Source organism: Scyliorhinus torazame, chromosome 7, assembly GCF_047496885.1.
Source record: "Scyliorhinus torazame isolate Kashiwa2021f chromosome 7, sScyTor2.1, whole genome shotgun sequence".
NCBI lineage: Eukaryota > Metazoa > Chordata > Chondrichthyes > Carcharhiniformes > Scyliorhinidae > Scyliorhinus > Scyliorhinus torazame.
In genome coordinates this window covers 143,748,159-143,820,247 of record NC_092713.1, presented here as the reverse complement: position 1 = coordinate 143,820,247, position 72,089 = coordinate 143,748,159, and positions in this window count along the sequence as shown.

Sequence of the window (72,089 nt, the reverse complement as noted above, 5' to 3'; positions counted from 1 at the left end):
ATCGGATCAAGGATCAAATTTTACCTCAAAGTTATTCAAAGAAGTTATGGATAGCTTAGGAATAAAACAATTTAAATCAACTGCGTACCATCCAGAATCGCAGGGAACGTTAGAAAGGTGGCATCAGACATTAAGGCAATGTTGAGGACTTATTGTCAAGATTATCCAGAGGATTGGGATAAAGGAATTCCATTCGTACTGTTTGCAATTAGGGATGCACCTAATGAGTCAACCAAATTTAGTCCTTTTGTACTAATTTTTGGTCATGAGGTAAGAGGACCACTTAAATTGATTAGGAAAAATTGGTGAGTGAGAAATCGGAAATTACATCATTGGATTACGTGTCAAATTTTAGGGAACGATTAAATAGAGTAGGTGAATTGGCTAGACAACATTTGAAAGTTGCACAAAATGTGATGAAACGGGTCGCAGACAAGAAATCCAAAGTTTGTAGTTTTGCCAGTGGAGATAAAGTTTTAGTATTGTTACCAATGGTAGGTGAACCTTTAAAAGCTATGGTTTGCGGACCTTATCAGATTGAAAGGAAATTAAGTGAGGTGAATTATGTGGTAAAAACACCAGATAGAAGGAAGAATCACCGAGTGTGTCATGTGAATATGCTTTCAGGTACTTTGAAAGGGAAGGAGAGAAAAAGGAGGAGGTTTTAATGATTCTAACTCAAAGTGACAAACCAAATCCAGATGACTGTGAATTTGACATACCTCAAATTTATTTTGGAAAATGAGGATGTTCTTTAAAATTGGGATAAATTGTTGAGTTATCTTCCAGAGGAAAAACAAACGGATGAAAGAGTTATTGATATCACATGGGCAAGTTTGTAGAGATAAATTGGGAAGTACTAAAACGGCTATACATGATGCAGATGTGGGAAATGCTGTTCCAATCAAACAACATCCATACAGACTTAACCCTTTAAAATTGGCACAGGTTAACAAAGAGATTGAGACTATGCTTAAAAATGGCATAATTAAAGTGGTCTGCAGCCAATGGAGCTCACCCATAGTGACGGTACCAAAACCAGACCATCCCCAACGGTTGTGTGTAGACTATAGAAAGGTTAATGTGGTTACAAGAACGGACTCTTATCCTATCCCACATTTGGAGGATTGCATTGAGAAAGTGGGACAATCAGCTTTTATTTCCAAATTGGATTTACTTAAAGGTTACTGGCAGGTACCTTTATCCGAAAGGGCAAAGGAGATTTCAGCTTTTGTGACTCCAGATGGTATATACCAATTCAAAGTTATGCCATTTGACATGAAAAACGCCCCAGTCACATTTCAACGGTTAACTAACAAAGTTGTTTCAGGATTACCCAATTGTGCAGTATACATCGACGATCTGGTAATTTTCAGCCAGACATGGAAAGAACAATTAAAACATCTGATGGAGTTATTTGATCGACTTCAGGAGGCGGGTTTGGTGATAAACCTAGCCAAAAGTGAATTTGGAAAAGCTCAAGTCACTTTCCTTGAAGAGTTTCCGATACCCTCAAGACAAAGGGAAATAATGCGATTCCTTGGCATGAGTGGATTTGATCGGACATTTGTGAAAAATGTTTGTAGCGTGGTTGTTCCACTGATGGATTTGCTGAGGAAACGTCAAAAATGTAATTGTACAGCGGACTTTCAACAGGCATTTGACTGCCTGAAAGCTGTGATCACCAATGTTCCTGTGTTGGAGAATAGCAAGGGACTCTGTGATCAGATTGAACTAAAGTATCTGACTTTAAAGAGAAATACCGAGGCGTAGAGAAATGGATGGATCATGCAGAGACCTTCTTGTTCAAAGAGACTCATTCGTGAAGGAGTTTCAGTTGGAGGAAGAAGAACGGGAAAAATGGACTATATTATTATACCTGTTTGCGTGTGTTGTTTTTTTAAACGATAAAGTATGTTTACTGTGTGCATATCTTAAAGGATGGTGAAAAGGTGAAAAATGAAACCATCTTGAAGTTGATGGGTTTTATTTTCTTGGGGGGAGGTGTCATGAGAATGTCGCTTTAAGAAATGTTTGGCTGCTCATGTTACTGCAGTGATGTCAGAGTGTGGGTGGAGCTGAGCTCTGGTTCTGCTTTTGAGTTTCACTTTGAGAAAAGCTTGGGTGTGTCTGTGTCTTTTTGGTTTAGCCGTGTGTTGCAGCTGAAGTCAGCCAAAGCAGCTGTATTGTTGAGCTCTCTGCCATGAAGGACTATCTCTTAATCATTTGGTGAATTCAGAATTATAAATGTTTTCAGTATTGAATGTAAACTCTGATGTGCTTCTGTTTAAAGGTTTGTTAAGTCTTTTGGGTGTAAAAGGACAGCATACAGGTTACTTAGTGTTGTATTCTTTGGGGGTTATCTTTGAATTAATGGTTGCTAAGATATTCACTGTTTGTTTTAAAAAGGTTAATTTGAGTTCATAGAATAAACATTGTTTTGTTTTTAAAAATACTGGTCCAGTTCTGCTGTACCACACCTGTAGAGTGAGCCGTGTGCTCCCCATACCACAATCTATTAAAAGTTGTGGGTCAGGTGAACTCCATGATACACTTTGGGGTTCTCTAAACCCTGGCCCATAGCAGCACTGTCTCTCGAGCGCAACAAAGCCACTGAATTGCGCCCATACACTCATGCACGAAGACGCTGGGAAGCTTGGCAACCTTTAAATATGGCACCCAGTGTTGTAAAAAGAGGATTTGCTGTGTGGGTAGATTCTCTTCGCTGCTCTCTGGAAGGATTCCTGCACTGTAAAGGTTCTTCCGCATCATGGATTGGAAGTCACAGCCTTTGCACCGTAAGTGGGAGTTTTCTGTTTGATCAGCATCGGACACAGGGGTTCTGACTTTGATCACGCATTTTCAGCCATCAGCTGAGGGAGAAAATATGTGCTCAGCATATATTTAATGAAAGTGTGCTTACAATTAACACTCTCAGCTATAGACGGATTCAGGACGCTTTGTTAATCTTCTGCATAAAGAAAATTCTCCTAACCACTCACCGTATACTTCCAGTGATGGTTTAAAATTGACAACCTCTCATCCACTGACACCCCACAACCAGCAGAAACAGCCATTCTTATCGTTATATATCTGTGAACACATCCCTGCTGGTGGAACGTCACGTGATCTGTAGTGACATCAGCAGAGTGTTTGTGTGGGCTTCAGTTCTTCATCTTTCTTCATAAGAGCAACATTTTCCAATAAAACCTCTCATCATGTTTGTGAGAATCCAAGTGTGCGGCACTTCCATACCTTTTCTCTTTGCAGCACTTCAAGAATATAACACTTACCCACTCTGCTAAACCCTTTCATAATTTTAAAAGCCTCTATTGTCTTTTCCTCCTAAGAACCTGGTTGGAGTGAGGACTAACCAGGCTTCCTTTTAAAGGTAAGCGAACATGTCGTGTCTCATGAAGGTCGGCCGACATGGGTCTCGAAGGTGGGTAGTTGGCGAAAGTGGGTCCTGGGGAAAATAATTTGAAAAGCACTGATCGAGATGGCGTTCTTATCACTGGTTCAAGTGAATGAGAACATGTGAAGAAGTTGGAAGCTACCCTGAAACATCTACAAAACCATAATCGCTGAGTTAAAAAAGAAAAATGTACCTTTTTCAAGACATCCATAAACAACCTGGATCATATCATCGATAAAGATGGCTTGCATAAGGAGCCAATAAAGATGGCAGTGATCTTAGAAGCACCACATCCTTAAAAAGTGACACAGCTGAGGTGGTTTCTGGGGTTAATCAATTACTACGGTAAATTGGTCCCAAATTTATCAACATGATTGAAGCCTCCACACACTTTGTTATGTGCCATACAGGCGCGGCACTGGACAGAAGAATGAGAAAGTAGGCATAAAGAGGTAAAAGAAGTCTGGATGAAGTCAGAGCTATTGGTTCACTACAATCCCAAGCTGAAGTTACCACTTGCTTGCTAGGTGCCACTCTATGGGGTTGGTGCAGTTGTCTCGCTCCTCATGCCTTCAGGAGAGAAACAACTGATAGCATTTGCTTCACAAACGTTTACTCGCGCAGAAGCGAATTGCGCTCAGCTAGAAAAAGAGACTTTGAGCATCATATTCGGAGTAAGAAGTTTCACCACAACTTTTATGGACATCATTTTACTCTTTTGAAAGATCACCAACCCTTGGCGACAATCTTCTGAGCGCATAAAGGTATTCCTTCTTTAGCAGCTAGTCGGTTACAGAGATAGTCTGAGATATGGGACCTTAGAATCAGCGCGGGAATTTGAAAAAGCGCGGGAGCTGCGAGGCAGAGGGGACCGTTTAAAAGGTCGCTGCCTGGGGTGAGGTAAGTACTGATTAACTTACTTACCTTGCAGGTCAGCTGTTTAGTTCGGGAGTGAGAGCTGGGACCTTAGAATCTGCGCGGGAATTTGAAAAAGCGCGGGAGCTGCGAGGCAGAGGGGACCATTTAAAAGGTCGCTGCCTGGGGTGAGGTAAGTACTGATTAACTTACTTACCTTGCAGGTCAGCTGTTTAGTTCGGGAGTGAGGGCTGGGACCTTAGAATCAGCGCGGGAATTTGAAAAAGCGCGGGAGCTGCGAGGCGGAGGGGACCATTTAAAAGGTCGCTGCCTGGGGTGAGGTAAGTACTGATTAACTTACTTACCTTGCAGGTCAGCTGTTTAGTTCGGGAGTGAGAGCTGGGACCTTAGAATCAGCGCGGGAATTTGAAAAAGCGCGGGAGCTGCGAGGCGGAGGGGACCATTTAAAAGGTCGCTGCCTGGGGTGAGGTAAGTACTGATTAACTTACTTACCTTGCAGGTCAGCTGTTTAGTTCGGGAGTGAGAGCTGGGAACTTAGAATCAGCGCGGGAATTTGAAAAAGCGCGGGAGCTGCGAGGCAGAGGGGACCGTTTAAAAGGTCGCTGCCTGGGGTGAGGTATGTACTGATTAACTTACTTACCTTGCAGGTCAGCTGTTTAGTTCGGGAGTGAGAGCTGGGACCTTAGAATCAGCGCGGGAATTTGAAAAAGCGCGGGAGCTGCGAGGTAGAGGGGACCATTTAAAAGGTCGCTGCCTGGGGTGAGGTAAGTACTGATTAACTTACTTACCTTGCAGGTCAGCTGTTTAGTTCGGGAGTGAGAGCTGGGACCTTAGAATCAGTGCGGGAATTTGAAAAAGCGCGGGAGCTGCGAGGCAGAGGGGACCGTTTAAAAGGTCGCTGCCTGGGGTGAGGTAAGTACTGATTAACTTACTTACCTTGCAGGCCAAGTCGATTTCAGCAGGAGCGGAGCAGGCTAGTCCATTTCAGCGGGGGCAGTGCGGAAGTGATTTCAAGGAGGTTAGTCTCTCCTTTAAATTTTTTTTTTTTTTAATTTTAGTGTTTAAGGTGGGAACAGGAAGTTGACCCGCGGACTTCTGGGAAGACCCTCACCAATAAATTCTGGTGGAGAGGAAACCCGAGATACTACACGTGTAGTGTCTCCCACCCGCCCTCCTCCTCTAACCTAAAAATAAAACCCATTGGTGTGAGGTAAGTACCATATTTTATTCTTGTTATTAATATTTTTTTTAATATAAAAACATTTAATTTAGTTGTTTGCCAGATCTTGGTAGAAAGTTAGAGGGATGGCAGGGAAGGGAGTGCAATGTTCCTCCTGCAGGATGTTTGAGGTGAGGGATGCCGTTAGTGTCCCTGCTGATTTTACCTGCAGGAAGTGCTGCCATCTCCAGCTCCTCCAAGACCGAGTTAGGGAACTGGAGCTGGAGTTGGAAGAACTTCGGATCATTCGGGAGGCAGAGGGGGTCATAGATAGCAGCTTCAGGGAATTAGTTACACCAAAGATTGGAGATAGATGGGTAACTGTAAGAGGGACTGGGAAAAAACAGTCAGTGCAGGGGTCGTTCCCCTGCGGTCGTTCCCCTGAGAAACAAGTATACCGCTTTGGAGACTTGTGGGGGGGGGGGAATTACCAGGGGTAAGCCATGGGGTACGGGCCTCTGGCACGGAGTCTGTCCCTGTTGCTCAGAAGGGAAGGGGGGAGAAGAGCAGAGCATTAGTAATTGGGGACTCTATAGTCAGGGGCACAGATAGGAGATTTTGTGGGAGCGTGAGAGACTCACGTTTGGTATGTTGCCTCCCAGGTGCAAGGGTACGTGATGTCTCGGATCGTGTTTTCCGGGTCCTTAAGGGGGAGGGGGAGCAGCCCCAAGTCGTGGTCCACATTGGCACTAACGACATAGGTAGGAAAGGGGATAAGGATGTCAGGCAGGCTTTCAGGGAGCTAGGATGGAAGCTCAGAACTAGAACAAACAGAGTTGTTATCTCTGGGTTGTTGCCCGTGCCACGTGATAGTGAGATGAGGAATAGGGAGAGAGAGCAATTAAACACGTGGCTACAGGGATGGTGCAGGCGGGAGGGATTCAGATTTCTGGATAACTGGGGCTCTTTCTGGGGGAGGTGGGACCTCTACAGACAGGATGGTCTACATCTGAACCTGCGGGGCACAAATATCCTGGGGGGGAGATTTGTTAGTGCTCTTTGGGGGGGTTTAAACTAATGCAGCAGGGGCATGGGAACCTGGATTGTAGTTTTAGGGTAAGGGAGAATGAGAGTATAGACGTCAGGAGCTCAGATTTGACGTCGCAGGAGGGGGCCAGTGTTCAGGTAGGTGGTTTGAAGTGTGTCTACTTCAATGCCAGGAGTATACGAAATAAGGTAGGGGAACTGGCAGCATGGGTTGGTACCTGGGACTTCGATGTTGTGGCCATTTCGGAGACATGGATAGAGCAGGGACAGGAATGGATGTTGCAGGTTCCGGGGTTTAGGTGTTTTAGTAAGCTCAGAGAAGGAGGCAAAAGAGGGGGAGGTGTGGCGCTGCTAGTCAAGAGCAGTATTACGGTGGCGGAGAGGATGCTAGATGGGGACTCATCTTCCGAGGTAGTATGGGCTGAGGTTAGAAACATGAAAGGAGAGGTCACACTGTTGGGAGTCTTCCAAAGGCCTCCAAATAGTTCTAGGGATGTAGAGGAAAGGATGGCGAGGATGATCCTGGATAAGAGTGAAAGTAACAGGGTAGTTATTATGGGAGACTTTAACTTTCCAAATATTGACTGGAAAAGATATAGTTTGAGTACATTAGATGGGTCGTTTTTTGTACAGTGTGTGCAGGAGGGTTTCCTGACACAGTTTGTTGACAGGCCAACAAGAGGCGAGGCCACATTGGATTTGGTTTTGGGTAATGAACCAGGCCAGGTGTTGGATTTGGAGGTAGGTGAGCACTTTGGGGACAGTGACCACAATTCGGTGACGTTTACGTTAAGGATGGAAAGGGATAAGTATACACCGCAGGGCAAGAGTTATAGCTGGGGGAAGGGAAATTATGATGCCATTAGACGTGACTTGGGGGGGATAAGGTGGAGAAGTAGGCTGCAAGTGTTGGACACACTGGATAAGTGGAGCTTGTTCAAGGATCAGCTACTGCGTGTTCTTGATAAGTATGTACCGGTCAGGCAGGGAGGAAGGTGCCGAGCGAGGGAACCATGGTTTACCAAAGAAGTGGAATCTCTTGTTAAGAGGAAGAAGGAGGCCTATGTGAAGATGAGGTGTGAAGTTTCAGTTGGGGCGATGGATAGTTACAAGGTAGCGAGGAAGGATCTAAAGAGAGAGCTAAGACGAGCAAGGAGGGGACATGAGAAGTATTTGGCAGGAAGGATCAAGGAAAACCCAAAAGCTTTCTATAGGTATGTCAGGAATAAGCGAATGACTAGGGAAAGAGTAGGACCAGTCAAGGACAGGGATGGGAAGTTGTGTGTAGAGTCTGAAGAGATAGGCGAGATACTAAATGAATATTTTTCGTCAGTATTCACTCAGGAAAAAGATAATGTTGTGGAGGAGAATGCTGAGCTCCAGGTAAATAGATTAGATGGCATTGAGGTACGTAGGGAAGAGGTGTTGGCAATTCTGGACAGGCTGAAAATAGATAAGTCCCCGGGACCTGATGGGATTTATCCTAGGATTCTCTGGGAGGCCAAGGAAGAGATTGCTGGACCATTGGCTTTGATTTTTATGTCATCATTGGATACAGGAATAGTGCCAGAGGACTGGAGGATAGCAAATGTGGTCCCTTTGTTCAAAAAGGGGAGCAGAGACAACCCCGGCAACTATAGACCGGTGAGCCTCACGTCTGTAGTGGGTAAAGTCTTGGAGGGGATTATAAGAGACAAGATTTATAATCATCTAGATAGGAATAATATGATCAGGGATAGTCAGCATGGCTTTGTGAAGGGTAGGTCATGCCTCACAAACCTTATCGAGTTCTTTGAGAAGGTGACTGAACAGGTAGATGAGGGTAGAGCAGTTGATGTGGTGTATATGGATTTCAGCAAAGCGTTTGATAAGGTTCCCCACGGTAGGCTATTGCAGAAAATACGGAGGCTGGAGATTGAGGGTGATTTAGAGATGTGGATCAGAAATTGGCTAGCTGAAAGAAGACAGAGGGTGGTGGTTGATGGGAAATGTTCAGAATGGAGTTCAGTCACAAGTGGAGTACCACAAGGATCTGTTCTGGGGCCGTTGCTGTTTGTCATTTTTATCAATGACCTAGAGGAAGGCGCAGAAGGGTGGGTGAGTAAATTTGCAGACGATACTAAAGTCGGTGGGGTTGTCGATAGTGTGGAAGGAAGTAGCAGGTTACAGAGGGATATAGATAAGCTGCAGAGCTGGGCTGAGAGGTGGCAAATTGAGTTTAATGTAGAGAAGTGTGAGGTGATTCACTTTGGAAGGAATAACAGGAATGTGGAATATTTGGCTAATGGAAAAGTTCTTGAAAGTGTGGATGAGCAGAGGGATCTAGGTGTCCATGTCCATAGATCCCTGAAAGTTGCCACCCAGGTTGATAGGGTGGTGAAGAAGGCCTATGGAGTGTTGGCCTTTATTGGTAGAGGGATTGAGTTCCGGAGTCAGGAGGTCATGTTGCAGCTGTACAGAACTCTGGTACGGCCGCATTTGGAGTATTGCGGACAGTTCTGGTCACCGCATTATAGGAATGACGTGGAGGCTTTGGAGCGGGTGCAGAGGAGATTTACCAGGATGTTGCCTGGTATGGAGGGAAAATCTTATGAGGAAAGGCTGATGGACTCGAGGTTGTTTTCGTTGGAGAGAAGAAGGTTAAGAGGAGACTTAATAGAGGCATACAAAATGATTAGGGGGCTGGATAGGGTGGACAGTGAGAGCCTTCTCCCGCGGATGGAAATGGCTGGCACGAAGGGACATAACTTTAAACTGAGGTGTAATAGATATAGGACAGAGGTCAGAGGTAGGTTCTTTACGCAAAGAGTAGTGAGGCCGTGGAATGCCCTACCTGCTACAGTAGTGAACTCACCAACATTGAGGGCATTTAAAAGTTTATTGGATAAACATATGGATGATAATGGTATAGTGTAGGTTAGATGGCTTTTGTTCCGGTGCAACATCGTGGGCCGAAGGGCCTGTACTGCGCTGTATTGTTCTATGTTCTATGTTCTATATTATGGCCACACACTAACGATATCCAATACCGTAAATCAGAGTGACATGCAAATGCCGATGCTTTGTCAAGATTGTAGTTACAAATCAAGCAAGAACGTGAAGAAAATGTTGTCAACATCCTATGGGCTGGATACTCCATCGGTAGGGTCCTCTGTTCCGCCGCCAGCGCACTCACGCCCGCAACGGGAAACCCAGCTGCTGGGATGAAGAATCCCGCTGCTGGCGGGGTGCGCCGACCAGAAAACGTGTGCAGCGGGACAGAGAATCCCGCCATATATTTCTCACATGTGGATGATATACCACTGATTTCATCTCAAATACAGAGATGATTCAGTAATGGAGAATGTTATGGACATGGTCCAAAAACCAACAGTGACAGACGTACATCCAAAAAATCCCGATCTAAAGCCCCATGTAACAAGAAGACTTGATTTGACACCAGAATGGAATTTTATTATGAGAATCCTCTGTTCTTGCATAATAAAGTCCTTGACCAGCTGCAAGAGGGCAGCACGGTAGCATAGTGGTTAGCACAGTTGCTTCACAGCTCCAGGATCCCAGGTTCGATTCCCAGCTTGGGTCACTGTCTGTGCGGAGTCTGCCCGTGTTGTTCGTGGGTTTCCTCCGGGTGCACTGGTTTCCTCCCACAGTTCACCACGAGTGTATGCGCCATGATAACATGTTTGCCTTTCACCCCCCTGCAGAAAATTATATCTTTTGGTCATCAACCTGCGATGCTGGCTGCCGTGGCGATGGCCGCTGCCCTGCATGACGCCCTGTGGCAGCGTGAGCATGGGTCGCTCAGAGAGGAGGCGGTGGCTGCAGCAGAGGAGCGGGCATCAGAGGGGAAGGTTACAGCTGCTGAGGCTGGAGAGCCGCCCGCCCGACAGGACGAGGAGGAGGTGCTAAGGAGGCGCCAGATGAGGCACCGCGTGTACCGTAACCACATGTCCTTTGAGGACCTTCCGGACCGGGCATGCAGGGAGACAGTGCAACACATCTGCCAGATGCTGGCACACCTGGCACTGCCTGGGTACGGGGGAGGACACTCGTTCACGGTGGCTGTCACGGTGACGGTCGCGCTGAACCTCTATGCAACTGACTTGTTCTAGTCGCCAAGTGGGGACCTGTCTGGCATCCGCACGGTCACGGACACCCTGTATGCCCAGGCGGAGCGGTACATTGGCTACCCTGTGGACCGCGCCCACCGCTGCCGTCGGCGGGATGCCCCGGGTTCAGGGGGTGATAGGTGGGTGCATGTCGCCCTACGGCCTCCTGCGGATAACAGGCCGCTGTTCACGAGCAGGAAGGGATACCACTCCATGAACATTAAGTAGGTGTGCGATCATCAGATGTAAATTATGCACGTCTGCGCCCGATATCTGGTCAGTGTACATGACTCGTTTATCTAGACGCACTCAGTGATCCCCGACATATTCGAGTGGCACAACCCCGGCTGCGGGGCTGGTTGGGCGACAGGGGTTACACGTGGCGGTCGTGGCTGATTACGCCGATACGGAGGCCACAGACCGACTCGGAGACCCGCTTCAATCATGCCCATTGTGCGACCAGGGATGTGGTCGAGAGGTGCTTCGGGGTCCTGACGATGTGCTTCAGCTACCTGGACCGCTCTGGAGGGGCCCTCCAGTACAATGCAAGGAGGGTCGACTGCATCGTGGTTGTCTGTTGCGTCCTCCACGACATCACACAGCAGATGGGTCACCCACTGGCCTCAGTCGGCCCCCACTCCCACTGGTCAGCACTGACCGTCCCACCCCCACATCCATCAGACAGAGCACCAAGGCAGGTTTGAACAGTGTAAACATGTGTTTATTGTGAACAGATATAGACAGCCTGTGCCCTAGCCCTATAACTAAACTGTGCCTTGCACCCGTGCCAACTTAACTGGTGTCTAACGTTCTGGCCTTATGAGCCCCGACACTATGTCTAGGTCGTTCCCCAGATGGTAAAGCAGGAATGGAGGGACCTGCTGTGACTCCTACCTGCGACGAGGGTCACCATTGGCGCACGTCTGCTGGGGCTGCCCAGCCTGGATGGTGCCGTCCTGTTCTGCCCGCTGTCCACCAGATGCACAAAGGACAGGTGGGGGGGGAGTCCGAGGTGCTGCGGTGTTCCGGCACATCCCCTGCAGGGGTCACAGGCACCTGCCCCAGCACCTCCTCCTGCCTCAGGGTGCCCGATGGCTCTCGGGCTACTCCATAGGACGGAGGTGCGAGTGGAGTCATCCCCTGACGCCACCACGCCACCTGGCACTGCCTTCCTGGATGGCCTCTCTTGCATCGACAAGGGTCTGAACGTCCGCGGCCATGGAGCACAGGGAGTGGCCCATCTCCACCTGGGACTGCACCACATCAGTCTGCGACTGTGCCACCACCCTGAGGGTCTATGCCACGTCAGCCAGTGAGAGGGCCGCGTCCCTCAGGGTGTGGGTCACGTCCCTCAGGGAGTGGGGCACATCCCTCTGGGACTGGGTCACCTCCTTCTGTGTCTGCACCACGCTGGCCTGCACCTGGGCAATGACGCTGACTCTCTCAGCAATGGCCTGCTGTGACTGGGCCATGCTCAGAAGCGCCGCTGCAGTTTCCAGGTGGCTCTGGGACATGGTTGCCTGTGAGAGGGCAACCCTGTCCTGGGCCTCGGCCTCCGACTGCACATAATTCCCCAGGCCTTGCACATTCTGACCCATATCCAACACCGTCGCCCCCATTGTCTCCACCGCGGATGCTACTAGTGACGGGCCGGGGTATAGCACCATCCGCCTCTCCTCCACGGCATCCAGGAGGGTCTCCAGCTCAGTGTCATGGAAGCGCGGCATGCTCTCCTTCCAGCCATGTTGGCTGTGAGGCGTGTGTGGGGTGGGAAGAATTCCTTAAGTGCGGCTGCAGCTGTGCGGCAATCACGTAACCAGTGAATCCACCACTGTTCCGCGTGTAAAGTGTGGCGTTTCCCGTGATGCCTGTGCTAACCCCTTTGCCCCTTTGGAGTGGCTGAATACATTCACCTGTCGCGTTGTTTCTGGCGTTGTGAAACTCCACAGTTTTCGCGATGGAGTCAGCACTTAGTCTCAGAAATGGAGAATCCAGCCCATGATCTCTGCCCGTCCACTACTTATTTTTTGGGGCACTCACTGGTGATTGGGCAAGTCTCTTTCATAAGAATATCATCTCGCGAGGAGATATCCGGTAAAGGGAGATGACTTAACGTGTCCACGCGAGCATTGTCCTTCCTGCCCTATACATCGTAGTGATCTTTGCTTGGGTATGTACAGAAGAGGCTAATGGGTAATGGAAAGACCACTAGGGGGAGCACTGGCGTGTATAAAATTGGAAGCAAGCAGCCCTCTGGGCTGTTCGGTGGATTAGACTGTGAGGAGAACAGAGGCAGAGATTTAGCTCAGGGCTGCTAGTGTGGTCAGGCCTAGTTGTAGTGTATAGAAAAGTTGTAACCTTTCTACTAGTACAGTTCTTAAAGTAAGAACTCATGCAGTTATTTAAGTTGTGTTACTCAATAAACTTTATGTAAAACTTCTGGACGACTTCGAGCCTTCTTACAAAGCCTCTACTGTAACTGAGTTGAGTAGCACAGATTACCTGCCTTACAGGTAACAAAACATACATGATGCTGTCCTGATACGCAGACAATGTAAGTACCCAGAGCTGTATTGTTGCTGAGGCCATGGGAGGAATACATTTTGACTCCCTGAAAAGGTAAATCAACGGCTTGTGGTCGGAACATGTGGTGAACGAACGACCATCAAGGTACTGATGGAATCTTTTTACAGCACAAACGATAGCTAGACCTTCTTTGTCCAACTGTGAAGACCCCTTTTCAGCCTTTGTCAGTGTTCGAGATGCAAAACCAATTGGGTTTTCGGACTCGTCCTCCATTACATGAGAAAGTACCAGCCACACACCGTAGACTGAGGCAGACAGAATAGGTTCCTTGACTGGATCAAAATTGACTAGCAGACTTTTCAATTGCAGCAGCGCTTTTACATCTTTGAAAACTTTCTTCTGTGCAGACTCCCACTTCCATTTTGTTTCTTTGTGCAGAGTAGGTACAATGGAGCCAACACTGCAGACAGCCTGGCAAAATCTTTCCAAACTAGTTTATGAAACCTACAAATGACCCGAGCCCAGACACATTCCTGTGTTCGGGAGCTTCCTTCATCGCTCAAACTTTCCCTTCCACAGAAGATGCACCTTGTACAGTGATTCTGTGGTCTGGATACTCCACGCTTGGTGCCTGAAAAATGCACTTGCTCCACTTCAGATGCAGTCCCGCCGCTGAAAATCTTTTTATCACTCGATCCAGGTTGCTGAAGTGCTCACCCTCTGTCTTATCTGAAATTAAAATGCATCCTGCGCATGACAGGGAAGGACAATGCTAAGTAGACGGCAACATGAGTAATGCCTTGCAACAGGTTTTGCATTGTCCTTTAGAAGATCACGGGCCTGGAGGATATGCCAAAAATCAAACGATTTTACTTGAACAACACTTTATGCATATTGCTGGTCACCTATGGCTTTGAATCTTCCTCCAGCAAGAATTGTTGATGTCCAGTTTTGAAAACGTCTTGCCTCCTGCAAGAGTTGAAAACAGATCATCTACCCTGGGCAACAGGTCAGTGTCCAGCTTGAAAATCTGATTATATTCTCAATTTATAAACTGAACATCAGCGCACAGCACCGTCACTTTTAAGAACAAGAAAAACTGGAGATGCTCAACGTAAAAACTGAATGGGCTCAATGATTCCTAGCCTTTGCGGCCGCTCCAGCTCCTCCTCTACTTTGCTTTTCATGGCGTAGGACACTGTCCTTGGGTTGAAAAATATAATAATAATCTTTATTGGTGTCACAAGTAGGCTTTACATTAACACTGCAATGAAGTTACTGTGAAAATCCCCTCGTCACCACACACCGGCGCCTGTTCGGGTACACTGAGGGAGAATTCAGAATGTCCAATTCACCTAACAAGGACGTCTTTCGAGACTTGTGGGAGGAAACCGGAACACCCGGAGGAAAGGAACAACAACAAGCATCAACAACCAGTAACAGCAAAAACTAATAACATCACAGCACTTACTGATGACATGAGTAATGGATTTAAACAAGAAGATGCATAATAATAACATTCTACAACACTTTGGGCAGCACGGTAGCACAAGTGGATAGCACTGTGGCTTCACAGCGCCAGGGTCCCAGGTTCGATTCCCCGCTGGGTCACTGTCTGTGCGGAGTTTGCACGTTCTCCCCGTGTCTGCGTGGGTTTCCCCCGGGTGCTCCGGTTTCCTCCCACAGCCCAAAGACATGCAGGTTCGGTGGATTGGCCATGATAAATTGCCCTTAGTGACCAAAAGGTTTAGGAGGGGTTATTGGGTTATGGGGATAGAGTGGAAGTGAGGGCTTAAGTGGGTCGGTGCAGACTCGATGGGCCGAATGGCCTCCTTCTACACTGTATGTTCTATGTTCTACTTGTGCATGGCAAGAAATTCTCAGGGTAAAAGGTTTAGAATCCACAGGAGATGCAGAAGACACACATTCTCATCTAGGTAGGCGAAATTAATTAGCACTCTTAGAACATAAAACATAGAACATTACAGCGCAGTACAGGCCCTTCGGCCCTCGATGTTGCGCCGACCTGTGAAACCACTCTAAAGCCCATCTACACTATTCCCTTATCGTCCATATGTCTATCCAATGACCATTTGAATGCCCTTAGTGTTGGCGAGTCCACTACTGTTGCAGGCAGGGCATTCCACACCCTTACTACTCTCTGAGTAAAGAACCTACCTCAGACATCTGTCCTATATCTATCTCCCCTCAATTTAAAGCTATGTCCCCTCGTGCTAGACATCACCATCCGAGGAAAAAGGCTCTCACTGTCCACCCTATCTAATCCTCTGATCATCTTGTAAGCCTCAATTAAGTCACCTCTTAACCTTCTTCTCTCTAATGAAAACAGCCTCATGTCCCTCAGCCTTCCCTCATAAGATCTTCCCTCCATATCTGGCAACATTCTGCTAAATCTTCTCTGCACCTTTTCCAATGCTTCCACATCCTTCCTATAATACGGCGACCAGAATTGCACGCAATACTCCAAATGCGGCTGCACCAGAGTTTTGACAGCTGCAACATGACCTCATGGCTCCGAAACTCAATCCCTCTACCAATAAAAGCTAACACACCGTACACCTTCTTAACAACCCTCACAACCTGGGTGGCAACTTTCAGGGATCTATGTACATGGACACCGAGATCTCTCTGCTCATCCACATTACCAAGAATCCTACCATTAGCCCAGTACTCTGTCTTCCTGTTATTCCTTCCAAAATGAATCACCTCACACTTTTCTGCATTAAACTCCATTTGCCACCTCTCAGCCCAGCTCTGCAGCTTATCTATGTCCCTCTGTAACTTGTAACATCCTTCCGCACTGTCCACAACTCCACCGACTTTAGTGTCATCTGCAAATTTACTCACCCATCCTTCTACGCCCTCCTCCAGGTTATTTATAAAAATGACAACAGCAGTGGCCCCAAAACAGATCCTTGTGGTCCACCACTAGTAACTGGACTCCAGGCTCAACATTTCCCATCAACCACCACCCTTTGTCTTCTTCCAGCTAGCCAATTTCTGATCCAAAATCACCCTCAATCCCATGCCTCCGTATTTTCTGCAATAGTTACAATCTTAGTCTTCGGGTGGGCAGTGTATCAGCAGCAATCACTGTCTCCCCAGTCACTCTGCTGTTCAATGGAGCTGCAAGTTGCTGATTAACCAGAATCTCTCATTGGGTCGGACTTCAAGCCCTGGGGTCATTGATCGCAGGGAAGGCCTAATACTGGTCTGTCAGGGGTGTGTATGGCATATGATATGACGAGCCTTCCCAGAAAGAGAAGGTTTCTCTATTTCTCCAGCCAGCAACAGAGACCCCTGTCACCTAAGATTCAGGCAATCATAATACACTTAAATTGCACATTATTATTCCACTTCCAATGATGTTAAACTGTATGAATTGAGAGAAAATATCAAGGTACATCTACATATTTGTCCCTAGTTAATTTTGTGAGGGTCGTGACTGATTCCAGATGTTAAGGAAAGACACATTAATGATACTCTCTCTGTCCAACTCAGTTTTTAAAACCAAGTAAGAGTTAAACTACGCTTCAACTCAGTGTTTTACTGTGAACCTGCTGTGTACGGAACTGGCTTGGTTAACAGTCAGCATGTCTGTGTTGGGGTTTGTGAAATAATGTAAATATCATATATAAAACCAGACAACACCACATTCAGTTGATGAAAGGAGAGAAGATTTGGCTCATGCTCTTTATTGAACATCAATCACATTGGAATTTTCAATATAATATGTCATATATTGTGTAGGATTTAGTGCAACTGTTTCATACAATGGCTTGATGAGATTTAGACAAGTCATTAGACTGAGACACCTGGCAGTCATCAATAATGATTAACTCTCCTTCTCCTTTTATTTAGATCAGGTAGCAGAACCACTTGCCCCACTATTGACACCATGTATGACCTGTGAGGTCTCTACGAGTGAGTGGCTGCCAGTGCAAATGAATAATGCCCACATTAATTTACTGCGATACTTCATTGCTGTTTTGATGAGACTCTGCGTTTTGACATTTTTTCTTCTGTGCAAGGAAGACACCCTATTTGGAAAAGCAGGCTGAACCTGGTTGACAATTTCTTGCAGTGCGCACTTTGAAATCCTATCTGTTCACCCACAGCCAGACAGATCGATAATAGGGCTGCTCCTGGACAGGGCAGCCCTAATGGATTTGCACTTAACAAGCAATAACATCTCAGGACCATCTTTTGTTACACCGCAGTTGTTTACTGATCCTGTATGAACATAGCAGTCACACTGGGTCCTTTATTTAATTAACCTGCTTTTAATCTTCGAAGGGTCACAATGAAAGGACAGAAACAGAGTAATAAACCACAGGCAAAGCTGTCATTTAGAACCAAAACGGACATTTCAGCACAGATTTTAAGTACACTTTCGGCACTCTTCTCGGGTTCTTGGTCTCTTTGATAATGGGAGGCAGCGATTGAAAGGCCAAGGAACTCAGGGAGCCGACAGCTGCATTTTAGCTCGACTCCGAATAGATAATTAACACATTTCCCTGCACGTTAAACTGAAAACTGGGATTTCAGGAAAAAACCTTGGAAATGGATTAAAATTTCAACTGAAAGGTACAAACCAACAGGTTAGAGGGGTGGTTTCAAATGGGGTGGGGAAGGGAATTGTTGCCGTGGGGATAAATGTTTGGGACTGGTTCAGTTTCTAAATTCCATTGAGTTGCACTAGGAGACCCAATCAATCAATCACAGAAGATACCAAACTGTTTGACTTCGTCCAAACAACAAAAACAAATCACAGTACAGAGCAGAATTTCCTCAGTAAATCTTAATTTCTTACTTTTGAACTATTATATTTTGCTGAATGAAACTACTTAAACCTTATATCAGACGAGAGAGGCAGATGAACAGGCGCTGCTCTCTGTTATTTGTATTTGTAATACCAATTGATATGTTTATTTTTCTTGATAGAAATCCCTTTCCCCTTTTCATTTAAGGTTCACTGTAGTTCAGAATCGCTTTCTAGTTGAATGGATGCTCACTGCTGTTTTCTGCATTCAAGACTAGGCTGTGTGTCAGATAGCGAGCAGGGAGAGCACAGACAGAGGAAGAGTCTCAGGGAGAGAGAGAGCTGGAAGATAGAAGGACAACTTAGAAAGAAAAAATGAAGGGAAGGAAGGTCAGGACAAGCTGTGTTAGAGGGAGACGTGGAGTGTGAAAGAGGGTATGTGTGGGAGAGAGTGAGTACCTGTGTTCATAGAATTCACAGTGCAGAAGGAGGCCATTCATCACATTGAGCCTGCACTGGCCTCTGGAAAGAGCACCCTACCTAAGCCCACACCCCCACCCTATCCTGCAAACCCACCCAACCCCTTTGGACACTAAGGACAATTGCGCATGGCCAATCCACCTAACCCGCACATGTTTGGACTGTGGGAGGAAACCGGAGCACCCGGAGGAAACCCACGCAGACACGGGGAGAAAGTGCAAACTTCACACAGTGACCCAAGCCGGGAATCGAACCTGGGACCCTCGAGCTGTGAAGCAACTGTGCTAACCACTGTGCCACCGTGCCCCCTAGAGAGAGAGAGAGACACACAAAATGTTTGAGAGATTGAGTGAGGGGATATGTGTGTGAGAAAGAAAAACATAAAATGTTCTAGTGAGAGAAATAGGATGGGTGATTCAAGAAAGTGAGGCAGAAGTTCCACAGGAGTTCTTCTGATCTTCCACTGAAACGTTGACGTAAGCCGTGGGAAATAGTGTTAACCATTAACAGTATCCCCCTGGAGCATCCATTGGCCTTCTGCTGAGGTATTGTCCATAGATTGGGGGAACCTCTCATGTAGTTCCAAACCAGTGGGTACAACAGAGGATTCAAGAGTGGGTGACCTGTCATAACCTGCAAACTCCTGATCCCCATGGTCCTCAGCCCATACATATTTGCCTTGCCAAATAACCCCCAGCCATCAATTCTTGACCCTCTTCCCTAACTCTTACAAGCCTATTCCCACACTCTGTACACATGGCCCAGATATCAGTTTTAAATATAAAAAGCATTTTGAATGATGTATTTCAAACAATTTTAAAACATCTTCCACTAGAAAACCGGCTTCCATCCAGTTAAAGGTCCAGGACATCTCCCTGAAAGTTGGGGGCTGATTGAGAGATGCAGATCACAATAGGCATTTCCACACACACTCTCTCCCAGTATTCCCAATGCTGTCGCACCTCAAGTACGCTCAGTGATCGCAGATCTTAGGATCCTCTTCCCTACTTATTCAATAGCCCGCTACTATACTCCCTATACACACATGACTGCGTGGCAAAATTTGGTCTCAACTCCATCCACACGACACGACCATAGTGGGTAGGATCTCGCACAACAACGAGGCAGAATACAGGAGGGAGATAGAGAACGAAGTAGAATGGTGTAATGACAACAATCTATCCCTCAATGCCAGCAAAACTAAAGAGCTGGTCATTGACTTCAGGAAGCAAAGTACTGTCCACACCCCTGTCTGCATCAATGGTGCCGAGGTGGAGATAGTTGACAGCTTCAAATTCCTAGGTATGCACATCACCAAATATTCTGTCCTGGTCCACCCACGTCGACGCTACCACAAAGAAAGCACAACAGCGCCTATACTTCCTCAGGAAACTAAGGAAATTCAGCATATCCACACTGACTCTTACCAACTTTTGCAGATGCACCATAGAAAGAATCCTATCGGGCTGCATCACAGTCTGGTATGGCAACTGCTCAGCCCAAGACCACAAGAAACTTCAGAGAGTCGTGAACACAACCCAGTCCATCACACGAACCTGCCTCCCATCCATTGAATCTATCTACACCTCCTGCTGCCTGGGGAAAGTGGGCGGCATAATCAAAGGCCCCTCCCACCTGGCTTACTCACTCTTCCAACTTCTTCCATCGGACAGAAGATACAGAAGTCTGAGAACACGCACGAACAGACTCAAAAACAGCTTCTTCCCCACTGTTACCAGACCCCTAAATGACCCTCTCATGGACTGACCTCATTAACACTACTCCCCTGTATGCTTCACCCGATGCCGGTGTCTATGTATTTACATTGTGTACCTTGTGTTGTGTGATGAACGGTTACTGCCTTGTCGTCATGTAAGGTGATGTCCCCTTTAAGACCGCGCTTGGAACCCTGGGGACTCCACCTCTGGCTCCGCCCATCTGTGAGCCATATAAAAGGGGCTGCCTTGTGGGCTGTGCTGCAGTTAGCACATGTCTTAGCTGTAGCATAATTCTCAGTCTATTAAAGCCTTCTCTACCGTTTACACTCTAAGTGTCATTATTGAGGGTACCTCAATTTAATAGACTAAACTAGATCAGGATGGACGCAGGCCTAAAACCAGAGACGCTCAATCTGGAATCACGGACACCGGAGGCAAAGGAAATTTTTAAATACTGGCTGTGGTGCTTCGAGGCCTACCTGGACTCCACAGAGATTCCCATCCTGGGACCGCGCAAGCTGAGCCTACTCCACGCCCGGGTGAGTCACAGAATCTCCGCCACGCTCGAAAAGGCGGCGACTTATGAAGAGGCAGTCGAGTTACTCCGCAAGCGGTTTGTCAAACCCATCAATGAGGTACACGCCAGGCATCTGCTCTCGAGCTGCCGGCAGCACTTGGGGCAATCGCTAGACGAATTCGTCGAGAAACTCACTGCGCTTACCAGGGACTGTGACCATCAGGATGTGACAGGGGAAGTCCACATGAACCTGCACATCAGAGACGCTTTCGTGTCCGGCATCCGCTCGACCTACATCCGGCAGTGGCTGCTCGAAAACGGGGCAAAAGACCTCCAGGACATGCCAACGCTCGCCTCCTCACTGGAGGTGGCCCGACATAACTTGGGTACGTACCCCGCGGACTCTGCGAGTCCCCCCCCGGACCTCCTCAGACTCAGCCGTATTACAGACCTGTGCCACGCGGCGACCCGCTCACCATGGAGGCACACCGTGCTACTTCTGCGGACAGGGCCAGCATCCATGCCCATGCTGCCCAGCCCGCTCCGCGATCTGCAGCCACTGCGGGAAGAAGGGGCCAGAAAAACAAAGAACAGCCTGCCCGATGATCAGGCTCTCAGGCCCGTAGGCCTCGCCATGCAGCTGCGCACCGACCCGACACGCCCCTTTCTGATGCGTCATCAGCCTCGTGCGAATCATGGGAGCGGCCATCCTGTCGGTGGCCATCTTCTCGACCCGACACGTGCGACCGACGGCGGCGGCCATTTTACGAGTCCGTCTCGGCTGAGGACTCGGACTACCCGCGAGTGGGTGCGATTACCCTCGACCAAGCTCGGCCAAAACACCTGCAGAACTCTATGATGCAGGTCCAGGTCAACGGGCGTGACACTGCATGCCTCTTCGACTCCGGGAGCACGGAGAGCTTTATTCATCCAGAAACGGTAAGGCGCTGCTCCCTATGCACCCATCCCGCATCCCAAACCATAGCCCTCGCACCTGGGTCCCACTCGGTACAAATCAAGGGGTACTGTATTGCGGATCTCTCGATCCAGGGCTCCAAATACACCCGTTTCAAATTTTATATCCTCCCTCACCTCTGTGCCCCCTTGCTGCTCGGACTGGATTTCCAGTGCAGCCACCGAAGCCTGACATTGAAGTTCAGCGGACCCTTGCCCCCCCCCTCACGGTATGCTGCCTTGCGACACTGAAAGTCGCATCCCCCTCGCTATTTGTGAACCTCACTCCCAACTGAAAGCCAGTCGCCACCAGGAGCCGGCGCTACAGTGCCCAAGATATGACTTTTATCAAGTCAGAGGTCCAGCGTTTACTGGGAGAGGGGGTCATCGAGGCTAGCAACAGCCCTTGGAGAGCGCAAGTGGTGGTAGTCCGGTCCGGGGAGAAGAAACGGATGGTCGTGGATTATAGCCAGACCATAAACCGATTCACGCAGCTTGATGCGTACCCCCTTCCTCGCATTGCGGAAATGGTAAATCGGATCGCCCAATATCGAGTCTTTTCCACGGTCAACCTCAAATCTGCCTACCACCAGCCCCCATCCGACCAAAAGACCGCCCCTATACTGCCTTCGAAGCAGCCGGCCGGCTCTTCCACTTCCTCAGGGTCCCCTTCGGTGTCACAAATGGAGTCTCCGTCTTTCAAATGGCGATGGACCAAATGGTGGACCAGTACGGTTTGCGGGCTACACACCCGTACTTGGACAATGTCACCATCTGCGGCCATGACCAGCAGGACCATGACGTTAACCTCGCAAAGTTCCTCCAGACCGCCCGAGCCCTTAACCTGACCTATAACGAGGAAAAATGCGTTTCCCACACCACCCGGCTAGCCATCTTCGGCTATGTCGTGGAAGATGGGGTCCTAGGTCCCGACCCCGACCGCATGCGCCCCCTTAAGGAACTCCCTCTCCCCTGCAGCCTCAAGGCCCTCAAACGGTGCTTGGGGCTTTTCTCTTATTACGCCCAGTGGGTCCCCAAGTATGCGGACAAAGCCCGCCCACTCATAAAGACCACCATTTTTCCCCTCTCGGCTGAGGCTCAATTGGCCTTCAACCGCATCAAGGCAGACATCATCAAGGCCACTATGCACGCGGTGGACAAAACCATTCCTTTCCAGGGAGAGAGCGATGCATCAGACATCGCCCTGGCTGTTACCCTCAATCAGGCAGGCAGACCAGTAGCGTTCTTCTCCTGAACCCTCACCGCCTCTGAGGTTTGACACTCTGCAGTCGAAAAGGAGGCACAAGCCATTGTGGAGGCTGTGCGGCACTGGAGACACTACCTCGCCAGTAGGAGGTTTACCCTCGTCACCGACCAACGGTCAGTCGCCTATATGTTCGATAACGCGCAACGGGGCTAAATAAAAAATGATAAAATTTTTAGGTGGAGGATCGAACTCTCCATCTACACGTACGATATCAAGTATCGTCCAGGGGAGCTCAACGAGCCCCCAGATGCCCTGTCCTGTGGCACATGCGCCAACAAGCAGGACGACCGCCTGCGGGCCATCCACAATGACCTCTGCCACCCGGGGTTTAACTCCCATCCATTTTATCAAGTCCCGCAACCTACCTTACTCAACCAAGGAGGCCAAGGCCATGGTCAGGGCCTGGCAGATGTGTGCGGATTGCAAACCGCACTTCTACCGGCCAGACAAGGTTCGGCTCGTGAAGGCTTCGGGTCCCTTTGAGCGACTGAGCATGGACTTCATGGGCCTCCTCCCGTCCACCAATCGTTATGCCTATTTCCTCACTGTTATCGATGAGTTCTCCCGCTTCGCATTCGCCATTCCCTGCCCCGACATGACCTCAGCCACCGTGATCAAGGCACTGCACAGCATCTTCACCCTGTTCGGTTTCCCTCCTTATATCCACAGCGACCGGGGTACATCGTTCATGAGCAATGAACTGCGTCAGTATCTGCTCAGCAAAGGCATCGCCTCAAGCAGAACAACCAGTTATAACCCACGGGGAAACGGGCAAATGGAGAGGGAGAACGCGACAGTGTGGAAGGATGTCCTTCTGGCCCTGCGGTCAAAAAGTCTCCCAACTACCCTCTGGCAGGAGGTCCTACCCGATGCCCTACACTCCATTAGGTCACTCCTCTGCATGGCCACGAATGAGACCCCTCACAACCGATTGTTTGCCTTCCCCAGGAAGTCTACCTCCGGGATCTCGCTTCCACCTTGGCTGATGGTTTCGGGACCTGTTCTTCTCCGGAGGCACACGAGGAGCCATAAAACGGACCCCCTGGTTGAAAAAGTCCGACTGCTCCACGCCAACCCCAGTTACGCCTAAGTTGAGTACCCTGACGGCAGGCAAGATACGGTTTCCCTCCGGGATCAGACACCCGCTGGATCCCCCACTACAGACGCCCCTTCCCGCGCCGCTCCCCTGCAGGAACCGGCGCCCCCTACAACACACCCCCTTCCGGCCCTACCGCGCCCCCCCTTGTGCCCTTTACAAACCCCGCCGGCGCCGGCACCGCTGCCCCCGGCCCTGCCTAGTCCCCCTGCCCCGACCTGGACCGAAGCTCCGACCGCTGTGCTCCCGGATGTACCCTCAACCGGGATGTCAGTGCCCGCCGCACCACCGCCCGAACTGAGGAGATCGATGAGGACGATCCAGCCACCGAGACGGATGGACCTATGATGGCACTTCACCCGCGCCGGACTCTTTTTTAAACAGGGGGTGAATGTGATGAACGGTTACTGCCTTGTCATCATGTAAGATGATGTCCCCTTTAAGACCGGGCTTGGAACCCTGGGGACTCCGCCTCTGGCTCCGCCCATCTGTGAGCCATATATAAGGGGCTGCCTTGTGGGCTGTGCAGCAGTTAGCACATGTCTCAGCTCTAGCATAGTTCTTAGTCTATTAAAGCCTTCTTTACCGTTTACGCTCTCAGCGTCATTATTGAGGGTACCTCATGTTGCCCTATTATGTATCTTCTTTTCATTAACTAAATGATCTGTTTGAGCTGCTCGCATAAAAATACTTTTCACTGTACCTCGGGACACGTGACAATAAACAAATCCAATCCAGTCCAACCAAGAAGCACAATGTTCTCCTTTTCCCAGTGTGTTCATGTTCCTGGGCCCAGAATTCAAGTAGGGCTAGATCCTAACAACTCCGACACTCCAACTGCTCCCTCACTCAGAACACTTTACACTTAACACTGACAGACTCCGAAGTGACAAAACATAAGGATTTTCCCCTCCAGATATATTTGAGCAGCTGCACCTTTAAAGCTGTCAGAAGATAAAACAAGTAAAAGAACCTCAGTCATGATTGTGTCCCAGTCTAAATGGAGCCAGTTTATCAGCTACAGGCAGACAGAGGAATAAAGCCAGCAATCCATATGTATTAACAACATGAGCTGACCGGTTTCCCCGATGGGCACCACTAGCAATTCCTTTGAGTTGAGTTGTCAGTTATTTAAATCCAATACCCCTACAGCTGAATCAGGCACATTTCAGTGAGTTGAGCATTGAAAGGGGATATGATTAGTCGGGCGAAAAGGATTCATTTGTAAATCAAATATTAATTCAGAAAATGTCCTACCTTGGAATCCGACTGTGCTCCATTGCTGCCACTCTCAAGCTTCCTCCTCATAACGCTGGCAAGCTCGGCCACATCATCTCACAAAATATCCTCAGGTCTTTCAGTGAACCGAACTCCACACTCAAATCCCAAATCTACGACAGAACCCACCTCCATATCACAAACAACTGTTGCTAAACGCTACAACTCACTGCCACACTAACTCTAGCCTTCTATATGCTTCACCCATATTTCTTTGCACCCTTGTCTTTAGAAGGGAAAGAGGTCATAATTAAATACTTTTTACAATGAAATAGTATCAATGAAACTGCTGAGTAAAGTTTTCAGTGATATATGATTGGACTTGGGCAATCCATTCATCAAAGAATCAAGAAAAATCCTATTCTCCTGCGTATCAGATGCTAAATGTAGCTGTCCAGTCACTGTAAACTTGAATACCCAAAAGGGTAGAGAACGTGTGGAATTCCCGACCGCAGAAGGCTTTTGAGGCAAATTCACTGAATATATTTAAGAAAGTGATTGAGGACGGGATTCTCCATTGCCCGACGCTGATATCGTAATCGGCAAATGGGCAGAGAATCCCTGTTTACGACCGAATCAGGGGCGGTGCCTGTTTTTGGATGCTCCGCCCCCTCTACAACAGCATCATTGAGGAGTATGGCGCACGCCGTTGGGACGGCCTCAGAACGTTACCGGAAGGTCCTCCCCCGGTGCTCCAGCCCCGATGGGCCAAGCTCCCGATGGCGTGGGACATATGTGCTCTCAGTTTTCGTGAGCCCAGTGTGGCGGCTGTGGACTGTGTCCGGAGGAGGTAGGGGTCGGCATGGGGGGACCTTGGGCCAGCGAAACGGGCATGGCCATGGCTGCTGCGGGGAGAGAGGGGGGAAGGCCTTCCAGGGTCAGTGGGTGTCGGGGAAGGGGGGGGGGGGGAGACAGTCGCGGCAGTTGGGAACCACCCACAATGACAGGGCGGTGACAACGGCAGGGATGCCATTAAGGAGGCCATGCTGATGGGCACCCACCCCGGCGTAGGCTGAGCGCAGGCCTGCTGGCTGTTTGGATGGGTGTTGGACCCCTCACGGGGCACCCCACCCAGCCATCGGCACCCAACGGCGTGTAGATTCAGGGCCACACCCACGGCAGCTCCCAGTGAGGGCAGCGCCATTAAATGGTGGCCTGGCAGGGGGGAAGGATTACAGGAGTCGGAGCACCAAGTGGGTGGGGGTGGGGGGGGGTGCATGCGTGGCTGGGGCATGAGCTGCCAACTGGGGCGACCATGTTGACCATGGCACCTGATTGTGGAGGGGTGCATGCGCCATGACGGAACTTTGTCTGCCACCACTCCCTGCATATCATAATGTTTGGGCATCTTCCAGCGATGTTGGCGCTGTGGCGGGGGCCGCTGCCCTGCTTGAAGCCCTGTGCAAGCTGGAGCAGGGGCGTCACAGAGAGGAGGCTGAGGCTGCAGCAGTGGAGTGTGTCGCAGTGGGACAGGTGCCAGCCACTCAGGCTAGAGGGCCGCCCGCCCGATAGGCCGAGGAGGAGGAGCAGTTCCAAAATGAGGGGGAGCCACAGAACGAGGATGATGATGAGGAGGAGCAGGGGGAGGGGCTGATGTGGAGGAGGAGGTGGTGCCACGGAGGCGCCTAATGAGGCCTCGTGTGTACCGGCGCCGCATGTCCTTCCAGGAACTCCTGGACAGGGCACGCAGGAGGAGACTCCGGATGAGCAGGGAGACCATCGCCCATATCTGCCACATGATGGCACACCTGGCACCGCCCGGGACTGTGGGGGGGGGGCACATTCTCCCACTGGCCGTCAAGGTGACGGTCACCCTGAACTTATAATCCACGGGCTCATTCCAGTCGTCGAGTGGAGATCTGTCCGGCATCTCCCAGGCGTCGGTGCACCGGTGCATCCGTGCAGTGACTGACGCCTTGTATGCCCTTGTGCTCCGGTACATTCAGTTTCCGGTGGACCACGCTCACCAGGTTGCCCGGGCAGCAGGCTTCACTGCCATCGCCAGGATACCCATGGTACAGGGGGTGATCGATGGGATGCATGTCACTATGTGGCCACCGGCGGATAACAGGCCGATGTTCATGAACAGGAAGGGCTCCTACTCCACGAATGTTCAGGTGGTCTGTGACCACCAGATAAGATATTGCACGTCTGCGCCCAGTACACAGGCAGTGTACATGACTCGTTTATCCTGGCACAATCATTCGTACCCGACATGTTCGAGGGATGTCCCTCCCGGATGCGGGGCTGGTTGCTGGGCGACAGGGGTTACCCGTTGCGGTCATGGCTGATGACACCTGTACGGAGGTCACAGACCGAAGCGGAGACCCGCTACAATGCTGCCCATTGTGTGACCAGGGATGTGGTCAAACGGTGCTTCGGGGTGCTGAAGATGCGCTTCAGGTGCCTGGACCGCTCCGGAGGGGCTCTCCAGTACGAGGCAATGAGGGTCAGCCGCATCATTGTGGTCTGCTGCATCGTCCACAATACAGCCCAGCAGAGGAGCGATGTGCTGGAGGAGGAGGGAGGGGGAGGATCGCGATGAAGGGCACGGCTCTCCAGATGAGGAGGAGGCAGGGGGGGTGGCAATGTACGGGACATGGGGGCTAGACATGGACGGGGCGCTGCACTACGCCACCGGCAGGGCCAGCAAGCACGGGACCAGTTGATAGCCGCACGTTTCACCAACTAGTGGGGGGGGGGGGTGCGTTTTGCTGAGCAGGGGCATGGACAACCACAGTATGGCACCATCTCACCACCCATCACCCGCACCTCCCACAACACCAATGAGACTCACCTCCCCCACCACTGACCAATCTTATCTCCCACACCATCGCATCACCCGCATGCACACCGCCCCTCCTTGACACATCCACCTGCGGCACAACGGGCTGGGCTCACACGGTTGCTAGTGACAGTGGATCTGGTCCTTGCCATGGAGAATGATGACAGCCCGCTCTGCGATGAGCTCTGAGCTCCACATCGTTAGACAATGTCTGACTCATGGCCACAGTAACACCTTCCAGCATTGCGCAGGTCAAGGACACACAGCCTGACTGAGAGAGATACAGACCGAGTGAGAATTTGGTAATTTGGTGCAGTGAGGTAACCAGGAAAGGTAAGTGGTTAATCTAATTGTGCTGTTTTTCAGTTAAAAGTGCAGTGTAGATTAGTGCCTGATTGGCTGAAGCTGCCCCCACCCTAATTGCTGAGAGGCAGTTATCTGGCAGTCACCTGAGGCCTGTTAAGGGGCACAAAGGTACACATTGTTTTCTTCTCTTTGAAGTTTTAGTGTGAGTCATCCTAAAGTCTGTATAAAAGACAGACAGAAAGCGCACATTAGTAAGCATTGCGCAGGTCAAGGACACACAGCCTGAGTGAGAGAGATACAGACCGAGTGAGAATTTGGTAATTTGGTGCAGTGAGGTAATTTGGTGAAGAGTGGGAGAAGGTGCTTTTTCCCTACTGTTTTGTTCTCTCTCTTTCTTCGGGCCTAATTTCGGGAGCCGTTCGGAGGAGGAGGAGCAGTCTCTGTGAGTATAAAAACCTAACGGAAACTTCCTGTTTTCCAGTTTTTTTCCCAAAAGTGACGTCAGAGGGAAGCTGTGATCTGAGTGGTTGATAGCAAATCTGCCCCAAATTTTAAAAAACCCACAGCTAAACTCATAAACTTAAATTAAACTAATTAATTAATTAGTGATGGCTGGTCAGGTGATGTGCTTGAGCTGCTTGATGTGGGAGCTGGCAGATCCCATTGCGAGCTGCAGCGACCACATCTGCAGTAAGTGTTGGCTGCTCGAAGAGCTCCGGCTCAGAGTTGATGAGCTGGAGTCTGAGCTTCAAACACTGAGGCACATCCGGGAGGGGGAGACTCACCTGGACACTGTGTATCAGGAGGCAGTCACACCTGTCAGAGTAAGTAGTGTAAATCCTGCCAGTGGCCAGGGACAGCAGGGTGTGACTGCAAGTCAGGCAGGTAAAGGGAACCAGCAGTCAGGAACTCAGGAGCCTCAGCCCTTGACTCTGTCCAACAGGTATGAGGCACTTGCTCCCTGTGTGGATAGCGAACAGGGCTGCAGGAAGGATGAGTCAGCTGACCAAGGCACCATGGTTCAGCAGGCCATTCAAGGGGAGGGAGTAAATAGGCAAGTTGTAGTTGTAGGGGATTCTATTATCAGGGGGATAGATAGTATCCTTTGTGAGCAGGATAAAGAGTCCCGCATGGTATGTTGCCTGCCCGGTGCTAGGGTGCGGGACATCTCTGACCGGCTTGAAAGGATACTGGAGAGGGAGGGGGAGGATCCAGTTGTTGTGGTCCATGTCGGTACCAACAACATAGGCAAGTCTAGGAAAGAGGACCTGTTTAGAGATTATAAAGAGCTAGGATTCAAATTAAAAAACAGGTCCTCAAGGGTCATAATCTCCGGATTACTGCCCGAGCCACGTGCAAATTGGCATAGGGAGGCAAGAATAAGGGAAGTTAACACGTGGCTGAAAGAGTGGTGTGGGAAAGAGGGGTTCCTTTTCATGGGACACTGGCATCAGTTTTGGGACAGGGGGGACCTATACCGTTGGGATGGTCTCCACCTGAACCGAGCTGGGACCAGTGTTCTGGCGAAAAGAATAAATAGGGTGGTCAATAGGACTTTAAACTAAAGATTGGGGGGGAAGGGAAAGTCAGGGAACCAAGAGGTGAAGTAATCAGTGGGAAGCGTAGCTGCTTAGGAATACAAAAAAGCATGAAAAGACAAAACTCAGGAGAGGTTACGATAGTCCCCATCCCACAAAATATGACACAGTGTATGGAAAGGCTCAGTAAACCAAGGTCCACCACACTAAGAAAACAAAAAGGGACGGTCAATAGAGAATTAAAGGTGCTATATTTAAATGCGCTCAGTGTACGGAACAAGGTAGATGAGCTTGTGGCCCAGATTGTGACTGGCAGGTATGATGTGGTAGGCATCACAGAGACATGGTTGCAGGGGGTTCAGGACTGGCATTTAAACATCCAGGGATTCACAACCTATCGAAAAGACAGGGAGGTGGGCAGAGGGGGCGGGGTTGCCTTGTTAATTAGGAATGAAATTAAATCAATAGCACTAAATGACATAGGGTCAGATGATGTGGAGTCTGTGTGGGTAGAGTTGAGGAACCACAAAGGCAAAAAAAACATAATGGGAGTTATGTACAGGCCTCCTAACAGTGGTCAGGACCGGGGGCACAAAATGCACCACGAAATAGAAAGTGCATGTCAGAAAGGCAAGGTCACAGTGATCATGGGGGACTTCAATATGCAGGTGGACTGGGTAAATAATGCTGCCAGTGGACCCAAGGAAAGGGAATTCATTTTGGAACAGCTTGTGATGGAGCCCACAAGGGAACAGGCCATTCTGGACTTAATGTTATGTAATGAGCCAGACTTGATTAAAGATCTTAAAGTAAGGGAGCACTTAGGAGGCAGTGATCATAATATGGTAGAATTCAATCTCCAATTTGAAAGAAAGAAGGTAGAATCAGATGTAAAGGTGTTCCAGTTAAATAAAGGTAACTACAGGGGCATGAGGGAGGAACTGATGAAAATCGACTGGGAGCAGAGCCTAGTGGGAAAGACAGTAGAACAGCAATGGCAGGAGTTTCTGGGAGTAATTGAGGACACAGTGCAGAGGTTCATCCCAAAGAAAAGAAAGGTTATCAGAGGGGGGATTAGGCAGCCATGGCTGACAAAGGAAGTTAGGGAATGCATCAAAGCAAAAGTGAAAGCCTATAATGTGGCAAAGAGTAGTGGGAAGTCAGAAGATTGGGACGGCTACAAAAACAAACAGAGGATAACAAAGAGAGAAATAAGGAAAGAGAGGATCAAATATGAAGGTAGGCTAGCTAGTAACATTAGGAATGATAGTAAAAGTTTCTTTAAATACATTAAAAACAAACGGGAGGCAAAAGTTGACATTGGGCCGCTCCAAAATGACGCTGGTAATTTTGTGATGGGAGACAAGGAAATAGCTGAGGAACTAAATAAGTACTTTGCGTCAGTCTTCACAGTAGAAGACATGAGTAATATCCCACCAATTCCGGAGAGTCAGGGGGCAGAGTTGAATATGGTAGCCATCACAAAGGAGAAAGTGCTAGAGAAACTAAGAGGTCTAAAAATTGATAAATCTCCGGGCCCAGATGGACTACATCCTAGAGTTCTAAAGGAGATAGCTGAAGAAATAGTGGAGGCGTTAGTTATGATCTTTCAAAAGTCACTGGAGTCCGGGAAAGTCCCAGAGGATTGGAAAATCGCTGTTGTAACCCCCCTGTTCAAGAAGGGAACAAGGAAAAAGATGGAAAATTATAGGCCAATTAGCCTAACCTCGGTTGTTGGCAAGATTCTAGAATCCATTGTTAAGGATGAGATTTCTAAATTCTTGGAAGTGCAGGGTCAGATTAGGACAAGTCAGCATGGATTTAGTAAGGGGAGGTCGTGCCTGACAAACCTGTTAGAGTTCTTTGAAGAGATAACAAATAGGTTAGACCAAGGAGAGCAAATGGATGTTATCTATCTTGACTTCCAAAAGGCCTTTGATAAGGTGCCTCACGGGAGACTGCTGAGTAAAATAAGGGCCCATGGTATTCGAGGCAAGGTACTAACATGGATTGACGATTGGCTGTCAGGCAGAAGGCAGAGAGTTGGGATAAAAGGTTATTTTTCGGAATGGCAACCGGTGACGAGTGGTGTCCCGCAGGGTTCCGTGTTGGGGCCACAGCTGTTCTCTTTATATATTAACGATCTAGATGACGGGACTGGGGGCATTCTGGCTAAGTTTGCCGATGATACAAAGATAGGTGGAGGGGCAGGTAGTATGGAGGAGGTGGGGAGGCTGCAGAAAGATTTAGACAGTTTAGGAGAGTGGTCCAAGAAATGGCTGATGAAATTCAACGTGGGCAAGTGCGAGGTCGTGCACTTTGGAAAAAAGAATAGAGGCATGGACTATTTTCTAAACGGTGACAAAATTCATCATGCTGAAGTGCAAAGGGACTTGGGAGTCCTAGTCCAGGATTTTCTAAAGGTAAACTTGCAGGTTGAGTCCGTAATTAAGAAAGCAAATGCAATGTTGTCATTCATCTCAAGAGGCTTGGAATATAAAAGCAGGGATGTACTTCTGAAGCTTTATAAAGCATTAGTTAGGCCCCATTTAGAATACTGTGAGCAATTTTGGGCCCCACACCTCAGGAAGGGCATACTGGCACTGGAGCGGGTCCAGCGGAGATTCACACGGATGATCCCAGGAATGGTAGGCCTAACATCCGCTGAACGTCTGAGGATCCTGGGATTATATTCATTGGAGTTTAGGAGGTTGAGGGAAGATCTAATAGAAACTTACAAGATAATGAATGGCTTAGATAGGGTGGATGTAGGGAAGTTGTTTCCATGAGCAGGGGAGACTAGGACCCGGGGGCACAGCCTTAGAATAAAAGGGAGTCACTTTCGAACAGAGATGAGGAGAAATTTCTTCAGCCAGAGAGTGGTGGGTCTGTGGAATTCATTGCCACAGAGGGCGGTGGAGGCCGGGACGTTGAGTGTCTTTAAGACAGAAGTTGATAAATTCTTGATTTCTCGAGGAATTAAGGGCTATGGAGAGAGAGTGGGTAAATGGAGTTGAAATCAGCCATGATTGAATGGCGGAGTGGACTCGATGGGCCGAATGGCCTTACTTGCGCTCCTATGTCTTATGGTCTTATGGTCTTATGGTCTTCCATCTGGGCGGTCCCTGTATGCAGGCTGGACACTCCATCACATGGCCCTGTCGTTTTGCTGGGGGCAGAGTGATGGGGACGTCCGGGGATGGGGGTGGGACGGGTGTGCACGTCACACCCACCGGAGCTCAACATTCCATCACCCCATAATGGCACTCTGTTCCCGCCCCACCCTCGCACGCAGCGGATAGAGCACAGACGCAGCATTCATCGGTGGGACCGTGTGTTTAATTACAAATGGTATACACATGTCCGCTGGCCCCTATATCTAAGCTGCGCACTGCACCCATGCCAACTTACTAGGTGGCTAACTTTCTGGCCTTACGGCCCAATCACTACATCTCTGTGGTTCCCCAGACGGTGCAGCAGAAGTGGAGGCAGACTGCTAAGACTCCTGGCCTGCGACTTGGATCCCCTTTGGCATTTCTTTCCTGGGATGGGACAGCCTGGATGGGGCAGGCTGCACCTCAGGCGTCCTGGCTGGCGCGGTGCTGTCCTGTCCTGCCCGCTTCCCACCAGATGCACCAGGGACGGTAGGGGGAAGTCCGAGGTGCCTTGGTGTTCCGGGACCTCCCCTGCAGGCGTCACCAGCATGAGCCCCAGCACCTCCTCCTCCCTCAGGGTGCCCGATGGCCTCTGGACTTCTCCATGGGACGGGGGTGCAAGCAGAGCCATCCCCTGAGACCCCCCCGACACCTGGCACTGCCAGTCCTGGAGGCCCACTCTGGTATCGACCAGGGTCTGCATGTTAGCGGCTATGGAGCTCAGGGAGATGGCCAACCGGTCCACATCAGACACCATTTCCCTGGCCCTACACTCATCCCTAGAGCATCTCGACAACAAGGACTCCTACACCAGACTCTTATTTATTGAATACAGCTCCGCCTTCAACACCATAATCCCAGCCAAGCTCATATCAAAGCTCCAAATCCTAGGACTTGGCTCCCCACTCTGCAACTGGATCCTCGATTTTCTGACCAACAGACCACAATCAGTAAGAATGAACAACAACACCTCCTCCACAATAGTCCTCAACACGGGCGCCCCACAATGCTACGTACTTAGCCTCCTACCCTACCCCCTGTACACACACGACTGCATGGCAAAACTTGGTTCCAACTCCATCTACAAGTTTGCTGACGATACGACCATAGTGGGCTGGATCTCGAATAACAACGAGTCCGAATACAGGAGGGACATAGAGAACCTAGTGGAGTGGTGTAGCGACAACAATCTCTCCCTCAATGCCAGCAAAACTAAAGAGCTAGTAATTGACTTCAGGAAGCAAAGTACTGTACACACCCCTGTCAGCATCAATGGAGCCGAGGTGGAGATGGTTAGTGTCATGATATTCAAACACACACATCATGTTAGACACACCAACAGACAAATCAGAACACACAACACCACAACCAATCACAGACAAAGACAGGAAACATATAAAAGCACAAACACGACACCTGGTGGACAGTATTAGCTGGAGACGAGGACAAGGACAGACCTGCTACACGACACGCTCAGGGAGACAGCACGTGCAGAGTATCCAGAACGAACTGTATATAAGAGTTAAAATAAAATAGAGTTGTACCACATACAACTGTGTTGGCTCATCTGTGCACCAGAGCACCCAACACCACATGGTACAGGAGTGGATCGATACCTGCCGGCATACCTCAGTGTACACAGAAAACCAGCAGTGCCGAGGCAAAATGTTACAGCTCCCGGTTCCGCAGCCGCTCCAGTGCCACGGCGATCTCCGCGAAAACTGGCGGCGATTCCGGCAAGTGTTCGAATTGTTCCTGGTGGCAGCTGAACTCAAAGACCTGGATGACAGCGAAAAAATTGAATTTCTCCTCACCATCGCCGGTGCAAGGGCAAGAGAAATATTCACAAGGTTCAGGTTCTTCAGGAGGCAGCAAAGGTACGATTACCAGGCAGTCCTGGACAAATTCTCCAAGTACAGTGAAGAAAACGCAATCCAATCGGCAAGTAAAGGTAAGAAAAGCGGCAGTACTCACCTCGTGGCCGGGATCCCGGAGCCCGAATTCCCAGAGGCCGAAATCCCGGGCCTGAGAGAGGGCTGGGTCGAGGTCGGCGGCCATCTTGCTAAAGGTATCACGCTAGCACAGTTGCGCGAGCAGTGCGCAGGACCGGAAGTTTCGTTTGCGCATGCGAGAGATGCTGCGCATGCGCAGTCAGGAAAACGGCCATCGGTAAAGGAACAGCGATCTGAGCATGCGCAATCGCTTCCTACTTGCTACATACCGAGCGTCAGGATGTCAGAGGCCCCAGACCGCACCAATTTAAAGGGGAAACGTCCCAAATCCAATTTAAAAGGGAAACGTCCCAAATCAAAAAAACAAAAATCTGTTAAAGCTGTAAAACAACCTTCCCTCACCTGGAATGACAGCACATTGCCGCAAATTGACCCAGGAGATGAATTTGACCTCCGAAGAACCCTCCGACAAGCAGTTACCTACGCACAAGCCGATGATTCCAACCTCGAATACTTCGATGACGATCTTTACAGTGTTTCCGGACCTCGCGAGCCCAATGATAGCTCCGTGGTCCTATACGACTATGACTCGGACGAACCTTTCGTGTTGCACATTGGCGGCCCCCACATTGAATCCGACGCAGATGCGGATTCATTTTTCGGATTTGAGGATCTTCAACCCAGCAGATATGACGTCCCAACTCATCAGTACCGGATGATGCTGCAGCCTGACATTAACAGACAGGGAGCGATGCAAGCACACGGAGAGCGCCCTGCTGCCACACAGAGCGTGGTCCATGTCCCGCTCAGCGTTCCCGACTCTATGAAAGAAGACATGCAAGACTCCAGAGCGCAGTCCTCGCATGAACCAGAAGTGACTCCAGAGTCACAAGCCTCCACAGCAAGCTCGTGGACAGACTCCACAATTGCAGAAACGCAAGACTCCAGAGCGCAGTCCTTGCATGAACAAGAAGTGACTCCAATGTCACAAGCCTCCACAGAGAGCTCGTGGACAGCCTGCACGATAGAAGCAACGCAAGACTCCAGAGCGCAGTCCTTGCATGAACAAGAAGTGACTCCAATGTCACAAGCCTCCACAGAGAGCTCGTGGACAGCCTCCACGATAGAAGCAACGCAAGACTCCAATGTGCGGTCCTTGCAGGAACAAGACCATGAGGGTCTAGCAACCTCTCCTGACCAACCAGCAGCAGACGATGCAAGTCTGCCGTGCTCACGTGAACAGCAAGAAGGTTATAACAGCCTACCATGCTCCACTATACAGCAACATGACCATGACGGTCTCTCATGCTACAATGAAGGGCACAGCGCTGAAGACTGTTCAAGCCCAACTGAAGACAAGCCAAAGGAATCGCCTCTTCCAAGCCCGAAGAAAAAAGGTTTAGCGCTGACCTTCAGGATCATTATAGCCGAACAGAGATTAATAATGCTGCACGGTCACAGAAGGACGCTGAGGATTTGCTAAAGAAATTACTTGAATGTTTAACTTGCAAGGAGCAGACTGAGAATTGCCAGTGTTTTAGTACGGATCGAAAAAATGGACAAGACATTGATCCTCAGGTAATGGAAATAACACAACCTGAATCATATCTACAGCAGGGACAAATGTCTCCCTTCAACACAACACCGCAAAGTCCCAACTTCGGAGACCAGCAGTTAGTCAGTAATGACTCTTCAAACCTTGAGGGGAACATTAATTGCATTGAACCTATACACACTCCACTGATAAATGAGCAGAACATTGGAGCAAGAATCCTGAGGACACCGACATCGAGTAGCCAGATAACGAATTTAAAACCCGCAGCAGTTTCAAGTGAACCAAGTGTGCTTTCCACTAATGGTGAAGATGCAGATAAGGTCGACCCGATTATCCATTGTACCACACTAACCCCAGTGATTAGGCAGTTATGTATGAGGAGTATAATGTGGGCAATTGAGAACAGTAAAAGAGAGACTGTGACCATGCCAGTCCCAGCAAAATCAGACCCAGAGACCATGAAGGCATGTACATTAGACAAAGATACATATGAGGTACCTGAGAAGAAAAGTGAAACGGAATATTCTTTGGAAAATAGTACAATGTCGATAGAAACATTGGATCCTATATTCGAGACCATACATATGGGAGAATTTGGGGGTAATAAACAAGGTTCTGCAATGTCTGGGGGGAGATTTAAAATTCCAAAGAAGAAAAGCCCAAATGAAGGACAACGGCAAGACAATGACAGTCCACCGACATGGTGTGCACCACCAGATGAAAACTCTGACAATTCACCCAACCCTAGTGAACAGCAAGCTGCTAATGAGGATCTATCCACGGGATGTGAGACGAGTGACGACAGCATCCCACTTCCCATGCAAAAGGTGCAAGGTGACAGACCTCGCCTAGTGCGTACCGAGGCACTCGACGATCACGGTGGGGCCACTGACGACTGCAATGGCGGTGCACCGCTTCCACCCTCGATGGCTCGAGCCTCTGCTCTGGTCGGTGCATTCCTGCATGTTCCGACTCCAGAAGTGCAGCTTCAGGGAATCTCGGCTGCCTCCAGTGAACCTGTTGGGACTCCGGACGGGGAGCATCGACGAAAGGCAGACCGGACTCCAGATGGGGAGCAGCCAAGCGCCGACTCTGATTCGCGCACGCCAGACCTTGCTCCGGACGGGTGGTGTCGCGGCCTCGATGATGGCACGCTCAGGGTGACAGGGAATGGATCGCGTGGCAGTCCCACTGGGTCGGCGGTGGCGACCAGCACCGGCGGTCCAAGACGGACACACCAATTCGCGCCATCGCCAGACGTTGATGCGAGCAACAATTCTCTCTCCAAGGCGATATGCTTCGACGTTTCGGCACAGCAGGTGGCCGGAACCAGCGTGCACGGTCTCGGCCAACTTCCACATCTGGCACAGTCATCGCCTTGCATGACATTAGTGATGGTGCTTCTTCGATGGCAACGACCCATCGGCTACAAGATGCCGTCCACCACAAACATAAAAAGAAAAAAGACTCCACCTTGTCCTGGCATGCAGGGCGGATGGATTGGTGCGTAGGCGCAATCAGCGAGCTTTGCGCCGCCTTCCACGCTCGCAACTGAACCGTACACACACGCCGGATCCTCCACTGGTTCCCAAGGATGACTTCGTGGAGATGCCACGGATCATGCCCCTTCCATCGCCACCCGTGACCAGGCCACAGCAGCTAAAATCCTCCCCATGCAGAAGCTAAGGCTGTTTCTGGGACCTTGCCACCTGTCAAATCCAGGGCAAACTTTATTGAAGCAGACAAGTATTTTCTCCCTTTTGAGTTGGCATGCCAGTCGAAATGTCCCCGCATAGTCAGCACATCATCTGACTGTTTACAGAAATTAATTGATAGAATTATAGAGACAATATGTGGTTGTTCTCAAGGACCACAAACCGACGAAGGTGTTCAGTTGCGGATAATTAAGGCCTTACTAACGACAGTAACATCTCGGCACATAGAAATACACGAAGGAACTGTGTTACAGGCTGTTAGAACGTGCTACAATATTCACCTGGCCAGCAAAAAAACTTAGTAAACCAAACCACAGCCAAGGCAACACTAACAAAGATGTTGAATGTTGTATTTGCACGAATGAAAAACCAAGCACTGCACGAAGTACAACAAATGGAAAAGTAGAGACTTCGGCAACAGCATCACCTCCAACAGTCCAATGTGAACCAGTGTGAACCCAAATCTCCACCGCTGAACCGGCTTGAGGACCAGCCTATTCTTGAGGCGGTCACCCATTAGACTGGACTTATAACGCTGTTCATACGTTCAAAAAGTCAAACACTTCTGTATTATAACCTGTTGTTGTTTATCGTTCCAGATATCATCTGACCGGACCACTGTTCAAGTTGTTTTTTTTCTCGCATTCATGTTTTGTTATGGTACAACCTTGTTAGTGTGACGCACCCGACATCGCCCCATGTAAATAGTTACGTCATATACACACGCTGTACACAACACACACACACACTCTTAGATGCACTCACGACACGATTATATTTATAACCACGTAGGCACATATCTTTGTAAAAAAAGGGGGATGTCATGATATTCAAACACACACATCATGATAGACACACCAACAGACAAATCCGAACACACAACACCACAACCAATCACAGACAAAGACAGGAAACATATAAAAGCACAAACACGACACCTGGTGGTCAGTATTAGCTGGAGACGAGGACTAGGACAGACCTGCTACACGACACGCTCAGGGAGACAGCACGTGCAGAGTATCCAGAACGAACTGTATATAAGAGTTAAAATAAAATAGAGTTGTACCACATACAACTGTGTTGGCTCATCTGTGCACCAGAGCACCCAACACCACAGTTAGCAGTTTCAAATTCCTAGGGGTGCACATCTCCAAAAATCTGTCCTGGTCCACCCACGTCGTCGCTACCACCAAGAAAGCACAACAGCGCCTATACTTCCTCAGGAAACTAAGGAAATTCGGCATGTCCACATTGACTTTTACCAACTTTCACAGATGCACCATAGAAAGCATCCTATCAGGCTGCATCACAGCCTGGTATGGCAACTGCTCGGCCCAGGATGCAAGAAACTTCAGAGAGTCGTGAACATCGCCCAGTCCATCACACAAACCTGCCTCCCATCCATTGACTCCATCTACACCTCCCGCTGCCTGGGGAAAGCGGGCAGTATAATCAAAGACTCCTCCCACCCGGCTCACTCACTCTTCCAACTTCTTCCATCGGGCAGGAGATACAGAAGTCTGAGAACATGCACAAACAGACTCAAAAACAGCTTCTTCCCCACTGTCACCAGACTCCTAAATGACCCTCTTATGGACTGACTTCATTAACACTACACCCTGTATGCTTCATCTGATGCCAGTGCTTTTGTAGTTACATTGCATATGTTGTGTTGCCCTATTATGTATTTTCTTTTGTTCCCTTTTCTTCTCATATACTTAATGATCTGTTGAGCTGCTCGCAGAAAAATACTTTTCACTGTACTTCGGTACACGTGACAATAAACAAATCCAATCCAACCCAACCCTGTCTGGGTCTGTGTGTCGCCGGCCAGCACCTGGGCAATGGCACCGATGCTCTCAGCGATGGCCTGCTGAGACTGGGCCACAATGAGGAGCGTCGCTGCAATCTGCAGCTGGCTCTGGTTCATGGCTGCCAGTGAGTGGGCAGCCCTGTCCTGGGCCACGGAATCCGCATGCACAGAAAGCCCCAGGCCTTGCATAGCCTGACCCATGCCCTACACCGCGGACGCCACCCGTGCCGTTTCGGCCTGGGTGGCATGCATGGCCAGCACCATTCCCTGCGCCTGCATGCGGATGCACTCCTCCACCTGCATCTGCAGGTGTTGGAATTCAGCCATCATCCCCTTCTCTCATCCCTTGGTCCCTGAGTGCATCCGGTCTATAGGTGGGTGTGGAAATCCCAAGAACCCGGGTCCCGCCTGGGTGGCAGCTGGTTGCTGGGGCCTGGCTGCACTCCGACCATCTGGCCCCACGGCTGATGCTACCTTCACCTGCTGTATCGGAGTGGCTGTGTGGTGCTCATCAGTGAGTGTTCCAGGAGTCTCTCCACTAAATTGCTCAACCGAGGTGATAGTTTCTGCGATGGTGGAGGGTGAAGGAGATAGCAGTGGCGGTAAGTCTAAATCTAAGTCTGTGTTGTCATCAGAGGAAAAGTCCGGGGTCTCCTCTGTCGTGTCGTGAGGCGTTCCTGTCCTCTGTGTTCCTGTCCTCTGTGTGTCCGTCCTCTGTGTCTCCGCCCTCTGTACGTCTGTCCTCTGCGTGTCCGTCCTCTGTGTGTCCGTCCTCTGGATCTCAGTGTCCTGGGTCCTAGTGTCGGTTGCAGGGCTGCTGAGATGGCAGCCCTCCCCGTCGATGCTTGTGTCCCTGCGGGATACAGGCCCTGGCACTGCCTGGGGGCTGGGGGCACCGACACAAGACAGCATGTTAGACAGGCAGATGGGGGTGAATGGATGGGGTGAGGAGGTGGAGTGAGGGGGTGGGGTAAGGGGGTGGGGTGAGGGGGTGGAGTGAGGGGGTGGGGTAAGGGGGTGGGGTGAGGGGGTGGGGTGAGGAGTTGGGGTGAGGGGGGTGGGGTGGGGGGGTTGGGGTCTCTCTTGGTGGTGCGCCTCCAATCTGGGCATTGGCAACCACACGGTCCTCGGGTCCCCCAGCGAGCTCCAGCGCCCTCTGCTCGTGCACGGTGAGGGGGTGCAGCACAGGTGCATCCCCTCAGGTTTTGTCCCGCTCCCTGCGGTTGTGGGCGTTCTTCTCCTGGGGGGAGGCACACAATCATCAACAGGTGGTCCGACGCATGCGGCCCAGCGATTTGGGTCTACGATGGCATTGGTGCACAGGGCACCCGGCCAATGCAGCTGTCATGGGTGGGTGCAGCCAAGTGGGTCAGGGCGGGGGTTGGACTGTCCCCCTGGGGGTGGGGTGGGGGGGTGGGTGGTCACAAGTGTGGGGGGTAGAGGGGTTGGTGCCAAGGACACAGTACAGTTTTTACGACAGCGTCAACACTTAACCCCATTATTGGAGAATCCCGCCCAAAAAATCCCGAGTTTCTCTGTTTCTATCACTATCTCATATCATACCACCAAACTTACTACCTTGCTTTATCTGTGCATCCTTTACATTGCACACAGTTGCTCTGAAGCATGCAATGTTTAGCTATAAATCGGGCTGCCTCTTTAAGGTCATGCGTAGGCTCCTCCTATGGGGAACTGGGTCAAATATGTCCGGGAGCAATTCGAGACAAATTCTTCCTAATTCTATCAATTGGCAGCTGGTTGAACTCTATAGACTATCCTGAAGGTTATTTTGCAAGTTTTCTTTCTCCCTAGTTGTTTAGCCGTGAATGGTGGGGTTTTAAAATAAAAAAGAATGCAATACATCGAGCATGTTCGACATTTTCAATATTAATATATTTTTCAAGATGTGTACCAAACAAATTGTGAGGCTTCCAGTGGACGTTTCATGCTGTGAACCCACATCCTAAGTGTCACAGAGGAATAGGAAAAAGGGCAACTTATGCAAATGATGGATTCAAGGTTATTCCGCTTCAGATAAACAACCTTATAAATAATGACTGTTTTTCACACAAATTGTTTTGCCTCCAGCAAGTAACACAAAGTATATGAAATGCAGCATATAAAAGCTGACTCACCCATGTGTGTAATAAGTAGATATGGGCACCTTTTGTAGGTGCTGTGTGGGTGAGAAATCTTAATGTCTGCTTCTCCATTTCCATTTCAGACCAGGAGACAACTTTATTTGAGTTGCATGGCATTAACATTCAGTGCATGATTCGGCGAGCATGAGGCAACAAATAGCTACAATAATAGAAATCGTGTTCTAGCAAGAGGGACGAGTAGGTTGTAATCAAGGGGGAGTCACATCTTTTGAACAGCAGAGCGTAGCGGGGAGGGGTAAAGGAGTTGAACCCAAACACAGCACGCTGCTTTCAAAACTCATTTAGGAAAGAAACACCTTTTTATTTTCTGTATTAATTTTGTTTAATTGGGTTTCTATCTTTAGTGGCATTTGGTTCATCGTGTGTTTTGCCTGTGATAGAGCAGAGTATTGTCGCTCACGCAAGGTTAAAAAAATAGGTTGCCTCACAAAAAATGATTCAGATTGTTTTGAACAAAGAACAAAGAAAAGTACAGCACAGGAACAGGCCCTTCAGCCCTCCAAGCCTGTGCCAACCATGCTGCCCGTCTAAACTAAAATCTTCTACACTTCCTGGGTCTGTATCCCTCTATTCCCATCCTATTCATGTATTTGTCAAGATGCCTCTTAAACGTCACTATTGTCCCTGCTTCCACCACCTCCCACGGTAGCGAGTTCCAGGCACCCACTACCCTCTGTGTAAAAGATTTGCCTCGTACATCTCCTCTAAACCTTGCGCCTCGCACCTTAAACCTATACCCCCTAGTAGTTGATGAGAAAGTATATGATAATTCTGAACAAAAAAGGTTTTGGCGATGAGGATGTTGCTGGCAAGGCCAGAATTCAGTGCCCACCCCTAGTTTCCTTCAGAACGTGGCATTACACTTTCTTCCATTGGGCTGATTCACATTATGGGGTGGTCTAAAGCACTTCGGTGGGCAACTTCAGTCACATTGATGAACAAAAGAACAGGGCGGCACAATAGCCCACTGGTTAGCACAGTTGTTTTGCAGCTCCAGAGTCCCAGGTCGATTTGCGGCTTGGGCCACTGCCTGTACATTCTCCCTGTGTCTGCATGGGTTTCCTCCGGGTGCTCCCGTTTCCTCCCACAGTTTAAAGATGTGCAGGTGAGGTGGATTGGCCACGCTAAATTACAATTAGTGCCCAAAAAGGTTAGATGGGGTTATTGGGGTACGAAGATAGGGTGGAGGTCTGGGCTTCGATAGGGTGATCTTTCCATGGGCCTGTGCAGACTTGATGGGCTGAATGGCCTCCTTCTGCACTGTAAATTCTATGATCTATGATCCATTAGCTTTCCTGGGCACTGTTCTACTGATACCATCACTTTTTCCCTCCGGAAAAAACGGCAAGAACCAGCAAGCGACCCACTTTACTTCCTCCTGGGAAAGCCCGTCATATCACGAGCCAATCTGGCAGTTGAGAGTTCACTGAGAGGCCTTTTCTGGGAACATGCCCCACCCCCCGCAGAGATGGGAAGTTGCACCTGATGAGAGCTGCTGGCCAATCAGAGGATGGTCAATCATGTGCGCAGCAGTGTCACTGTGGAGGTGGTGGCTGCTGGGGGTAAGTACACCTACCGGAGGTCCAGGAGTGCACAGCGATCCAGGCCAGAATTAAGTGATGGTGGGATGGCTTTTGCGGGGTTGGGTGCGGAACGGGAAGGGATGTAAGGCAGGTCAGCAGCAAGGGCAAGGAATGGATCTCTGAAATAATTCCCCATTCACTCTTTTCCTAGTGCCAAATCTCCCGAAGCGGTGCTGAGTGCTTTTGAACAAGAGACACACCTCCAACTACCATTCCCCCCACCACCACCCCAGGAGATCACAAGCAACCCACACATGCTTGCAAGTCATGCTCCGCACATGGAAAGCGGCCTACCCAAAGTTGGGTTAATACCCGAGGGAGCGGGAAGAGACTTTTTTGAGCATTAATTGGCCACTTAAAGGAGGCCACAATTGGCAGCAAGGCCGAAAGGCCTCACTGCATCTTCCCGGTAAGGATTTAAGAGGGTGGAGGCAGAAGGAGGTACGAACTCCACCCACCTTTCCGCCTGATTAATTGCCCTCCCCACCTCCAAACTCACCATGTGGGAGGCCATAAAATACCAGCCATCCTGTGGGTTTAGTTAGATTATGTTTTGTGCATTTCTATTGAATTCAGCAGACACACATTTTTATTTTCTTTGCCCCAGTCAAATGTGTGGAAGTACATCTCAACCTGTCTTGTTCCAGTTGTGCAGTTTGAAGGCAAAAGGGAGATGGAAATAGGTGAGAGAGATTAGAAGTGAAAGGTTAGCTTTGAACCGCCATAGATTAATATTCAAGGTACAGATGTAACTCTTTGTTTGCTATCATTCCAAAGCGTCAAAGTTCAACCTCAGCTACTGTCGACATCCAATGTATCCCATTAGTTTACCAATTAATAATACATTTTGGCAGGTTGCAGTTTAAGCCAAACTCTTGTGGTTTGATTACCCTGTTCCTTTTGATGTGGAAGAAGATTACAAAGAGGATCCGTAGCACAAAAAACAGTGACAACATTGTGGTGATATACATCACTGTAAGTACACAAGGGGTTAATGTACATACATTACACCTAGCTAGACACTAGAGGGAACACCAGAGACATGACACACAGGCAGTCAACCAATAGGTCAGTAAGATAGGACATGACCAATGGGCATTCACGATACACACAGAGGTGACACCACCACAGGAGGACATTACACCAACCCATATAAAAAGGACACAACACACATGATCTTCCTGTTTCCAGTGGAGACACTCAGTGAGTACAGACACAGGGTTGATTGAAATTCACTCCCACCACGTGGATTGTAGCAGACTGGTTTGTCAGTCTGAGTAGCTATAGCAGGATTAACAGGAGCGTTGAACCCAAGTAGGAGAATTGTTAATAGTTTAATAAACGTGTTAAAGCTATCTCCAAGTCTGAACCTTCCTTTGTCAGAGTGCACATCAAGGAAGCAGCTTATGCTACGACAAGAGCATAACAAAACAAACATGGGTTCAATAGGTGATAAACTCTCAACTGGTAAGTTCTTCCCCAGACAAGTGGAAGAGGAAATGCCTTGGCTGGGACTTGCTGTAACCACTTCATTTCCTGGAGGGCTTGTCACTCTCGCACTGGAGTAGACCTATTTCACAGTTGAAATAATTGGGTTCCACCAGCATTCAGACTGGTAGCCACTTCCTCAGTATCTGATGTTGGAATGGGGAAACAAAAATATCTTCCTTCATTCTCTCCAGTGCTGTTAAAGAGGTTTGCAGACAGTCTGCGTTTGATGGGGGGTACTGCATGGGAAACGATGATAATCCAATCAGCCTGCTCTCGATCCACTGTCTCAAAACAAGAGTTAGTTTTAGTTGTGGTGACTAACTTCGAGGCTTACACATGAATACACATAGGCAAAAGAAAGTGATGCCCGATCAATTACACAAAGACGAGAGTCAGATGTAATCGAGGCTTCATTACGCTGAGATGTGTGGCCTCCTACAGCAGCTGAAGAAATGGCTGCTGTACTGGGAGCTCATATATTTATGCTCTGCCTACTGGGCGGAACCAGCAGGCAGGGATCTACCCCCGTACCTGTAGTACAGGGGCCTTAGCGTAAAGCACCTCTATCAACATCCTATATATACAATATCTACATCAGTGGTGGCTACCACATTCACCCCCTGTTAAAAATGAGCCCGGCGGGGGTGGTGGAGAACTATATACAGAAAGTTGTGTTTTAAAAGTACAGATAATATTACAAACTCAGGCGGTCCGGTGCCTTGATCTGTCGTTGAGATCGCCGCAGTGCTGGTGGCGACTCCGGCGGCGGCTTGGTCTTCGGTGACTCCGGGAGCGTGTCGAAATTCTCTTCATCCCCGGGTGTGAGCAAGGGGAGGACGGATTGTCCCGGAGCGGGGGCTGCGGTGGGGTGCACCGGGGGGAGGGAGGGTGGCGCTGGGTCGGAGGGGGGGTGTGTGTGGAACCGGCTGATGCAAGGTCCCTGAGGGAGACTGTGTCTTGGCAGCCGTCGGGGTGCACTACATAGGCGTACTGCGGGTTGGCATGAAGTAGCTGTACCCTCTCAACCAACGGATCCACCGTGTGGAGTCAGATGTGTCTACGGAGGAGAATGGGTCCTGGAGCTGCCAGCCATGTCGGGAGCGAAAGCCCGGAGGTGGACTTCCTAGGGAAGGCAAAGAGACGTTCATGGGGGGTTTCATTAGTCGTGGTGCACAGGAGCGACCGAATGGAGTGAAGTGCGTCAGGGAGGACCTCCTGCCAGTGGGTGGCTGGGAGATTTCTGGACCGTAGAGCCAGCTGGACGGCCGTGCAGACCGTCCCATTCTCTCTCTCCACCTGCCCGTTTCCCCTGGGGTTGTAACTGGTTGTCCTGCTCGAGGCAATGCCCCTATTGAGCAGGTACTGGCGCAGCTCATCGCTCATGAATGAGGATCCCCGGTCGCTGTGGACGTAGGCGGGGAAGCTGAACAGAGCGAAGATGGTGTTGAGGGCTTTGATGACGGTGGCAGACGTCATGTCGGGGCATGGGACGGCAAAGGGGAATCGGGAATATTCATCGACCACACTGAGAAAGTACGTGTTGTGGTCCGTGGAGGGGAGGGGCCTTTGAAGTCCATGCTGAGGCGTTCAAAGGGGCGGGAGGCCTTCACCAGGCGCGCAAAGTCTGGCACTCCGTGCAGACCTGGCGATTACCCTGACTTCCTCGATGGAGTAGGGCAGGTTGCGGGCCTGGGTGACAGAGGTTGTCGTGCAGGTTCTGGGGTCGGTCCACTTGTGCGCTGGCACATGTACCTCGGGATAGGGCATCGAGAGGCTCGTTGAGCTTACCGGGGTGATACAAAATCTCGTAATTGTAGGTGGAGAGCTCGATTCTCCACCTCAAGATTTTATCGTTTTTGATCTTACCCCGCTGTGTGTTATTAAACATGAAGCCAACCGACCATTGGTCAGTGAGGAGAGTGAATCTCCTGCCGGCCAGGTAATGCCTCCAATGCCGCACAGCTTCAACGATGGCTTGGGCCTCTTTTTCGACGGAGGAGTGCCGAATTTCGGAGGTATGGAGGGTGCGGGAAAAGAATGCCACTGGCCTGCCTGCCTCGTTGAGGGTGGCAGCCAGAGCGACGTCTGACGCATCGCTCTCGACTTGGAAGGGGAGCGTCTCATCGACCGCGTCCATCGCAGTCTTAGTGATGTCGGCCTTGATACGGTTAAAGGCCTGGTGAGCCTCGGCCGTCAGAGGAAAAACAGTGGATTGAATGAGTGGGCGGGCCTTGTCCGTATAGTTTGGGACCCACTGGGCGTAATACGAAAAGAACCCCAGGCAACTTGTGAGGGCCTTGGGGCAGTGGGGGAGGGGGTGTTCCATGAGGGGGCGCATGCGATCGGGGTCGGGCCCCAGAACTCTGGACCACATAGCCGAGGATGGCTAAACGGTTTGTGCTGAACACGCACTTCTTGTTATACGTGAGGTTGAGGAGAGTGGCGGTGTGGAGAAATTTGGCAAGGTTAGCGTCATGGTCCTGCTGATCGTGGCCGCAGATGGTGACATTGTCCAGGTACGGGAAAGTGGCCCGCAACCCGAACCGGTCAACCATTCGGTCCATCTCCCATTGGAAGACCGAGACCCCGTTGGTGACGTCGAAGGGAACCCTAAGAAAGCGATAAAGGTGGCTGTCTGCCTTGAACGCAGTATATGGGCGGTCCGCCTTGCGAATGGGGAGCTGGTGGTAGGCAGATTTCAGGTCTACTGTCGAGACGACCCGGTACTGTGCAATCTGATTGACCATATCAGATATGGGTGGGAGGGGGTACGCCTCGAGCTGCGTATATCAATTCATGGTCTGACTGCAGTCAACGACCATCCTGTTTTTCCCCCCAATTTTGACCACTACCACTTGGGCTCTCCAGGGGCTGTTGCTGGCCTCGATGATACCTTCCCGAAGCAGCCGCTGGACTTTAGACCTGATGAAGGTCCTGTCCTGGGCGCTGTACCGTCTGCGCCTGGCGGTGATGGGTTTGCAATCCGGGGTTAGGTTTCCAAAACAGAAGGTGGGTCGACCTTAAGGGTCGCGAGGCCACACACAGTAAGGGGTGGTAGGGGCCCGCCGAATTTCAGGGTTAGGCTCTGGAGGTTGCACTGGAAGTCCAGGCCGAGTAGCAGGGCAGCACAGAGGTTGGGGAGGACGTAGAGGCAGAAGCCGCTGAACTCCACGCCCTGGACAGTGAGAGTGGCGATGCAGTACCCCCGGATCACCACGGAGTGGGACCCGGAGGCCACGGAGATTCTCTGGTTAGCGGAATGTAGCGCGAGGAAGCAGCGCCTTACCATATCGGGGTGAATGAAGCTCTCAGTGCTCCCGGAGTCCAGCAGGCAGATCTCGTGCCCGTTGACCTTCACTTTAGTTGAAGCAATCGCGAGGTTGTGTGGTCGAGATTGGTCAATCGTGACCGAGGCGAGACGCAGCTGGTCGTTGGCAGTTGCAGGCGATGAGCGGCCGGATGAGGTGCCCGACGGGTATGGGTCCTGATTCGGGTAAGATGGCGGCACCAACGGGCTGCACGTGTCATGGGGGAAGCAAAATGGCGGTGCCTGTTGATACTGGGAGGAACAAGCTGACGGCGCCCACGGGCCGCACGTGTTGCGAGTCGGGCAAGATGGCGGCGTCCACTGGCCGCACGTGGTCCTAGGAGGGGACCATGGTGGCGTAGGGGGTTCGGGGACAATAGCGGCGATTGAGTGGGCCTGGCACACTGCAGCAAAATATCCCTTCTTGCCACAGGCTTTGCAGAGGGCGCTCCGTGCCAGGCAGTGCTGTCAGGGGTGTTTTGACTGCCCACAGAAGTAGCATTTGGGCCCCCCTGGGTTGGTTGGCTGCCACGTGGCACAGGCGTGGGATTGGCTGAGGGCGGTCGCTGATGGGGTCCATGGTGGGGCAGCCATCTACGGAGTCCATGATGCACAGGGGGGGTGGGCCGCGCGGTCGGGGGAATAGGCCTGAATGTTGCATGATGCGACCGTAATTGAAAGCGCTAGTTTTTTGGTCGCCACGAGGTCAAGCGTGGCCCCCTCTAAGAGGCGCTGGCGGATGTAGTCAGACCCTATGCCCGTAACAAATGCGTCTCTCATTAGCAAATTCGAGTGTTCCATGGTCGAAACGGCCTGACAGTCACAGTCTCTAACTAGGGGGAGCAGGGCGCGCCAGATGTCTTCCACCGACTCCCCGGGACGTTGACGCCGCGTGGAGAGGAGGTGCCTGGCGTAGAGTGTGTTAGTCCGCTGAGCTTTGTTTTCCTTCAGTAGCGCCATGGCCTCTGCGTGGGTCGGCGCGTCCTGGCCAAGTGGAAAGACGTTGGGGCTCAGCCGCGTGTAAAGATCTGGAGCTTCTGTGCTTCTGGAATTTCATCTGGCACAGACCCGATGTACGCTTCGAAACAGGTTAGCCAATGTTCAAAGTCCTTTTGGCGTTGTCTGCTTGCGGATGCAGCTGCAGGCAATCCGGCTTGATGCGGAGATCCATCTTCTGAAAAACTCAGTGTAATAAATTGATGCACGATCAATTACACAAAGACGAGAGTAGGATGTAATCGAGGCTTTATTACACTCAGATGTGTGGCCTCCTACAGCCGCTGACGAAATGGCTGCTGTACTGGGAGCACACATATTTATGCTCTGCCTTCTGGGCGGAACCAGCAGGCAGGGATCTACCCCCGTATCTGTGGTACAGGGGCCTTACCGTAAAGCACCTATATCAACATCCTATATATACAATATATACGTCAGTGGTGACTACCAAAGAAAGCAACCCAGAATTAATCACTGTCTTCGGGACCGGCAGGGTAAAGAAAAAGGATCTGAAAGGGAATTCAGGCAAATGAAAATAAATCTTCCAGTCCACATGTAATGAATAATCCATTTTCTTCAAGTTAAGCAAGGAATAATGTGACAGGGCAACGACTGGAAAAGTCACTTTTACAGATATTATCTAAAGGGGTGAAGTTTGTTCTATACTGAGGCAGTCCAATGCTAATCCCATTGATATGAAGCCTGATAGGACTTCACTACAAATCTGTCTGACAATCTGACCGACAGACCATTAACATGTGGAACATCTAAAGAACACAAGATAGCTCCAGACATTTTAACTCACACATCAGCAGAAAAAGCCCTGCAGCCCCATCGAGTAAGGCTTTGAATAACTCTACTGTTTTCAACTGCACTATTCTTCCTATCGCACCTATATTTCACAGTGTCAACCTTTTATAATTGTCTCTTTGCTATTACATTTAATACCAGCCAACATTGCCATCTCAGCCTCCAAGGAGGCAATTTGATCGCTCTGCTTCGAGAGAGCCGCCTCCACACCCTGTAACACCGCGTTGCACCTGCACCATCTCATCTGTCTTCGGCAGTGTCGATCAAATGGGAGCCAGGGCCATTTCTATTGATTTGTGGGTCTTCAAAGACAATCTGCCCCTGTTTCTTTAAATTCCTCTGCCAAGATGCCAACAAGCACCTCAGCCATCAGTGGAGTGGCCTGAGCCACAGCAGCGGCCTCCGATATTTTCTTGGCAGTGGAGACTTGGGAGACCTTTGAGTCCATCAACGACTTTTACTTGCTGGCTATTTGATCAGGACCTCTGGGCACTTCTCTTGATAATAAAATAATTCAGATTCATTAAGTGCGACGGCTTAAACACACAAGTTGTGTTTGAATTCAGTGGTGCAAAATCTGTCCATGGCTGTGCTGTATTAATGATCGTATCAGTATTCTGCAGTCTCGCCATTGGATGTCCTTTGGTCAGGACGGTATGAATTAGATTAAACAAATGATGTTGCACTGAAATATTTTTTTTAAATAATCGGAACAATCATGTCAAGCATCATTGGAATGTACCATACATTAATTGCACCAAATGAGAAACATCAGGTAGAATGTTTCCGGCCCTGTGATGTCAGACTTGGAGGCGGGGCTCTGGAAGATAGAGGTAGGAGCAAGTTGGAATGGCTCACTGAGGCATTCGTGCTGTTGGGAAATTTCCCAAGGGTGGGCGGGAATATGGATCAACTGTGGAGGCTGGCAGCCAATAAAGACCATAAGACCACATGATATCGGAGCAGAATTAGGCCATTTGATCCATCGGATCTACTCCATCATTCGATCATGGCTGATATGTTTCTCATCCCCATTCTCTTGCCTTCTCCCCATAATCCCTGATCCCCTTATTAATCAATAACCTAATTATCTCTGTCTTAAAGACACTTGGTTACTTGGCCTCCACAGCCTTCTGCAGCAATGAGTTCCACAGATTCACCACCCTCTGGCTGAAGACATTCCTCCTCATCCCTGTTTCAAAGGATCGCCCCTTCAATCTGAGGCTGTGGCCTCGGGTTCTAGTCTCTCCTGCTAGTGGAAAAATCTTTTCTATGTCGACTCTATCTAGGCTTCTCAGTATTCTGTAAGTTCCATTGAGATCCTCCCTTATCCTTCTACACTCCATCAAGTACAGACCCAAAGTCCTCAACCGCTTCTCATATGACAAGCTCTTCATTCTGGGGATCATTCTTGTGAACCTCCTGTGGATCCCCTCCAAGGCCAGCACATCCTTCCTTAGATACAGGGCCCAAAGCTGCTCACATTACTCCAAATGGGGTCTGACCAGAGCCTTATACAGTCGCAGAAGTACATCCCGGCTCTTATATTTTAGCCCTCTCGAAATGAATGCTAACATTGTATTTATCTTGCTAACTGCCAAATGAACCTGCATGTTAACCTTAAGAGAATTCTGAACTAGGACTAAGTCCCTTTGCGCTTGAGATTTACGAAACCTTTCCCTGTTTAGAAAATAGTCTATGCTTCTATTTTTCCTATCAAAGTGCATAACCTCACACTTTTCCACTTTTCCACATTGTATTCCATCTGCCACTTCTTTGCCCATTCTCCTAGCCTGTTCAAGTCCTTCTGCAGCCTTCCGCTTTCACAACACTACCTGCCCCTCTACATATCTTTACATCATCTGAAAACTGAGCAACAGTGCCTCCAGGTCCTTCTTCCAGATCATTAATGTATATCGTGAATAATTGTGGTCTCAACACTGACCCTGCGGAACACCACTAGTCACCGGCTGCCATCTTGAAAAAAAAACCTTTATCACAAACTCTGCCTTCTGCCAGTCAGCCAATTCTCTATCCGTGCCAGTACCTTGCCCCAAAAACCAAGGACTCTTATTTTTTTAGCAGCCTCCTGTACGGCATCTTGTCAAAGGCCTTCTAGAAATCCAAATAGATCATGTCCACTGGCTCTCCTTTGTCTAACTTCCTCATTACCTCCTCAAAGAATTCTAATAGATTTGTCAGGTATCACCACCCGTTGACAAAGCTGTGATGACTCAGCCGTATTTTTCCATGCACATCTAAGTATTCCTCAATCTCATCCTTAAAAAGACCATAAGTCATAAGACATAGGAGCAGAATTAAGCCATTTGACCTATCGAGTCTGCTCCGCCATTCAATTGTGGCTGATATGTTTCACATTCCCCTGCCTTCTCCCCATAACTGCAGATCCCCTTATTAATCAAGAACCTATCTATCTCTGTCTGAGAGACACTCAGTGATTTGGCCTCCACAACTTTCTTCTGCAATGAGTCCCACAGATTCATTACCCTCTGGCTGAAGAAATTCCTCCTCATCTCAGTTTTAAAGGATCACCCCTTCAGTCTGAGGCTGTGCCCTCGGTTCTAGTCTCTCCTACCAGTGGAAATATCCTCTCCGTGTTTACTCTATCTAGGTCTCTTAGTATTCTGTAAGTTTCAATGAGATTCACCCCCCTCATCTTCTACACTCCATTGAGTACAGACCCAGAGTCCTCAACCGCTCCTCATATGACAAGTTCTTCATTCCGGGGATCATTCTTGTGAACCTCGGATCCTCTCCAAGGCCAGCGCATAATGGACTCTAAAATCTTGCCAACAACTGAAGTCAGGTTAACCGGCCTCTAATTTCCCGTCTTCTGCGTCCCTCCCTTCTTAAATAGCGGTGTTACATTAGCTATTTTCCAGTCCTCTGCGACCCTCCCTGAATCCAGTGATTCCTGAAAGATCACCACCAATGCCTCCACAATCTCCTCAATTATCTCCTTAAGAAACCTGGGGTGTGATCCAACCAGTCTGGCTGATTTATCCACCATCAGACCTTTCAGCTTCCCCTGCACCTCAGCCTTAATGATGGCTACTGCACTCACCTCTGTCCCCTACTCTCGTGTAATTCTGGTTTGCCACTGTGTCTTCCACCATGAAGACTGATGCAAAATACCTATTCAGTTCCACTGCCATTTCTATGTTCACTATTACTACTTCTCCAGCCTCATTTTCCAGTGGTCCAATGTCCATTCTTGCCTCTCTCTCACCGGAAATTACTACCTTTTGGTTCTACTTTTTAATTTAGCCCCTATTTGCTAATATTCCTTCAGCAGAACCTCTATCCTTGTTCTACTTAAGTCATTAGTATCTACGTGGACCACAAAAACTGGATCTTTACCCTTCCATTCCAAGTTCCTCTGAAGCCCAGATTATATCCTGAACCTAAGCATCAGGTAGGCAACACAACCTTCGGGACTCTCGATCCTGGTCACAGAGTCTATGCCCATAACTATACTATTCCCGGTTGTGACTACATTTCTTTTCTCTGCCCCCATTTGAATGGTTCCCTCTACCACAGTGCTGTGGTCAGTTTGCTCATCCGCACAGGGACCAAAAATCTCGAACCTGTTAGAAAAGGACACTAGCTGAGGCTCCTGCAACCCTAGACCTTGATCCCTCTACCTACTTCATTCATAGTTACACTCTCTTGTCCCTGACCACTGGCTGAATGCAAGGTGGTTAGTCCGAGGGATGTGAGTGCACTCTGAAACACAATGTCCAGGTACCTCTCACCCTCCCTGATGTGTCGCAGCATACGAAGCTCAGACTCCAGCTCATCAACTCTGACTCAAAGTTCCTCAAGCAACCAACACTTGTACAGATGTGTTCATTAGGATCCTCAATAGAGTCCCAGCTCCTAAATCATGCAGGTACACATTGCCTGGTCCTGCACCTCTATTTTATTAAATTAGCGTTTAATTCGTTTTTAAAAAATTTCCAACTGGATTTTAGTCTTTCTAATCTGTAAAATATTTCTCTAATTACGTTTAATTTGAAAGCAATTTAGAACAGGTAATGCAAATTAGCAGTTACTTACCAACCAAAGAATTTACCTTTTCCTATGACATCACTCCTGGATTGTTTTCAAACTCAGCCCCGCTGACCAGAGATATCCCTCTCAGCTTCTGTTCTTTTAAAATCTCCACCTTGGCCCACTCCCCCACCATTGATCAGGGCTAATCCACCTAACCTGCACATCTTTGGACTGTGGAGGAAACCGGAGCACCCGGAGGAAACCCACGCAGACACAGGGAGAACGTGCAGACTCCACACAGCCAGTGACCCAAGGCTGGAATCAAACCCGGGTCGCTGGCGCTGTAAGTCAGCAGTGCTAACCATTGTGCCACCGTGTATCCTTATGTCTGTGTGTTCATCTAATTTTACCTGAAATTTCTTAAGCAAGGAAGTGGTGACTAAGTAAGAACATAGCAAAAAAATAGTCCCAAGATCCTATCAAATTGCAATGGTTGCCACTCATCAACCTATATTTGCAGTGTGATTATGCTCTGAACATCATGTCAGTGAAAGCCCACCGTACACTGATAGCATCTACTTCTATCCATTCTGAGACAGTCAACCTTTCCCACCACATTTGAACGCGAGGTCGACTGCTTGGATACAAGGAATGTCTTCTGTACACATGGCTATTGACAGCCTTCCACCATCAGAGTAGGTGTGGACAACATGCCTATAACAAAATTCCATGCAGCCACAAAGAACAGACTGAAGCAAACCAAGGGCCCAGTCCTTGCCAGTAGGCATTTGGAGGCCACCTCAGGAGGAGGAGGAATAAAAGAAGGATGTTTCTGGGATCTCTTCGCTCCAGAGCGATTGTTTGTGGGTGGCTACTGGAATTTCAGTTCCCATAGAATGACATTGCATGATCACATTTGCTCCACGAATACATGCCTTTCACCTTTTAATACATCAGTGAAGGAAAAACACAATGACTTCCTGACCAAAATCCTGAAAGAAAAGCCACCAACAAAAAAACATTTCTTTAACAACTTTATCTAATAATAGATACAAAACTGTATCAGCCTTGTGCATCCTTGTATTGCCTGTTGTGACGGGGCTGCAAGCATTGCTGGTGAAAGGATGCTGAATTTCACTGTGGATGATTGCAGAAGGCCATGGAGGATGCTCCCCTGGACCATAACGGACAGGGATTGCACAACACCACTGGAAAGGCTGGCTGTTTGAGAATCAACAGCAAGGGCACCGGCAGATTAGCAGCGGTGAGGACCTTAGAGTCATCCTGAGAGAGAGAACAGCAGGTTTGTGCAACATGGAGCTACTGCCACTCCCCCTAGGGGGGATTCTGTAAGCCTAGTAATCTGCCGGAGCACAAATTGCTGGAATCCTTCAAGCACTGAGATCCGTAGCCTGTGCAGATTTCAAATAGCAGCACAAAGGTCAAATACATGTCGCAAATTTCAACATAATGCAGGCAAGCTGAGAAAATGACTTTGTACATTTGTACACACGGGATTATAGCTTTTTATTCCAGCAGACATTCATTTCTTTCGTCAACGTAGGTTGCAGGCTGACTGATCAAACTCACCTCACAAGTAGATTTTCTTATTAAGTATGAAGGAAAAGGAATATTTCTGCAAATTTGCAGCAATGTCACCAAAGATTGAATGTTGATAACTGTCATGATATTCAAACACACACATCATGATAGACACACCAACAGACAAATCAGAACACACAACACCACAACCAATGACAGAAAGATATAAAAGCACAGACACGACCCCCGGTGGTCAGTATTAGCTGCAGAGGAGGACCAGGACAGATCTGTTACCAAACACACTCAGGGAGACAGCACGTGCAGAGTATCCAGAACGAACTGTATAATAAGAGTTAAAATAAAATAGAGTTGTACCACATACAACTGTGTTGGCTCATCTGTGCACCAGAGCACCCAACACCACATGGTACAGGAGTGGATCGATACCTGCCGGCATACCTCAGTGTACAGAGACAACCAGCAGTGCCCAGGCAAAATGATAGAGCTCCCGGTTCCGCAGCCGCTCCAGTGCTACGGCGATCTCCGCGAAAACTGGCGGCGATTCCGGCAATGGTTCGAATTGTTCCTGGTGGCAGCTGAACTCCAAGACCTGGATGATAGCGAAAAAATTGAATTTCTCCTCACCATCGCCGGTGCAAGGGCAAGAGAAATATTCACAAGGTTCAGGTTCTTCAGGAGGCAGCAAAGGTACGACTACCAGGCAGTCCTGGACAAATTCTCCAAGTACTGTGAAGAAAACGCAATCCAATCGGCAAGTAAAGGTAAGAAAAGCGGCAGTACTCACCTCGTGGCTGGGATCCCGGAGCCCGAATTCCCAGAGGCCGAAATCCCGGGCCTGAGAGAGGGCTGGGTCGAGGTTGGCGGCCATCTTGCTAAAGGTATCACGCTAGCACAGTTGCGCGAGCAGTGCGCAGAACCGGAAGTTTCGTTTGCGCATGCGTGAGATGCTGCGCATGCGCAGTCAAGAAAACGGCCATCGGTAAAGGAACAGCGATCTGAGCATGCGCAGTCGCTTCCTACGTGCTACATACCGAGCGTCAGGATGTCAGAGGCCCCAGACTGCACCCATTTAAAGGGGAAATGTCCCAAATCCAATTTAAAAGGGAAACATCCCAAATCAAAAAAACAAAAATCTGTTAAAGCTGTAAAACAACCTTCCCTCACCTGGAATCACAGCACATTGCCGCAACTTGACCCAGGAGATGAATTTGACCTCCGAAGAACCCTCCGACAAGCAGTTACCTACGCACAAGCCGATGATTCCGACCTCGAATACTTCGATGACGATCTTTACAGTGTTTCCGGACCTCGCGAGCCCAATGATAGCTCCGTGGTCCTATACGACTATGACTCGGACGAACCTTTCGTGTTGCACATTGGCGGCCCCCACATTGAATCTGACGCAGATGCGGATTCATTTTTCGGATTTGAGGATCTTCAATCCAGCAGATATGACGTTCCAACTTATCAGTACCGGATGATGCTGCAGCCTGACATTAACAGACAGGGAGCGGTGCAAGCACACGGAGAGCGCCCTGCTGCCACACAGAGCGTGGTCCATGTCCCGCTCAACGTTCCCGACTCTATGAAAGAAGACATGCAAGATTCCAGAGTGCAGTCCTCGCATGAACCAGAAGTGACTCCAGTGTCACAAGCTTCCACAGCAAGCTCGTGGACAGACTCCACAATTGCAGAAATGCAAGACTCCAGAGCGCAGTCCTTGCACGGACAAGAAGTGACTCCAGTGTCACAAGCCTCCACAGAGAGCTCGTGGACAGCCTCCACGATAGAAGCAACGCAAGACTCCAGAGCGCAGTCCTTGCACGAACAAGAAGTGACTCCAGTGTCACAAGCCTCCACAGAGAGCTCGTGGACAGCCTCCACGATAGAAGCAACGCAAGACTCCAGAGCGCAGTCCTTGCACGAACAAGAAGTGACTCCAGTGTCACAAGCCTCCACAGAGAGCTCGTGGACAGCCTCCACGATAGAAGCAACGCAAGACTCCAATGTGCAGTCCTTGCAGGAACAAGACCATGAGGGTCTAGCAACCTCTCCTGACCAACCAGCGGCAGACGATGCAAGTCTGCCATGCTCACGTGAACAGCAAGAAGGCTATAACAGCCTACCATGCTCCACTACACAGCAGCATGACCATGACGGTCTCTCATGCTACAATGAAGGGCACAGCGCTGAAGACTGTTCAAGCCCAACTGAAGACAAGCCAAAGGAATCGCCTCGTCCAAGCCCGAAGAAAAAAGGTTTATGCGCTGACCTTCAGGATCATTATAGCCGAACAGAGATTAATAATGCTGCACGGCCACAGAAGGATGCTGAGGATTTGCTAACGAAATTAATTGAATGTTTAACTTGCAAGGAGCAGACTGAGAATTGCCAGTGTTTTAGTACGGATCGAAAAAATGGACAAGACATTGATCCTCAGGGAATGGAAATAACACAACCTGAATCATATCTACAGCAGGGACAAATGTCTCCCTTCAACACAACGCCGCAAAATCCCAACTTCGGAGACCAGCAGTTAGTCAGTAATGACTCTTCAAACCTTGAGGGGAACATTAATTGCATTGAACCTATACACACTCCACTGATTATTGAGCAGAACATTGGAGCAAAAATCCTGAGGACACCGACATCGAGTAGCCAGATAACGAATTTAAAACCCACAGCAGTTTCAAGTGAACTAAGTGTGCTTTCCACTAATGGTGAAGATGCAGGTAAGGTCGACCCGATTATCCATTGTACCACACTAACCCCAGTGATTAAGCAGTTATGTATGGGGAGTATAATGTGGGCAATTGAGAACAGTAAAAGAGAGACTGTGACCATGCCAGTCCCAGCAAAATCAGACCCAGAGACCATGAAGGCATGTACATTAGACAAAGATACATATGAGGTACCTGAGAAGAAAAGTGAAACGGAATGTTCTTTGGAAAGTAGTACAATGTCGATAGAAACATTGGATCCTATATTCGAGACCATACATATGGGAGAATTTGGGGGTAATAAACAAGGTTCTGCAATGTCTGGGGGAAGATTTAAAATTCCAAAGAAGAAAAGCCCAAATGAAGGACAACGGCAAGACAATGACAGTCCACCGACATGGTGTGCACCACCAGATGAAAACTCTGACAATTTACCCAACCCTAGTGAACAGCAAGCTGCTAATGAGGATCTATCCACGGGATGTGAGACGACTGACGACAGCATCCCACTTCCCATGCAAAAGGTGCAAGGTGACAGACCTCGCCTAGTGCGTACCGAGGCACTCGACGATCACGGTGGGACCACTGACGACTGCGGTGGCAGCGCACCGCTTCCACCCTCGATGGCTCGACCCTCTCCACTGGTTGGTGCATTCCTGCATGTTCCGACTCCAGAAGTGCAGCTTCAGGGAATCTCGGCTGCCTCCAGTGAACCTGTTGGGACTCCGGACGGGGGGCATCGACGGAAGGCAGACCGGACTCCAGATGGGGAGCAGCCAAGCGCCGACTCTGATTTGCGCACGCCAGACCTTGCTCCGGACGGGCGGTGTCGCGGCCTCGGTGATGGCACGCTCAGGGTGACGGCGGATACCACGGCGACAGGGAATGGATCGCGTGGCAGTCCCACTGGGTCGGCAGTGGCAACCAGCACCGGCGGTCCAAGATGGACACACCAATTCGCGCCATCGCCAGACGTTGATGCGAGCAACAATTCTCTCTCCAAGGCGACATGCTTCGACGTTTCTCTGCGGAGTCGCCCTTCCGGCACAGCAGGTGGCCGGAACCAGCGTGCACGGTCTCGGCCAACTTCCACATCTGGCACAGTCATCGCCTTGCATGATATTAGTGATGGTGCTACTTCAATGGCAACAACCCATCGGCTACAAGATGCCGTCCACCACAAACATAAAAAGAAAAAGACTCCACCTTGTTCCTGGCATGCAGGGCGGATGGATTGGTGCGTAGGCGCAATCAGCGAGCTTTGCGCCGCCTTCCACGCTCGCAACTGAACTGTACGCACACGCCGGATCCTCCACTGGTTCCCAAGGATGACTTCGTGGAGATGCCACGGATCATGCCCCTTCCATCGCCACCAGAACCAAACCACAGCCAAGGCACACTAACAAAGATGTTGAATGTTATATTTGCACGAATGAAAAAACCAAGCACTGCACGAAGTACAACAAATGGTAAAGTAGAGACTTCGGCAACAGCATCACCTCCAACAGTCCAAGGTGAACCAGTGTGACCCCAAATCTCCACAGCTGAACCGGCTTGAGGACCAGCCCATTCTTGAGGCGGTCACCCATTAGACTGGACTTATAACGCTGTTCATACGTTCAAAAAGTCAAATACTTCTGTATTATAACCTGTTGTTGTTTATTGTTCCAGATATCGTCTGACCAGACCAATGTTCAAGTTTTTTTTTCTCTCGCATCCAAGTTTTGTTATGGTACAACCTTGTTAGTGTGACGCACCCGACATCGCCCCATGTAAATAGTTACGTCATATACACACGCTGTACACAACACACACACACACTCTTAGATGCACTCACGACACAATTATATTTATAACCACGTAGGCACATATCTTTGTAAAAAGGGGGGATGTCATGATATTCAAACACACACATCATGATAGACACACCAACAGACAAATCAGAACACACAACACCACAACCAATGACAGAAAGATATAAAAGCACAGATACGACCCCCGGTGGTCAGTATTAGCTGCAGAGGAGGACCAGGACAGATCTGTTACCAAACACACTCAGGGAGACAGCACGTGCAGAGTATCCAGAACAAACTGTATAATAAGAGTTAAAATAAAATAGAGTTGTACCACATACAACTGTGTTGGCTCATCTGTGCACCAGAGCACCCAACACCACAATAACCATGACAATGTTGCAAGTTGTACCGGCATTTCCCCTGTAATTGGATAGTGAGCGACATAAGGGCGGCAAAGTGGCACAAAGGGTGGCACAGTAGCACAATGGCGGCACGATGGAGCATGTTCAAAGATGTGTAAGTTAGGTTACGAGGATGGAATGGGGTGGATGGGGGCATAGACCTAGGTGGAGTGCTCTTTCAGAGGGTCTGTGTAGACCCGATGGGCTGAATGGCCTCCTTCTATACTGTAGAGATTCTAAAAGCTGGATTCTCCGCTTCTGAGGCTAAGTGTTATTGCCAGCGGAGTAAGTGTGACATTTTACGGCAGAAAAAACAGCACAACAGCTGCACCGATTCAGCTACTTTAAATGGGCTAGCACCGTCGCCACGTGGAAGACAATCAATTCCATGGAAACCGCTGCCCGATTCACCGGGTCCATGATTGGAACTCATGGGGCTCACACGCTGCAGCTGCACGGAAATGATCCATCCTCCCACGCACACTGTCCCAGTCAACAAGATGGCTCGAAGGGGAGCAGCACCACTGAGCTGGACAACCTCCTGGACGCGGTGGAGGAGAGTTGGATGACTCTATACCCCAGCCCAGGAGGAAGGCCGCCAGACGTCACCATTCGCTGTGTCTGGGCACAGGTGGGAGAGGCGATCAGCGCTGTGGGCAATGTCGTCCGGACTGACATGCAGTGCTGGAAGTAACTGCACGACCTTCTCAGGTTGGCCATGGGTGAGTTGGCTGCCCTGTGCCCCTGGCACTAACCCCGCCTCCCACACACCCATAACCTGGCCCCTTCCCCCGGGGGACTGCCAAAGCGAGTTGCTGCCAACACAGCAACCAGGGCCGTGAATCCACAATCGCTCACCTTTGCCAGAAAGATTCTTTTTGCAGATGAATCCTGATTCTTGTCTATTCGTCATTGATAGTGAGGAGGCCACAGGAAGTTGGAGCCAGGATTCATTGCTGCCTTCATTATCGCATACAGGCATGAGAGAAGAATGAGAAGACTGCAAAAGAGCAGCCTGGTTCAACAAAGGGAGGAGCAAAACCCTCAAGATCAATGTCCACCAGGGCCCTCTCCAGATGCAGAGGATGTGGAGAACAGAAATGTTATGCATAGGTGCCTGGTTAGAGCCAGTGTACAGACATTGCATGTCTTATCTGCTGATGAGTGAGAGCCAGTATCGTCAACTCCTCCGCATGTCCAGGGACCTCGTAACTTACATCTGCCACATTCTCCAACAATTGGCACCATGTGGACTTGGAAAATATGCACTGCCAGTGGCTGTGAAAGTAACAGCCGCTCTCAACTTCTCCACCACTGATTCCTTCCAGAGTTCAACGAGAGACCTCTGCGGGATCTCTCAGGCATCCACACACAATGACATATGTGAGGTCACAAATGCCCTTTTTGCAAAGTCCCACATTTACATTAATGCGGACCGAGATCAAGCACACCAGGATGTCTAAGTACTGGACTTCACAGAGACTTCTGGGTTTCCACATATGCCGGGTGCCATCAACTGCACTCATAACTATCAACTCCCTGGCAACAGGCACTACAATACATAAGCAGGAAAGCCTTCCATGTGCTAAATGTACAACTTGTGTGCTACCGTAAGAAACAAATCCTGCATGTTTGTATCAGATATCCAGGAAATGTCTCTGACTCATATATCTTGGGTAAATCGCAGATTCTCGATATCTTAGAGGGACCACACAGACCCCAGTGCTGGCTCCTTGGGACAAAGAGTACCCTCAAAGGACATGGTTGATGACATCCATGCAGCAGCCTCCACCTCCCGCAGAAAGAAGGTACAGCGAGGCTCATGCCGCGACACAGACATTGGTGGATAACGGGCATGTTAAAGATGCGATTCTAATGCCTGGCAGAGCCCTTCAGTCCAGCCTCCAAAGGGTGTCAAAGATCATCTCAGCTTGCTGCATGCCAAACAACCTGGCTGTGCAAATGGGAGAGGACTTGTCAGATGCCGACATGGAGAGGCTGCATGTCTCCTCTGATGAGGAAGACCTTGATGGGGATGAGAGCGATGAGTTCAAGGAAGCCGACGCTGTAGATGAAGAGGTAATAACACAGGCCAAGCAAGACAGGCCTGCACAGGTGGGCCTCATGGCCACCATTTCCAGGAGCAGGATGACAAATTGGACAAGTGCCTCACATGAGGGGTCAACATGAACAGCAATTTTGCTATTCCTATCTTTTCAACTATGCACTTCAAAATGAGAGTGAGTTGTTCATCATCAGGCTCACATTTCTGTGACCCTTTAAAGGTTGATGAATCCTTGGGAGCATATGTCATGCAGGAAGTGGGGAGCTGGATCAGCTGAACATTCCCTCTCCCGCTGACACTGTTGGAAGTCAGCTATGGCATCAGTGATGGAGTTCAGCCTGTGCAACAGTGCAGGACAGATGACTTAGATCAAGGTCTCTATGGTTGCTACTATCCTGCCAATGTTGATGTTGGTGCGTTTACATGACAATGCGACATCCTCAGACTGAAGGAGGACGGACTCCTCCATTGTGTGTTGCAATCTGAGTGGAGCCAAAATCCCTTCCTGATGTTCCACAGTGATCCCATTGCTGCAATTTGCAAGATGCATAACATGCAATTCTGGGAATGAAAAAAACCTGAAAAGGGATGGTGACAGATGGTGGCAGATGGAATAAAATGTCAGTAAATGTGAGTTGTTTCAGTTTGGTTAAAATTAAAGTAACTTTGATTCTTTTGGGGAAAAACTGGTTGATGTGAAACGTAAAAGGGATTTAGTGCAATTAAAACAAAGTGCTGGAAATACCCAGCAGGTCTGGCAGCATCTGTGGAGAGAGAAACATTTTGAGTTGAATGTGATTCTTCTTCAGAATTAAAGGAGGGTAGAAATGTGATGGGTTTTATGCTTTATAAAAGGAGAGCTGGGGAGGATGAAACAGAAGATCTGCAATAGGAAAGGGTGGAAGAGATTTCATTAGAAAGATGTCATGGAATAAAAGGCACAGGGAGTGGTAATGATTGTAGTAAAGAGACAAAACATTTTTGTAGAGTGAGCGTAAATGCCTGAATAATGAACAGGTCTGTGCAAAAGCAAAATTGTATGAAGCACAATTCAAGCTGCCACATGACAAGAAACAGATTGCAAAACCCATCAAAGACAATGACCTTCGGGAAATGTGAAGGATGTAGATCTCCTGACCCTTGAACAAGGCAACAAAGCAATCAACTGCAGAACTCGACTTGGGGATGAACCATTAACAATGAAAACCAAGCTAAGGAAGCTTCCCCAAAATGACCGAATCAAAGTTAGCTTGGAATACACTGGCAATGACCTCATTTGGTTTTGCTGGGCAGTTGGAGGGGCAGGGCCATGTGACAAGCCAGCCCTTTGCATGTTTAAACATCTGCAGCTGAGGCACGAAGAGAGCAAACCCAAATGGAGATCTCTGCTGCCTCCCTATCTCTCCAGCCCACCTCACAAGCTTCAAATGCTTTCTGGCCATGACCATGCATGCTGCAGACAGACTTCTTAAAAGAATTTAACCCAGCACTACCTTCTCCAGAAGGACAACCAAATCAGCTGCCTACATCTTCAAATTAGAAGCACCGGGAAGACCAAATGAAAGTCAAAAGACCACCAAATTCAGACTGAAGCTAGCTGAGTCACAAAACTACAGACTGTATGTCTAACCTGACCAACCTATCCTTCCCCAGTTTATACTATGTGCGTGAATGAATTTGAGTGTGTGTATGCTTATGTGTGTGCAATGTGTATGTGTGTGTGTGTGTGAACGTTGCAGTGTATTTTGTTATTAGATTTAGATTGGTTTAAGCATAATGGGCAGCATTCTATGTTTCAGAAAATAAGTGTTGACGGCGGGACTGAATCGGTGGACTTCTAAGACAACTAAATTGGCGCAGTTCCCGGAGCAATTCATGATCCGTTAATGGGATAGCACCGGTGGCCTGTGGAACTTGATCGATTCCAATGAAATGTTCGATTTACCAGGGTCGGGATTGACACTCAAGAGGTTGACAAGCTGCAGCCACATTTTGCACTCCACTCCCCACACACACATCCCAGCCAACAAGATGGCAGCACGGAGATTGGCACCCAGGTTCGCGGACGCAGAGCTTGAGACCCTGCTAGATACCGTGGATGAGAGGGGAGCCACCCTGTTCCTCAAGGTGGGAAGGAGGCTGCTACCCATGGTCGTACACCAGGCCTGAGTGCAGGTGGCAGAGGTCGTGAGCACTGTAGGCACCACCGCCAAGACCGGACAACGGTGCAGGAAGATGCTGCACAATCCCCTCAGAGTGGGCAGGGTGCGGCACCAGCTCTGTTACACTGGCACCGCCACATCCCCCACTCCCCACCCCAACCTGCGGCCGCTCACCATCTCAGAGCAGCGGGTACTGGACCTGGTTGGTGGGACCAGAGAGAGAACAGTTGCCGAGGAGGAGATCAGCATTGGGCAACCAAGTGAGTCCCCGTTGAGTTGCAATGTCCCTATGGCACACGCGGCACGATCCACACCCCACCTCCCACTCACCACCCCACACCACCCGAGATCCAATCATGCGTAATGCCTTGAGCCTTGCAGGATCACCTGGCAATGAGGCGGACCCTTCTAGTGTCTCCTCCCCCGGACCACAACGCTAAGCATATTTCAGCGAGGAGTCAGCAAAGACAGCAACATGAGCCCCCAAGCATCAGCCCAAGCCACCCCGGAACGCCAGTACAGGGACAACACTGAATTTCCTTCACAGGTGTCACCAACACCCTCCACCATCCCAGAGGCACATAGGTCGGTTGGGCATGTGAGTGAAGTGGCTTCTCAGGCACTTGCCCCCTCCTGTCCCTGGCGCATCCGATGGGCAGCAGGCAGACCAGAGCAGGTTGGAACTTTTGTGTACAGGTGTTTAATTTGAACCTAACAGGTGATCATCTCAATAATGGCATAACAGAGCAGAACCCTGCCACCTGGAAAACCTAAATGGCTGCCGGGGCCCGGTCCAGGCCCGGTCGCTCCAGAGGGCTGCCGCCAAAGGGGACCCAGGTCACAGGGTGGGAATCGCAGCTGGCCATCTCCAGTCCTGATGTACCGCCTGAGGATTCAGACGTAGCGTTAGAGCCTGTAAGGCCAGAAACTTAAACGGCAATTAAGTTGGTACGGGTGCAGGAAACAGGATAGCGTTAGGGGCTAGGGCACAAACCGTTATAGAGATGATCACCTGCTATGTTCAAAGTAAACACCTGTACACAAAAGTTCCAACCTGCTTCAGTGCGCCTTCAGAAGGGTGTGAGGGATGGGCTGTACTGGGCTGGCTGCAGGGGGGTGTAGGGTTGGGGCGGGGGGGGGGACTTTGGAGGTGGGCATGGGATGGGCCTCAAGTTCAGACAGCACACATCGCTCCGGTGCCCCACACCTCCACCTCCCTCTCAGCCCCAACCACCCTCACCCTGTCCCCACATCCGTCAGCCCAAGGGTTTGGTGGGATTTTGTGATGGAATGGCCAGCTCACATGCAAGAATCACTCAGGTGAACGGTGAAAAGTGCTCCCGTGGGCAGGAGTCAGACCTTGTCAAATGGTATGGTACACCAGAGCTCATCGCAGAGCAGATTGTCATCATTCTCCATCCCTCGGACCAGACCCGCTGTTACCGTCAACCCAGGGCCCACACCCATAGTGAGGCTGGTAGGAATCATGGAATCACAGAGGGTGTTGCAGGGGGTGTGCAGGGAGGGTGGTCACGGGAGGGGGTGTATGGAGTGGGATGTTCGTGCCATCGGCCAGGTCCCACAGTCGCTGAACCTGGAGGTGATTAGAGTGTCCCATGCTCGCTGGCCCTGGTGCACATGTTGTGTGGGGATCCTGTGCCTGCAATGGATGCATGCCCTGCCCACCCTGACCCTCCTCTGCATCCTCCTCATCGGATGAAGCCTGGCGTTCATCCCTCTCCTCCAGTACGTCGCCTCTCTGCTGCACGATGTTATGGAGGATGCAGCAGCTATGCTGGAGGACCCCTCAAGAGCGGTCCAGGCACCTGAACCGCTGCTTCAGGATGCGAATATACCGCTTTATCGTACCCCTGGTCATTGCATGGGCATCATTGTAGGAGGTCTCTGTGTCAGTCTGTGGCCTCTGGATAGGCATCAGCCACAACTGCAGTGGATAACCCTTGTCGCCCAGGAGCCAACCGCTCACCCGGGGGTGCACCTTGAAGGTATCATAAACCGTCGAGTGTGCCAGGATGAAGGCATCATGCACATTGCCCGAGTATCGGGCGCAGACTTGCTTGATCATAGAATTTATAGTGCAGAAGGAGGCCATTTGGCCCATCAAGTCTGCACCGGCCCTTGGAAAGAGCACCCCACCTAAGCCCACACCTCCCCCTATCCCCGTAACCCAGTAACCCCACACAACCTTTTTGGACACTAAGGGCAATTTATCATGGCCAATCCATGATCTAAGCTGGGAATCAAACCTAGGACCCTGAAGCTGTGAAGCAACAGTGCTAACCACTGTGCCACCGTCTCCCTCTCGATGTGCATCTCATGGTCACACACCAGCTGCATGTTCATCAAATGGAAGTTTGTGAAGACCGACCCCTCATGGGCCCTGCTGGTAGGAGGACATGCATCCCGTCGATCACTCCCTGGACCTGGAGCATCCCGGCCATGGTGGTGAACCCTGCTGCAAGGGCACCCTGGTGAGATCATTCCACATTGAATTTGATATTTTGTGCCGACCGGGTATATAGGGCCTCCGTGACAGCGCGGGCGCACCTGTGCACCGAGGTCTGTGAGATTCCGGACAGATTCCCACTCGGCGCCTGAAAGGAATGTGTGGTATAAAGGTTCAGGGCGAGGGCGGCACGTGGTGCAGTGGTTAGCACTGCTGCCAGCGGCGCTGAGGACCCGAGTTCAAATCCTGACCCTGGGTCACTGTCCGTGTGGAGTTTGCACATTCTCCCCGTGCCTGCCTGGGTTTTACCACCACAACCCAAAGATGTGCAGGTTAGGTGGATTGGCCACGCTAAATTGCCCCTTAATTGGGAAAAGAAAATAATTGGGTACTCTAAATTATTTAAAAAATAATGTTCAGGGCAACCGTGACCCATACCTCCATGGTGCCAGTTGTGCTGTGATCCGGCTTATATGTCGCACGGTCCGCCTGCTCAGCCGGGGTCTTCGACAGCATGCCCAGTCTGGCAGGTCCTCGAATGACAGGCACTGCCGGTGCACACGAGGCCTGATGTGCCATCTCCTTCCCCTCCTCCTTCTCGGTCTGTTAGGCGTCCCTCTGGGGCAGGCTCCGCTGTTGCAGGGTCCTACCCGATCAGCTTTATCAGAAGTGCCGCAAAACCATCCAAAGAGAGACTTGTAAAATTGAGGTGATTTTCCTTAGAACTGAGCAGATTAAGGGATGATTTGAAAGAGGTGTTTGAAAATATTTAGGGCGCGGAAGTATATAGAGAAATGCCCTATTTCCAATATTTAGGAGGCTAGAATGAAAAAACTCAAGAAATTTTGGATAGAGAGAGCAGGAAAATCTTTCTTCCACAAATGATGAAAAAGTCTGAAATGACTGAATCAGAGATCATGGACTGAATTATCAAGTGAGGAGGAGGTTGGGTCTGAAAATTCCTGCCACCAGTCAGCGTGTCGGTTTGCCCAAACATTACCACCCTTGGGACATTCTCCCAGAGACAGATTGTGATGGGAAAGCTACCCACCCACAAAAGGAGGCAGGCAATTCATGGGAATTAAAGACCAATTAAGGTCTTAATTGTCAGAAGTCAGCTGCAACTTTCCAGTTGGCCTGCAGGCCCCCCTCGACCCACTTCTCCCTCCCAACAAGGTATTCGAGAGGGCAGGTGAACTGAGCCATCTGTCAAAGACCCACCTGGCCACCGCTGAGGCCTCAGGCTAGATTCTGGAAGGGGGCCCTTTCTACAATGGTAGCTCAGCATCTGAAGGTATTTTTAATTTTAAAGTTTAAAAAGTTGAAGAGAGGCTGCCTCAAGATGGTGGTGCCCTCTCTCTGTGACCCAAATTGCAGGCTGATTAATAGATACCACCGCCTCCCTCACCATCCTTAATTGGATGGTGAGCCCACCCTCAGGCCATGAATTGGCCAACTTCGGGAAAATAACTGCCTGGTGACCACTTCCCACACAATGCAGGGACGTGACCTTCATTTGACTAACGTTGGTGTCCTGGCCCAAATTGCAAAATCCGGGTCGTTATTAATATTTTTGAAAATATGCCAAATAGGTGGTTGGAAGATGGAGAAATAAAGGGAACTGAGGATAGGATTGGTACATGAGGTTAGAATGAATTCTTGTTTGAAGGATAAGCACCAACACAGATTGGTTGGATTAAACAGCCTGTTGCTGAGCTGCAATATCATTTGACAGTTGTGTTTATTTAGCACCAAATAGGTTACTCACTGTGGAATTCTTTCTGACCAGTTGGATAAGAGTTATGTCCCATGTTCCTGTTTCTTTCAATCCAGGCCTCTTGTGCATCCCCAATTTGTATTGCTCCAGCACTGGTTCCCGAGCCTTCAGCCACTTAGACATGAAGATTTGGCATTCGCTCCTAAAACCTCTTCACCTCCCATCTCTCTCTCCTCCTCTGAGAGTCTCTTCAAAACCTCAACCTAGAACCTAGCTTTTTGACACATGTTCAAATATCTCATTGAGTGCCTCAGTGTCAAGACTTGTTTGCTGGTACTCCTCCTTGAGAGGTTTGGCCAGGTTATAGGTGTTCTTTATATGCAATTATATGTTGTTGTTTATTCACCAGCAATACTCGCGCTGTAAATTATCTGTTGAGCTGTGTAAAAGTTATCTGCTCTGTGACTATAATTCAGCATGATTAGAGTTACTGTATATTTATACATCAGGATGAGGAATAATAATCAGCAGAGTTTTGTTCTGATTTGCTAGCTGTGAATGTGAAGTACTCCATTTAGACTGTTTTAAAATGGTAATTATTTGATGTTCCTGACACGACAGAAGTGCTTGTATTAACAGGCATCATTAAAATTCAATGGAGGCTGTTGATGTCCCAGATTCGACAGTATCCCTCCACAAAGTCAGACACTCTTCATAATTTAGTCAGCAAACAAGCAGAGGCTAAATACAGATAAGAACAGAGAGGCTCAGAGCTCAGTTCATTAAATAATACTAATCCAGTCTTAAGAGCTAAATGAGCCCCAAGAAATATGACTATATTGGAAGATCAGTTCAGAGTCAGGTTAAACATGCATATTCATCTCACCATAGCAGCGTTGCATTTTTTAAGTTTACAAGAATGTTGCCAGTGCTGGAATGTTGCCGGTTCCACTGCGCATGCGCGGACTCCGCGGTGCTCAGTTGACACCGGGATCAGCAGCTGGAGCGGCTTGGATCGCTCCAATGCCATGCTGACCCCCTATAGGGCTGCCTATAGGGCAGCACGGTAGCATTGTGGATAGCACAATTGCTTCACAGCTCCAGGGTCCCAGGTTCGATTCCGGCTTGGGTCACTGTCTGTGCGGAGTCTGCACATCCTCCCCGTGTGTGCATGGGTTTCCTCCAGGTGCTCCGGTTTCCTCCCACAGTCCAAAGATGTGCAGGTTAGGTGGATTGGCCATGCTAAATTGCCCTTAGTATCCAAAATTGCCCTTAGTGTTGGGTGGGGTTACTGGGTTATGGGGATAGGGTGGAGGTGTTGACCTTGGGTAGGGTGCTCTTTCCAAGAGCCGGTGCAGACTCGATGGGCCGAATGGCCTCCTTCTGCACTGTAAATTCTATGATAAATTCTATGATAGGGGACAGAATTGCTGATCCTGAGGCCCTGTTTACGACAGCGTCAACACTTAGCCTCAGGATCAGAGAATCCCGCCCAAGATGTCACCCAGGACAAATCAGATTCATTCCAGATCCTCAGCCACCAGACAGACCTACTCCGTCTAAGATCGCAAATGCAATCAGGAACAAGATCAGAGAACGATAATTCCATAGATCACTGTGAACAATTAAAACATTCTCCAGATAAGTTAATCATTACAAGAACTGGGATATCAGCAGATTACCTTTACGCTTTAGAGACTCATAGATTCAAATGTTCTACGCACTTATGTAATAGAAACTAAACATGAACATGTATTGTAAATAGTTATATTTCTTTGGAAGGGAGGGAAAGTATCTTCAATAAGAAAGGGAAATGTTGTAATTTGCTTATAATCATGGCATCACGAAAAGGGAAATGTGTCATAGAATTCCAACAGTGCAAAAAGAAGCCATTTGGCCCATTGGGTCTGCACCGATCCTTTGAAAGACCACCCTACCTGGGCCCTGTAACCTCACCCTAAGGAGCAACTCTAGCATGGCCAGTCCACCTAACCTGCACATCTTTGCACTTTGGGAGGAAACCGGAGCGCGCGGAGGAAACCCACGCGGATACGGGGAGAAAGTGCAAACTCCACACAGGCAGTCACCCAAGTTGGGAATCAAACCCAAGTCCCTGGTGCTGTGAGTGCTAACCACTGATGTCCACCAACAAATGTCATGACATCTAGTCTCAGTTTCACTTGTCTTGTGGTGGAGTGGGCAAAATCCTTTCCTCTGAGCCAGAAGCTCTGGGTTCAAGTCCATCCCAAGACTTGATGACCAAGGAAAGTGCGTTCATAATGCAGCCAAACAGGTTGATTGTCAACCTGTAAAATCCTTCCAAAACACACCAATGGCAGGTGGTATGAACAGGAGAGACATGTTTTATGTGGAGTGGCACCTATCAAGCTTGAACCTCAGGCGACATGCAAGCGACCTGTTCCAGGAACAACCAGTTAAGGAAACAGATGAAAGTCTGCCTTGTGCACCACTAGGTGTGGGAAAAGAAACAATAACCACATCAATAAATTCAAGCTCTTGTGTCATTGGGTTATATCACAGAACCCCTACAGTGCAGGAGGCCATTTGGCCCATCGAGTCTGCACCGACCCTCTGACGAGCACCCAACCTAGGGTCACCCTCCCACCTTATCCCTGCAACCCCACCTAACCTGCAAATCCCTGGACACTAAGAGGCAATTTTATCATGGTCAATCCACCTAACCTGCACATTTTGGACTGTGGGAGGAAACTGGAGCACCGGGAGGAAACCCATGCAGACACGGGGAGAAAGTGCAAACTCCACAGAC